This window comes from Myzus persicae, unplaced genomic scaffold (genome assembly GCF_001856785.1).
Source record: "Myzus persicae strain clone G006 unplaced genomic scaffold, MPER_G0061.0, whole genome shotgun sequence".
Taxonomy (NCBI): Eukaryota; Metazoa; Arthropoda; class Insecta; order Hemiptera; family Aphididae; genus Myzus; species Myzus persicae.
The window spans coordinates 46,523-118,611 of record NW_019104049.1 but is presented as its reverse complement, the minus strand read 5'-3'; the positions used below and the strand labels follow the sequence as shown (position 1 = coordinate 118,611).

Here is a 72,089-nt window from a genome sequence, read left to right as displayed (position 1 = left end):
CGCAAACAATAGCAAACAATTATTGTACCCACATCAATGTGTGTATAAACTAATAATAATATGCAATGAGTATTGTATCATAATTTAGAGTCATTAATACTATAATTATTATATAATATAAATATATATATATAAATATTACACAGAAGTAGTTATTAGTACGTAGATGCGCGTTTATAATAAACTATAAATGAGTAAGATTTTGTATACAATAATATTGTGTATTTGTATTTGTATGTGTATTTATGTGCGTGTGTGTGTGTGTGTGTGTAGGTATATACACATATATATCTATAATCGTGTTCAGTGCCGATACTTTTGAAATTTACGTAGACTGACAATGTGAATATAAATTAATAGCTTCCTCAAAACTGACGCGTTGATTACCTCAAGATGTACACTCAAGGTGAATTTTTATTTGAAATTTATCGATATTGATGTAATTTGTATTTTGCATGTAAATTACAAACAATATTACGTTATCAGAAATATCGTACGAGTGCACGACAGTAATAAAACACCTCACTCGATTCAAAGTTTAAATTACTGTATAAGTACTCCTACATTTACATTTATGTAATATTAATTATTGCACCTCATTTTCAAACTTAATAATCCTAAATCTATACGATCATACTAATTTTGTTCAACATTTTTTACTCTTTACTTGGTTACAGTGTAGTGGCTGAACGGGGCTTCCAGGCCTATACCCCCACCCCCGAAGTATCAGTCTCTCTATGCTCGGTAGTACCCCGAGCAATAAAATATTGTAGCCCCCTCGCTGTCTACCCTCGAGCATTTACTCGTTGTCTGCATAGATTTCACTGTACATTTTGTTTATAGACTTGCAACATAAAGAAGATTGCTCGAAAGTAAACGGCACTAGAAATATATACAGAATAAAACCCTGCGGGGTCTTTTGATAATAATAAATAATAACATCTGAATACTTTGACCAAAACGTAGTAAGAACTCTAAGAACAACTACTAAAGCCTATTCAAAACTTGCAGCCTTCTCGCAGGGTCCAGTCTCAGACTGAGAAAACTATTCGCTGAAGGACAATAAATATTAATTAATTTAAAAGCTACACAGGGGCATTAGCATCCTTAAAAATATTAAAGTTTCCTTCTCAGGCTTCAATTTTCACATGTGAATAAGCCCCGCTGATCGGCAGTTATCCGTTGTCCACAAAGATTTCACTGAACCGTCTGTACCCACTATTTTTGTAGACTTTCGGTGCAAAGAATCGCGTTTAAAAGTGAATGATACTAAAACACAATAAAACCCCACTGGGCATTGCGATAATAATAATTGTACCCGAGCACTCTGAACATAATAGACAAAGAACAACAGACTTTAGTAAAGCCCTACCAAAAATTAAAACCTGCGTTCTCGCTGGTTGCAGTCTCCGTTGCAGTGCTGCAGCATGCGTGTCATATATGTATACATACCCTTTCGTGGTTGCTGCGTTTCGTTCATAATATTATTATTATTGTAGAACAGAGTTAATTATTTTCGTGAATTTTTTTTTCACGAAATCCTCGCACGCGTGTAATATATTATACGTGCTTACATCGTACAATATATATATATATACATATTATATAGGTATATATAATAATATTAATCCTGTAGGCGACTCTGGAGAGTTGCAGGACTGATTCACGCGTTCATAATATAATAACACACACACATATATATAGGTAGGAATACGGTGTTCGGTGTTAGAAAAGAGTTACATGCACACACGATGGCATGATAATAACTATCTATATAATATTATTACACGAACGACCTTGCCGAATTCCGTGCGTATACCTCTAATCTGCCATCGTCCCCGACGTATATACACCGAATTCATTTTACAGACACACAGACACAAACCACGTTCATAATATTATATACACGGCACACGTCGTTAGTCTCGCGGTAAACGTGTTTTGCCGTACGTAAAATATTTATATTATTGTAATATTAGATTTTTTTTTTTTATCTCGCGGCGGGCGCGAAACGGCCGCACACGTAATATAATAATATTATATTATTACGGGAAGCGAACGAGCAGCGATCTTCGATCTCGGGAGTCATCACAAACCGCGCGGGGCACGATGAAAAAAAAAAATAATAATAATAATAAAAACGAAATAATTGTACGTATATATAGCTACACGTACCGGTACACAGATGAGTTTCACACAATATCGCACACGGTACACGTATAGGTCTGTAATGGGCATAATATAGCGCATACGCGGACAATGGGTCGCTGATCATCGGCCGCGTATTGTGCGTGTGCAATGTGCATCGTTGCACACAGCTGCAGCTGTAGCTAGGTATAATGTGCGTGAGTGCATCGTTCGGATATTAGGTATTATGATTGATAACGCGTAGGTGCCACGCATTTATTTCGTATTATGTAATACTTCTGTCTTACTATACAGACATAGGACTTTACAATGATAAATGATAATGTTAGTATTGCTGTTATTATTATTATTATTATTATTATTATAGAATGTTCGATACCGTTTGCAAATAGATGTGATATCTACGATTTACTAAATTATATATTTTAGTGAACCACTGTTTAAACTTGAAACGTTCAACGTTGTTGGTTATAGGTATGGTATTGTATGTTGGTTATATGATTAGACCGATAAACTTACAAATAATCGATGGGGCTGATCTGTTTTTAAAAATTATATCCAAAGATGATGCCAGTGGAATATTTGTTCTCTCTCTCTCTCTCTCTCTCTCTCTCTCTGACCCATACGCAGCATACCAAATTTGTCAGATCCAATTTTGTATTGTTAGATATATTTAATACTAGAGTGCATCGACATACGATTAAACTTAAAAGTAAAAATATTATTCAAGGCACCTCATAATATTTTGTTGTTATTTAAATTGTAACGATAGTAAAAAAATGTGTAAATCATCTCATACTGCATTTTTGCAATGGTTGCTGATAGTGATTTTTACTTGATAAAACTTGTTAAGTTTTAATCAGATTGCGTTTTAGAAAAAAAAATATTCTTATTGACCGAGGGACACTACGTTACTGCACCGTACAGGAGCTATACGTACCATACTTTTTTTGCCCTGTATCTATCGTTCATAATTATCACATTCTGATTTACCCTGAATGGCCTGAATTATATCTTTAAAATCTTTGATAACCTGACAAGTTGCAATATACATTTTATTTTAATGCCTGTAAAAAGTATTTAATGTGTGGGTAGATATATCATATACATTTTTAATATTTCATTATTTACACAAATTTGAATATGTTCCTATACTAAATTGTCGGTTCAACAAAAAAAATATTGAAACCAAACCTAACCTTTAATTTTGTTTTGTACCACGGTTGTTGAATACTATGTGTCTATACTGTTTATAATAATCAGTATATATTTGCAAAAATTACAACAAACGTATGGATCATTTTTCAAAATCATGTTTCTAAATTATTATTTGAATTAAAATGTTACATTGATTGCCGACTATATAAACTCATTCAGAAAACAAATCAAAAAATAAATTCGACGATATGACCTGAGGCAATCCAAATTATTAGGCACGCGTTCGCATTACATATTATTATAAATATTAAAATATATACCAGCCACCAGGTATAACAAATAATTACATAAACCATTGATTATAAAAAATACTAGACCTACACTAGTATTTATAATCAGCGATGAAGTTTTGTCTGTGGAAATACGGCATCAGAGCATAATATTATTATATGATGATTCTATTTTCATCCACATTGATCGCGGTGCATGGAACTAAAAATAACAATATTTAAATCATTGTTACTTGAATCTATAATAGGCAGCTGCAGCATGTGAGCTGTAATATATATATATATATATAGGTAAACACTACCACGTAACCTATTATTTGAGAATTTTTTATTTATTTTTTAAGACGCTGCATGTCAATCAAGGAAAACAACAACGACGGTCGGTGCACCGTTTTGTATGTCCGTGTTCACTCGTGTAATGATATTACATTAAATTATTTCTATGTTTATACATTATAATAATAATATTATTGGAAAACATTAATTTGTTTTCGTTTTTAAATCCATCAAGTGTGCATACGAAATTGTGCGGAATTCACGATCAATGCAATTTATTGATTTAAACCGCAAGGTAATGTACTAATGTGTATGTAAACAAAATTATAGTGCATCTATTTTTGTATTATCAACGACGTAACTAGATAGGCTGGGGAATTAGTGGGAATAGTGTAAGGACAAAGGAATGAGAAGACTCTGTCCAAAACGTATTTTAACCACATCTCAGGACTGGAGTGGACGGACGGTACAACTAAATAACTTCCATGTCTTACCCGCACGGTCGCAAATTTGTCAGAGTGGTAGAGAGAATATTATGAATGTTACCGTGCCTATGCAGTATGAGTTATTTATATACTTACGGGTTACATATTATAACTTGCCAGAGATTTAATTAAAAGCTACCAGGTACAGTTGCTATAATGTATCACATATTATTATAAAACTGAGTTCAATTAATAAATAATTTTAAAAAAAAATTGAAGATAAAGTATGTAGGTAACTTATGTAATTATTAACTACCTAGTTATAAAGCCTTGTCCATAATATTATATTAATATTTAACACGCCTCATTTATAAATATTTATGTATTATCGGTTTGAAATAAGTAGTATGCAGATTGCAGTTGTAAATATAGTATTTAGGTTCATTAATATAATAGACTTATATGTATATATGATGTATAATGTGCAGTATAATTAACAAATATTATCGTTGTTTTTTCTAAATTTTCATTTCAATCACATCTCCTTGACGAGAAAACAGATCGTATTTTTAAACCAACTCAGTAGCACTGGGCGTGTGCTGGACGATTACGATTTTTCTACATATAGGTACATATATAATATTATACAGAACGATTCACATTATATTTTAATACGCATTATTTATTTGTGTATATTCGTGGGCATATTCGAGGAAACGTTCGACTGTGATTTCCGAGCGCAAATGCAATATTTTGAATAACAAATTCATTAAAAAATTCCAACACGTCTGTGCTTCAAAATTTATACACATAACCTGTATGTCCTATAGTTTTTCTCGGGAAATTTGTCAGAAGAAAATGATTCACCGTGCTAATTTTTTTGTTTGCCTCGCCTGAAAAAGGTTAACGAACCAGCGGTGTATTAAAATATATGAAGTATTACTGCATTGATCTACAAGCGTTACGGCTATACTATGATAGAATAATTATGTCGTGCGAAATTCGTATACCTAGGTACATACATCAATTAATTATTAATATAAATGATGATTTTGAGTCCTGATGAGTCATATTATGCCAGATATTGAATGAATTACTTCACCTCTGCGGCTCTGCAGACGCTAAGCTCGTGTTATTTTTTTCCTGCAGTAAAATATTGTTGTTTAATATTAATGGTACACTTGTCTTCTAGATTACTAAAGTGTATAAAGTGTATAAAATCAGGTTGTGGTTATATAGGTTGATATATATAGGATGAGTTAGTAAAATGTTTATTTATAATATTATTGTGTACCAATTTTACATGATTAGTAATTATTACTTAAGTCAATAGCTTTTTAATAAAAATTGGCAACTATAACCTTCTAAGTTTTGACGTACAAATAATATAATATCTATTTTATAATAATAGTAATAATTGATGGTAATGGAAATTCGATACCATTATGGGCTTTGAACTAATCGATATATTTTGTCATATTACACATCACTCCCTTTGCATGTTATATCATATAGGTATTATAATATTAATGGGTTTACTATACAAGTCTAAAGACGAACATAGTGTAATTAACGTGGATAAAAAGAGTATAAAATCACCCGTCGAAACGGAATAGTAATAAAATGATTATATACTAAGCATCAAAATCCTAAAACGTATAATTAAAACAAAACAAAAATTAGTAGGTAATAAACGTTGAGCGTTAACACGAAAATATAATATTTTATGATACGGATTTATAATAATATATTTCGGTACAAAGATTTCCACCACCCCACCCCCACTCTATCTTCTTTAGTTGAAATTTTATTGGACACGCCGCGTGAGTATTATTTATTTTTTACACACTCTATACACTTTGCACATGGTTATAATTTTTATATCGTTTGAGTGGATCGCTATGTGAACAATTATTGCGAACTCCCTTCGACTAATTAGGCGGCTATACGGTCATAATACACGCTCACAATACCGTGGTTAGATACCTACGTGGTTACCGCTGGTTAGGTAATCCGGCGTGAGTTTAAACCGCCGAAATTAATGACTCGTTATAGTAAAAACTTGTCGTCATGCGTTTTTTTTTCGTGACGGGTTCATCGTATTGTTATATTGTAAAAATATTATGTTTTTTGTATATAATTAAGACTAATTAGAGTTAATTTCATACACAACGTTGCGTTATCGTCAGTGACCGACAGTGTCGCGCGTTTATGTATGACAAATGACAATATAGTTTTTTTTATTAAAATCGAGACTTATCAGTATGGCTGTATGAGATTCTGTAGTTACTATCTAGAGGTGCGTCTTAGCCTCTAATGTTTTAAAGCAGTACTTCGGTTTCGATTTTCGAAATTTAAACATCAATAATTAATGTATACATTTTTAATGAGCTGTTCCTTAGGGCTTTAGCAGTAAAGTTGTTTGAAGCGTTTTTTCAATATTTTATCGTATTATACGACGACAGTATATTAATATAATATATCGCAGGTTATATCATATTTTATATAATATTAAGTGCTTAAATTATAATTTAAATATGTTGGTTATTTATAGGGGGCGCATAGGGTATTTACCGTCGTATACAATAGCCATTTTGAAAATATTTTATGAAACTTAGGTAGTATTAATTTATTCTGTGAAATCAAGTAATAAAAACAATAAATTACGTTTTAACAAAATAAGCCAGTTATATTTAAGATGACCCAAAATAAAGCGAATGTGCTGAGACCACTGCAGACTCCCCTGATCCTTGATCAACTATTTCAATCGACGCTTTCCGTAAAAATATAAGTGACATGAACGTCCATAAGCGAAACTAGAAAATTTTATTAGGACAGGTCAAATGATAAATATGAAAAATAATTTTAATTACAAAATAAGTTTTTTATTTTAATTTTAAATTCTATTAAGTCAGTATATTATCCAGTCAGTCAGTATTTGGTAAGTACGTGGCATGTTAGGCCTGTCCAGCGTAGATTCGCTTACGTGGACATGTATATTAATGTGTTTCAACAGCAAATGTTACCATTATCCTAATAAATTCATTGGTGACATTCGTTGTAGAAACGTCTCGCTTGGCTCGTATACCAACACTGTGGTTGTGATATCTGCCTACATTATTGCAATCTGGGCGATCTGTAATTCTGGTGAATCGAACGTGAGTCTGCAGCGGAAAAACGAGACACCAGGAATTTCTAATGACGTTTTCTAATATCGGTTAACAGGTGTCTATTATAAAAGACACGGGTGCGGACTACTGCTGTGATTGTTCAGCGAAATCTAATCGATTTGGGAATCAATAATATTACTATAATAACGAGAAAAAAAATCACAAATGTATATTACCATTGCGTCATTTCGGACGAATCGGCGGCCGAGATCGCACAAATGATTATCATATAATATTAATTACACTATGCATACACACATTTCGTGTAATAACATTATACCTGAAAAGTAATATATTAATATTATCCTTCGCGTATTCCGAGTAGAAAAAACCGTCATTACGGGCGGCGGTGGGTTTTACGCACGCGTACAATAATTATTACATAGGTACTATCAATAACGCGTGTCTGCACGCGCCCGCTCGAGGAATAAGGTTAATCCCGAAGAGCACATCGCGCAGATATTCAGCCACAGAGTTCAAGGTTTGCCCACCACATAAACATCATCATCTATACGACGTCTTCGTACCACTATTTCGTACAATATCTGCACTGCGGGACGACCGACGGTGACTCACGGTGTTTTAATCGACGTGTATAAATTATTATTATTCTCATAATACCGTACTATAATAATAATAATAATAATAATAATAATAATGATATAATATAATAAAAATATATTATTTCGATATTGAATGAAACGGCGCGTAGCCGACGGAATTTTTCCGTTGATGAATCCGTCGCACACGCTTTATTAGTCAGCGCCAAACTATTTGTTTTCACCGAGATCATCAGCTACGGTGTATAGGTATGCGTATGCGTATAAAGTGACCAATGGTTTCGGATTTTCAGTTGGGGGGGGGGGGGTCTGGAAAAATAATATTAGCCTTGTATTTCAAAAGAAAAAAATATATTGACTGTATTTTTATTACAATTATGTAATTATCCTATATTTATGTAATTTATATTACTTAAAATGTAAAAGTCAACCGGGAAAGCCAGTTATTTCCCTCAATCGTCTACGATGTAGATATGCGTATTAGTGAATATCGATGGTGGGCTTTCAACATTTTTCTCCGAGAGAGTGGGGAAATTGGCCTGAAATAATATGTATTTCAGCCATTTTTTTTAATTAAAAAAAATGTATTGACTGGTTATTTATTTTTGTAAGTATTAATGTATTTTATATATACTTACTAAAAATACTAATAAAGTATCTGAAAGGAAAATTCTATATAAAAGAAACGAGGAGGAAAATACGTAAAAACGAAGAACAATTTCAAAGCTGAGAACACTATATTCAATGAGCCAGACATAGTTAGAATTCACAAAAGCAGATGGATAAGTGTCACGTATGGAGAGTGGAGAGCCACGGTATATATATATTATATAATATTACAATATGGAAACTAGAAAAAAAATACCAAGACAGCGGTGGATTGACCGAGTTAGGGGAGACTTTGCAGTTTACACTCTTAGAAATAAGAGATGGATAACAACTGGCTAAGGGCAGGTAGAGTCATGATGAGGTGCAGTGGAAGTGGCGATGGACCTACAAAACCCAAAATAATCCAATATAAATATATATTATATAAATATTTAAAATTTATTATATAAAAAAAAACTTAAGATTTTAACTCTGTCAAATGTATTTATGGCTTAAATTTTATTTTACAAAATAAAATAACTAAAAATGGTTGTTCAACATATTATTTTGACCCAGAACCCCCCCCCCCCACCCTTAAATTCATCACTGGTGAATAAACTGTTTTTGTATATAAATATGAGTAAGCCGTGTAGTGTGTAGAAGTTATGAGGCGGGACTTAATTGCAGATAAATCACTGATTTATATGATTGACTATCGATTTTTATACAACAATAATGAGTCAATATTACTATAATTTGATCAAATATTATATTATATTATTATGCACTATTTTGCTATACGTCATACACGCCATCAATCGATATCAATGACGACAACGAGAAAAACATATGGATGGGCGTGATTTTAGAAAGACATGACTTGACATTGTTTATACTAATAAATGATAATATAATATTATAATATATTAATATATGCGAGGTGTCTGGTATACTTGGTACCACACTAAAAACTGTAACCTAATTATAATGTGATATACCTATGATATGAGTTGCTTTAAATAATAGTGTGTATTTTTGCCATGAAAAAATATACTCATGACTATAAAGTTATAAGTTATAACCATACAAGATACAACGTCATCGGGTCCCACTTTTTTATCGAACAATATCAATCAATTAAAATTAAAATTCTATTATCATATCGATTATCAGCGTATATAGCTATAATATAGTCATATAGGCCCTTTATTAGAGGCTATAATAATATAGATCCGGATAGGGTAAACAAGACGATTGCTAAAATTATACGCCTATCTAATCATGAAGGTTGATATAATAATATAGAAATACACTTAGAAGGCTCAAAATATTATTTCCGTAACACTATCACTCAAATATCATACAATACGATATTATAATATTATTATACAGTAGGAGCTTCTGCAGACTGCAATAATCTTGCAATAATTAGTTACGGCCCATTGCCCAAAGCCATATATTAATTATTCTTTTTGAACAAATATACATTCGGTACGCCGAGTAAGTTTATAATATTATTATGTTTATCCCTCGCTGGCATGAGTTCATCAAAATAAAGATAAACAAAATAATATGTGCTTAACTATTAAAAAAATCGGACACAATGTTAATGAATTATTGTTTACAGAATATATATTATTAAATATACCAACACAGCACAGTCCGTCCAAGGTTGACCAATTATTAATTTTTATTTTTCCAGTCAGTTAATGGATTTAAATTATATATATAATATTAATATAATATATTATTTTATGTTGAAGACGTTTTGAACGCCACGTGTAGTGTTTGTCTATATATTATATACAATGAAATAAACGTCTTAAATCTCAGTTTTGTTACACTCACAATAGCGCTCCGGAAGAGACTTGACTCAACTAAAATATATTGTATACAGCTAAGCCCCAGTCTTAAATGTTTAGCCATTAATTAGTTTCATAATTTATTACAATACAATATAATATATTATTATGTACATATTTTGTGCTCACTGACCTGAACGCTTGCAGATTATCCTGTTTGTCGAATGTTTTTTTGAATGTTTGGCGGGTCAACGAAACACAAATTCTGACACGGTCTGTTATATCTTATCATTATGGTTAGTTTACGTAAATCGATAAAAAGACTGCTATGATATTTTTTTTTTTTGTGTTCATCCGATCTGAAAAATACGCGAACAAGAGTCAATAATAAGATGATAGTGGATAACCACAACATTTTTTTTATAATTTATACGGTTCTGTGGATATAACGATCGTGTAGCAGGTAAATAAAAACGATAATCGTTCGATAAGTACTCTGAGTTTTAAAGTGAGTTTATTGTATTTGATAATATGTTCACCTGTTAGAATAAATTATGTCGACGCACTATATTAAATTATAATATTTTGTAGGATGGTCTGCGAGTGACACCACAACGTCCACAACTCACAATAATATACTAATATGATAATAATAATAATGTGTAATAATATGAGCAATAAGTATATACTTAACTTACTATGATAAAATAATATATAATATTATTAATAAATAGTTTCGTAACGATTCACCAGGCGACGGCTCTATGCAACACGAACAACGCTGTTATTATAAGCAGTAAGTACGTATAGTAATGATTATTGTGTTAATAATTAGCTTAATAACTCAAACGTTAATCGGTGGTATACATAATATTATTGCATATGATAATATGCTGATTCTGCGTATAATTATACGGGTGCGACATTGCAAATTTGCAGCCAAATGCTATATTATTATATTACATTTTGGAGAAATCGTGCGCCTACCGAAACACTGGCGAAACGTGTTATAACTTATAATTCAATGTCAGCCGATGATCTGTAAAGACAATACGCGATACTGCGATGTAATGATTATTATAATTTTCTGTTTGTTTATGCAAAACCGATCGCGTGTGTATCATTAACACCATACTATGGTTGACGAGTCGGACGCGCGAAGCTATGGTACTATGTACCACACTAATGATGTATTATGATAATATTAAACCATATTATATTATTATCATAAAAATAGTATACCATGTACTACCGGTTACCATTAACTAATAAAAATCGCTATATTTTATAATACTGTTATAATTAGTTTATACACGCATAAATTATTATAAATTCACCATAAAAAAAAATACTACATGCAGCGTTATTCCTAATATTTGGATTCATAAACCGTGGTAGACATTACCAGTTACTCAGCCTCGATTTTAGTTTACCCCAGTAAAAGTGTGTAGTCCAAAATTTAAAGTGTGCAGTATGGATTTAAAAAGTGAGAGAGTGTGTGCTGGTAAATAAATATAAGTACAAATTAGGTATAATAAATTATTATCCGCTTGCCTTAAGATAACAATATTGTATTGAAGGTGATTTCCTTAAAAACAAGTCAATACATGCATCAAATCATTATTAAATCAAAATAATATTATACATATAATTAAGTAGGTATCTGTTTATTGTTTTGTATTCCATGAATGACGAGTAGATATATTTTTCTAAGTATATTATAACATAAAAATAAAATAACTACAAATTAACTGCAATTGGATAAAAATCCAAAAATCAATATTACTTAAAAATGTGAGGACATCTTTTTCTTATAATAATGATTTGGAAGTGGCGTAAAAAGGGAGTGTTGATATTCTGCATCATCTCAGTTTAAATTTTTAACTACAAACTAAGGGCTTCTATTACCTTCTAAAATCTATAGCATTCTGTAACTTTAAATATTATAACGAATGGAGTTGTACAAGTTTGTGGCATGTTATAATAATTGATGCTGTCAGAAGAATCAGAAAATGTTGATAAAAATAATTTTCAATTTTTATATAATTAGTCCATCTGACTTCCTCGTAGTATACAATACTGATCATGTCGAAGGTTACAATTTTTCCCCTACAATTTATTGTGGATTTTTTGCAAAACAATGATAATCACACCGACACTGCAGGTATATTATATACGATTCATACGGTATCTACACGCAATTGCAGCAATTCACAATGATGATTGTTTGTTATTGTAGCACAGCCATCAAGCATACATCATATTATGTAATATCATATAATATGCCGATGTACTTATGCGTGCATATTTTATTTATTACGTATTTCTACTAATAATTACCATGCCTATGCTTTGTAGTATGTTGTATGTATAGTAATAATTGTTAGTTAATATGCTAGTCAATACACTAATAGTTTCCAACAATTTATATCAACTAAAAATTAAACAAAATAAAATATTTTAATAATTTGCAATAGTACATTATATTTCTGACTTTTAGTTTTCTACTCTTTTCTTGTTGACCACGCTTTTGTATAATCACGTTACGTAATATACTTAATAATTAGTATATAATAATTAATAATGAGTTATTTTTAATTTAATATCATATCTTGATTATGTTGTCCATATATCAAATATCTTATAAAAAAAAAAAAAAACATTTTCAGCGAGGTTAATTTTAATAATTTCAATAATATGTTTTTCAAACACAATTAGTATTAATTTATAGTACTAAACTTCGGTTTATTATTATTTGACATATTTAGTAGGCAGGTATACTTGAACTAACAGACGAGTTCAACTGTTATTTTATTTGTCATGATACTTTTGTTCGTATATACACAGTATAATAAAACTATATTTACTATTGTCCGTTGACGTGCTTTAATGGCACAAAAGTATATAAAAAATTGCAAATGATTATTAATACCATAGGAATATTACATAATTATTATTAATTTTAAAAAATCATCACATACGTAAAGCGTATTGTCATTTTAATATATTATGTAATACTTATTTATAATGTATATAATAATATAAACAATATACATATATTAATTTATATTATATTTATATGACGATTAGAAAACTTGAATAAAATTTAAGAAATTGTATAGAATATAATAACTAAATAATAACTAATAAGCCATTATCATTACATGTTAAAGCTATAATATAACTAATAACTCTTATAAGTCCACCTATTTGGGTGATTAAATAATATGATAGGTATTGTCTTGAAAAATAATTGCGTAAAATATAAATATATTTATATTCGGAGAGAATTGACGTTTAATAATGTTAACACTAGTTAGCAGTACCCTTTTTGTGTGAAATTTAACAAAGTATCGAGCAGATAGCTATAATTGATGTTTAATGACTTGATAAAAATATTCATATATATATTGTCATGGTATTTGATTAACGGCCGATTACGCATACGGAATTTGTGTGTACTTAAAATGGTATAATGTAAAACATTAGTGTCTTCTAAAAATAGTTATTTACTAAAAGATTTACATTTTGCTGTTTGGTGAAGGTATATTTTTATTATGTGTTTTAAAAAGACAATCAATTTTCCTCGTTTAGATCAAATATATAGATATCAACTATTATGGCCATAAGTATGAACAGCCGTATAGTAATAAAGCATCATATCGTGTCCAATTAACTTACTCTTTTATGTGTTTGCAATTCCAAAGCTATGAATGCATGATAATTCAATCGGAGAGTTAAATAAATTAATAATTGCATATACAACGATTTCAGTCAAAACCTTCGGAAGACATTGTGGCGTGTGTAAATACAAATGTTCAAAACCTTGTGCAATATTTCACCTATATATATAATATATGTGTGTGTATGCAGTGTATATTTCATAACAAAAAATGATGACGTTATTATTTACATTAGCTATAATTTAGCCTATACATTGTTGGCTATAACTTGCTATAGGTACCTATAGGGTTCTTGTAATATTTATTATTCTATACACGAATATATGATACGATATTCTGATACGAGTGATGCTAATAGGTCTGTAATGAAATCACTGATTATTATAAACCAACTGTTTTTATTATTATTGAATGCATCCAGGGGGTGTCACATAATAGCCATTATACGGCCACTGCTCAGATAACCAAATAAAATCTTAAGCTTAAAATATTAAAATTCCTTTAAACTTGTAAGTCTTGAGGTATTAATTAGAGAGTTTGAGTTATTTGAATAACTTTTGGTTGCAGACTTGGTTGAGATTACTTAGAGTTGGGTCTTGGCTGGTAGAGGGATACGAGTTTCTTCCTGCATCCTGCTTTTGCAAGAAATTACCGAGTTGTACGCCACAGACGTTGCAGGATGGCTAATTTCTCCCTCGGCATAAGGAATCGGTAAGACATGGGTAAGTGTTGTACTATTGTGTGACCATTCCTATGTAGGTTGATTAAATTGATTCTGGATTCCTGAAAAAGTCTTTTATAAAGTTGGGGAATAGAAAAAATATCAAAAAATAGTTACATTTTAGATTTTTTTGTTCTTCAAAAATGTTGTTTTGTAATGATTACAAATTATGGAAAAACGTTTTTTCAAAAAACTTTGAATAATATAAAATATTGACAAACAATTTTATGAATCTCCATGTACCTATATATGATATGTGCCTATATGATGTCTGCATACGTATACTATTATATCAAACGTACTATGATAAAAGTAGCAACTCTAATAAATCATAAATAAAATGTCAGGATAATTTAATAGTGTGCAATTATTACACCTCAAAATAGCAATCAATTATGATATGTACATAGAAAATATACTATTTTATGGGTGTTAGAGCTGGGTGCAGTACTCTAACTAACATAGGTAGTTTATGGGGCGTATACTCTATTTTACTAGCCATAGCAGGTATATATAAAATATCTTGTTTTCTGTACAAAACGATCAGGAATATTGGACAAACATAACGACGTTATATATTTATTATATACGTTATTATCGGAACACAAATATATACGTCTCATATATCATAGGTACAATCACGTCTTTATTGGTTTCTGTGTATTTTATTATATTATATGATTATGAGATGTATTATGTACTTATATATAATATATTATGTATCCACCTATATTATAGGTGTATTCAATATTGTGTTGAAGAATTTCCCACGACAAACGAAATAAAATTGTCTTTGGTAATATAATGTACGTAGGTAATATAAACATTGTGATTCACCTATAGGATGCTTACCCCCTTTATTCATGAGTAATCAATATAAATGGTTTGTAAAGGATGGGGGCATCATGGTGCTTTGAACATTTTAGTGATTATATTAAAATATATTAAGAATTTCCCAAGTATAATAAATACTTGTTCAAATATTACATATATTTTAAATTTTTGGAAAATCATTTTTAACATTTATTCTCCTTGGCACAAACATTTTAGTAATTCAGAAACTACTCGTTGGAATTAAAGTATGACAATATCAATAACGTTGTAATAATTACGGAGGTATTAAAATGATATTTTTTAAGAATTCGCAAACGAATATCGAAGAGTATGACAGATAAATGGTTGTATTTGTACACACATATAAGTTATACGATATATTACAATATTTATGTACCATTGAGAAACAAGAAAATTAATTTTTGGCGGGGTAACATATTTCTGGAACTGGCCAAACGAAATTCGGCGCTTACGATCGATTTGTCGATTCTTGCCGAAAAGTTATTGAGTGACGCCAAGGCGAACCGGTGTTGTACTCATCATCGTCGTGTACACTGATCACATATTTTTAACAGACACGTCATAGTTGCTTAGCGCAGTGCACGACACCGTCAACGAAGAGTTATTGCTTATAAGATTTTTAATTTTTTTTTAAACAGAATTGAATCCACGTGTGCTAAACATAACTATTTGTTTACTGCGAGCTGCGTTAAACCTGTACTGGCAATGTTTTATTTTCGATACATACGATAAAGTGAAAAGTAGAACTCAGAATTTGATTTCCAGAAGAGCGTCATTGACTTTTGAATATTGCATCACAATTCCAGGCGGCGCGGTGCCGGGCTTACTTGTTTAGTTTTAGCTTTTGAATATTGTTCCTTTTTTAATTAAAAATAAGCTGCCGATTTGTTTTTTACTTAACCCTCCACGGAAAAGGCCATTATAATTTACAAACACTATATTTTATAATATATAATATACAATAAAAGATAAGTAAATAAATAAAGATAAATAAATATAAAGATAAATCTTGTACAATAATTAGTTTTTATTTATTAATTAGCTGATGAAGTCGACTTTTGATTAAGTTGAGTTCTGATAACTTCTAAGTGATGTGGAAATGTACTTTGGTAGGTCGGTATTTTCCCTGGACTTTTTGTATGGGAGGCATTCCGTTAGAATAATGTGTTTGATAGTCAGATAAACTTTGCAACAGATTTTATAGATCGTGCTTAATCGTGTTTTACCGAAAATCAACATACTATATGATAACTGGTTTTTTTACGTTAGCCTTACCCTTAGGTCGTTATAACGTCATACTCCGATGGTTGTTTTAACGAGCTACATCTTTAATTGGCCAGATATTTTCTACGAGACGTGTATATCTATTGTGTATATCCGTAAAAAAATGTTCAATATTTCTGTGGAGGTTTCCTGCAGTCATCCTAAAGGTATGTTATAATATTCGAACACAGCCGATCCTCTCACTCCTACCGTTATAGGTATACTGCAAATGCACTATATTATAACAATTATAATATAATACCGTCATTATTAAATAGGTACTGCGAGATGGAATCCGCTGCGCGCCGAGAAACACGATTATACTGTTCGCATCGACCAGAATATAATATTTTATTATTATCATATTGTTGTTATATTGCACGAGAGTCCGTGCCGATATGGATGCTGGTGAATACTGGATAGTATGGGATACGATATTATAGGTATCATGTGTAATGGTCGGAAAATAAAACTTAGCATCGTCGGGTCATTGCAGAGGTCGGTCGTGATAGATAATGACATGGCGGCGGTCGGTCATTCTCGCTGGCGCATTTATAAATACCACTCGATTCGGCGGCGGCAAAAAGGACGCGCGTGCACCAGTCCAGCGTCACGCATTGACGAAAATTCGAGAAAATTGTGTTTTTCACTCAAACATAACATACAATAGTATTGTAGGCACCTGTATATATGTACGCAACAGGTATGTCGCGACTTCGTCGTTGTGCAGCATAATAGCAATTAGCAGTCGTCCACGCTCCGATGTCGAATTCTGCAGAGTCACTTTGGGATTGATAAGCCATCGCTATTGATTGTATCCATATTATTAAACTATTATTTTGAAATTAAAAACACCGGGTCAGTTCAGTCTGGCTGGAAAATCAAATGAATCGATGCCGTCACTACCATAGTGCAAATCTCGAATTCACCACCAGCCGTATCTGTTGCTGCATGTGCAGATAACCCCAGTGTTCATTATTATTATTAATTAATACTATATTGATCATTCTCGCTCGCACATAAATACATAATATAATTATTATAATACGAAATTTGGCAGGAAAAACGCGCATGCTTCAGTCTAGCGTCATTCTTTTCGAAGATTCTAATAAATTGTGTTTTTTACTCAAACATAACATAATATATTAAATGTATAAATACACGCAACAGCTGGTATGTCACGACATCGTCAATGTACAGTATAATTATAGTCGTCGGGTTCTCTCTCAGATCGCGAATTCAGAAGAGTAACTTTGGAATTTACAATTCGGTAAGCTTCCTTTGCCCATTGATTTTATGCTCAGTGTACACTACTATTTTGAAATGAAATACACCAGTGCAGTTCAGTGTAATAGGAAAATCAAACGAATTCGTGTCGTCACTCCCCTAGTGCAAACCTCGAATTCACCACCAGCCGTATCTGTTGCTGCACGTGCAGATATCCCGGTGTTCATTATTATTAATAATCAATACAGTTTTTATGGTATACAGCGAGAATAAAGAAATACGGGTGAGTTGGCAACGTATAGGTCCCGGTTTCTTTATTTTCTCCCAACAGCAGGACGATAGTTGATGCAGTATACGAGTATACCTATAGCCGTGTGCACATTAAAATATCAAATATTAACTTTTCGTTTCGATCAATAACACTTTTGTAAAGTATATAGCTAGTAGCTACTATATATTATTATTATTGCCATTATTGTATTAGGTATATTATATAAACACACATATTATTTCCGATTTCCCAGGACGAAGTAATTTCATACAATACTGTTTACCTTAGTCAGACGTGTAATAAAGTCAGCACCCATATATTTTATATACGTAGGTACTTTATTTATTATTATATGTGTATTGTATATTATAGGGAATAGGTATATTATAATTTATAAATCACAAGGCGACTATACATTGCAATAAAATGAATAATTACTAGTTGCGCATCATTAAGTTTTTTTAACATGAATCACGTTTTATATTTAACGTAAAAAACGTGTAATTCTTGATTTAACGTCGTTATGATACTGTGCATATAGTGACTGGTGATGCTATTTTATCAAGGATGATACCTGCTGCATCGACGTTAGATTTAATTGATTTCGTTGTGAATGTAATTATATGTGCATCATACGCGTAATCATCTATCAATAGAAGAATAATGCAATAGCATAGTGCTAATATGCACAACTACTCACAATAAACTTGAATTGGTCTGCATATTCCGTGGACCAACTTATTGTTCAGAACTTATAAGAAGTGACATCATCAGAACTAAAAAAATTTCAATAATGATTTTAATCCATGTTATACATCGACACATTATACAAAGAATTATGATATTTGTAATGATTCGAAATGTCTTTGTCATCAAAAATTGTTTGTTAAAATAATATTATATTGCATATACCTATATACTTATTCGATTGACGAGGAAGGCTCGAGTGCAAGTCTTCCGATAGTTCGAAAATATTTCAATAAAACATATTTACTGACAAGTTTTCATCTCCGTTTGACATCCCAAACGATGAGTATTACACTTAAAATAATAACATGGAAACTTGTTCGAATAGCTCCATAAAACTGCTTTTCGCCAATTCCCCGTAAAAGGATTAATGGTAAAAAAATGTAGTTCTAAACGTATTCGTCGATCACGACTATTCCACCGGTACGTGCATTACATTACTGCGAATCGCTTGATATCAATAATTATATGCAACAATTGGTATAATAAGAACGACATGTGTGAAATTGATGAGCATAACGTCGTATATAAATAACGTTAGGTTAACTCAAAATATTAGGAACACTTATAATCTCCAACTTATCGTCAAAATTATAGTCTATTTGCCATCGATCAATAGAATGTTAATTTCATATAATTCAAAAAATAATTTTGATTTTTTCCACGATAACTTAATAATGTTAAAATCTTAAATTTAATAATTGTAACGATACGCTTTTAAATGTTTAATATTTAGATAAGCACATGTTATAATGTATTTCATTTGTTGCTTTTACTAATTGAAAAATAACTGTTCTGAGCCCAAATTGATGGGCGTACACTTATGAATAAATACATAGATAAAAATAAACAAATTTACGTTTTGTTTTTTAATGTTTGCTTTGAGGTGTATACATATTTAAAAATATTTTTAAAAAAGCGTTTAAATTGTTTTATGGTTTGAAATATCGAATATCTAAAATTATCACAAACTGAAATTAAATCTTGAATATTTTGAAGGATCATTTTTCCTCTCTGGTGTATGATATAACTATAATATTCATGCTTTGGTATTAACTGTTTGCGGGAGATATGTTGGTTATTAAAAATAAGTGTGTTTAACTTAAAAGGGGGGTGAAAAAGTTTAAGATATCACCCTCACCGAATTCGCCTGCGTATGTATTAAACATGATGGTTGTATATTCTAAGATATAATACCTGTATAATGTATCTATATAAGAATATATTATATAAGTAGTTACTTACCTATTTTTATTAATTTTTACTTTCTCTAATGGACGTGTATGGTGTCCGACCCCTATTTAGGGTTAGAAATCGGTAAATCTGTTTTCTCGAAAAGAAACGGAGGGTACGGGGTATACACACGTAGCATATATATATATAATATAGATACAGAATCACCCTCTCGGACCTTGGCACGTAAGACCAACAGAATGTATAGTGTTTACTTGAACGTATATAATTTATATATTTATATATATATATGTGTATATATCTTATCTATAGTATATAGTTGCTGGTTTGGAAGTCGTAAAAGACGTGTGGGCTATATCTGTACTCTGAAGTGTACATGGTATATCGTTGTAGCGATACGCCTGTAGCAGGTCCAGTAAACGATTTATTAAGAAAAAACAAGCCTCTATCGACTTTAATATGGGAAACGTAATGAACACGATGCCCGTTTATTAGCATTTGAACAAAATAATAATAATAGTAATAATAGACTGTGGAATGTCGATCTCAAAAAACGATAAATGCGGCGTTAAAACAAATTTCTATTTTTTTAAAATTATGTATCGACTGCCGTGGGCCATTAGCGTAATCATTGGTATATATTACATGTTATTAAAATTATTTTTTTTGGTCTACATTCTATGTTTTACTCAATAAAAGTATAAATTATCAGTTTTTCGGCAAATTGTGTTATATTTATTTCTGATTTTTTTCTAAAATTTGTGGACCACTTGGAAGTGTGCAAAATATGTTTAGGTCATTGATTGTACTCCAGGTAAGTTGTGGCAATTGGTTAAATGCATATTTCACTGTTATTATTTAGTCATGCATATAGGGAAGATATGGAAACACCGACATTTTTTTGTATACAAAATATGCATGAAGATTGAATGGATGCAGCTTATGTAAAGTTGTAAAGGTTTGTTATAAGAGAAAAAAATATATTTCATAATCAAAAATAAAAAATATTCAGATATTTTAATAAAACTATTTTAAAGGAAATTATTTTATGAAGGCGGCAAGGCACACTCGATTTTTGCTCATGTGGCTATACTCGCGTTGTGCTCTTTTTGTGATTTCTGCTCATCTAACCTGCAAACAACTTAACATCAACAAATTATTGAATTATTTGGTACCATATTGAAACTAAACACCATATTTTCTTCTTTTATTAAAAACACTTTTATTTAGGGTTTAGGTTAGCCTGCTATATATAAGTATGACAACCACTGAATTGGAACTTAGATACATCTAAGCTATTAAGTCTCAATTTATTGAGCCTATCATTAAGCCTTAATTAGCTTTTTTACTTTAATTTTGTTTTCAATTTGTTTTTCAGCAGTATCTTTCTCATAGTAATGTTTTATCAGTAAGGTAGAAATAATCAACAGAACATCTTAAGGTTGCTAAAATACTATTTTCCTGGTTAATTTGCTATTTATTGTAATAAACGTAATCATAATTATATCATATAAAATGATTCAAATATTACTCCGTTCAACTCGTACTTCATCGCTGCACGTTTGTGATCTTCAAATACAATCTTCAAAATCAGAGATAATCAGGTGATAGTATAGTAAATGGTATTAAATAATAACAATTTCAGAATAAATCTATAGATTGTTATATCATTTTTAAATGTGTTAGCTTTGAACGCATGCGAACATTTTTTAGCTTAGGTGAGGTAAAGTAAAACTTAGACAACTTTAATTATATTAGTTTGATAATACGATCTTCGAGAGCAGTTAATACTGGAATCAGCAAACCAATATATCTACTTCTTAACGGATCACTGGATAGAATTAAGTATAAATATCCATAGCCCTTTTATTCAAATGGTAGATGGACACGGGTTGCTTCATCATAACTAGTAGGTAAGTATATCATATTAGTTTCCTACAAATTCCAGTGATTAAATGCTGATCACACGGCGTCGTGGATAGGCAATTCGGGTACATGGCTTTCGAAGGTCCTTTTCCGCGGTATCTCATAAGTCATAACACTATATTAGTATATTATGATATATTACAATTATTCTAAACCAAACGAAGTAAAAATAAACCTTCAGTGTTTCATACCTATTAATATTTATATGCTTCATCATCTACATCACAGAATACAATATAGGTATACAATAAATTATTAATATTAAATTAAAACTGACGCTTAGAATATTTAGTAGACCGAATTCTGTAGGTAGTTGTACATTTTTCAGACTATACTGTATTCATCTCATCACCATTCATTGCATCTAAAATTTATCTTACAATGACCTAAAATCTAGTGTAGGTCGCGGTTTAGACATTTTGAAATAATTCATGAATAGATTAATTATATTAAAATGTTCTATAATGGTGTTGACTTTCAACTGAGCCTCGTTTAATGTAGCCAACGGCGTATAATATATCAAGAACAAAATTGCTATTTATTAAAATTTGTATAGTGTGGTATCTGTATAGAATGTATTGTTTATATATTTTTTCAGCAATCGGTATTGTGTTTAATAACCAAAATTAAATAATTCGTCATATTATTGGATATTGCAGCGAATAGAAAGTAAAACGTACCAATAAATAATTTTAAAAATAATTATTGACACTTTTTATTACAATGTCTATCATCTTGAATGAGACTGACAAAAAGGTCACTGGGCTCATCCAATATAACAGTGACACATATTGATATTATACGTGTATATTATTTATATTATTTTTTTAATATAAACAGCAACATCGCCTATACTCCTATATAAGTTCACCGACAATACCGATGCAAATGATGGCACAACAACCTCCTAAATAGTATTTATCATAATATTATCATAATATATAAACATAGCCTCTAGGAAACTCGCTTCGGAACGTCACTTAAGGTACTTATAAGTACATCCGTTCTGCTGTGTCCACAATGCAGATAATATAGATACTCAGTCTGCAATGTTACATTATTATAAGCTCATGTGATTTTTATACTTAAACAGTCGGTCGTTCGGCTTCCGATTTGAAGAATTTTTTTACACACGACACGGTCGGACTGGTCGAAGCACCGCTGCGCTAAAAGGGTAGGCGGCGGTCACGGCAAGGTAGTTAAACTGCACCGCGGGCTCGAATTTATATTGCACTCCCGCTGCAGTTGCACGTTCGGATCGTTCGATACGTGCATAAAGCAATGGTGTTTATGATCTTTTTCTTTTATTTTACAACACTAACAAGCGCTCGAGATTTAATGGGCTCGTGCAGCAGTTTGTTTTTTCTCATTTTTCTTGTATTTCTTTTTTTTTTTTACTCCGTCCCGTCCGCGCCCGGTCGTTTACGCTTGCGATATAATGCCTATGGTTTAATCTTCCCTTTCCACGACATAAAAACAGTCGTTTTAATTTCTTACTAAACCTTTTATGTGTACACACTATACATGTTGAATATGTAGGTGTTTAATGCCTATAAATGTAATATTTCAGAGCGGTTCTTGAACTGTTTCCACGGGAACCTGAAAATAACGAAAAATTTTTATTTCTTAAAAAACACCAACACATTTTTTACCCCAGTTCTTTTGAGACAGTCCTAATTCTGTATGCCTGTATGGAGTGGAAAAGAATTTGTGTTGCGAAAAATCCGAGTTTTTGGGATAGACCTTTTTTAAGGTGGAGGCCGAATGATGGGCTATTTCCACCAAAACATGTGCTGCAACTCTTGTGCATAGGGCTAGGCACCTTTGCACAGTTAGCCCGTGTTGTGTGGTTTTAAAAATGTAATCTCTTCGCTGATCGTTTAGGCAATTCTTGTTTGATGATCAAGACTACACACCAGTAATACAATACGTTATAACTCGGCTACCAGAGCGGCCAAGTCGTTGCGCACCGAATACAAACCGTCGAAGAGTTAATGAAAAAAACGTATGATTAATTTTGAGTAGAGTTGGTTAAATTGAAAAAAAAAATTGAATCTAGAGTTAAAAACCTATAGTGAATTCGTACTGGACTAAATTAAAAAAAGAAATTATTACTATAGACTGCCACACTATTATCATTGTTCATAGTTCTTTTCTTTTGTGTTATTTACTTTGGTCCAAAAAAATATATAAAAAATATTGATTTTGTGTTTTTTTAAGACCGCGGATTATAGATAATATAGAGCTCATTTATATAAACTTTTTAAAAATTTACCTAATTATCAATATGTGGATCAAGTATGTACCTAATCAAATAATAGTTAAGTACGAGGTTGGTTGTGGGTAAAGATGAGTATAATATTATACTTTATTGTGTAGTAGACAAACGTGACTGAATGATGACATTAGTGGGGAGACATCTTGTTTGTATATACATATATAGAAAATAGTCATATTATTATTATGTATATTTGTTATCATAAAAAATTGATTTATTCATTGCTCGACACATACTTATTGAAACGCACTTACATAAGCTGTATCGTAATATTCTCGTAGGTATGTACCTAAACAACAAATATGTGTTTAATAAAACTTCCACATTGCGTGTGCATAATCGCTTCAACGCCTAATTTGTAATCGTCAAGTATACTATACGTTTTACGAAAATTATTACCGTGGGGTTGTGTTTGCCCGGTAGGGGGGGATACGACACCCATATCCTCTCCTCTTCTGTAGTAATTGCGCCACCGTGTACGACGGAGGTCGGCAATTAGCAATGCGGTTTAATCATTTTTTTTTTGTTATAATAATACATACCTATGTATTATGTATATCGAATGTAATTTTTTTCATCTGAAAAAGGTTTTTCACTCGCGTTTCTTTATTACGCGACGGTAATCTCAAAAGTTCGTTGACTCACATACAGCCTATTCCTGTACAGTGTATAATATAACATGACGTAATCTATATACCGTGAAGTTACTCGGCAGCACTGCTACAGTAAATACATAATATATGCCCGGTCGCCCCCCCTCCCCCATTCGGGTGCGTTTACGATGGTCTCCCGTCAGAAGTAGCGCTTCGTTTTTAATTTTCCTTCTATCACGTACACGGGATTTTGACGATCGTCTGATGACAGCATCTACGAATTTTTACTTTTTTCTATCTCGAATTTTTCTTCTTCTATTTACACGCTTGTTACACATGCGTATAATTAGAAATAATAATAATAATAATATGTGACACGACGGCCGGACGAAGGCGACGGCTCATCATCATCGTCATCGTAATTATAATAATAATAATAATAATAATAACAACGATATTATGATATGATATAAATCATACCATTACGTACGTACGAGATAATAATGATGATTCCCGGTGACGACTGCAGCGAACTCCGAAGGAAGGGCCCCGTCTCAGTTTATTACAACGTAATACGTTTATAACAATCAAGAAGGACTTTAATCTCGATGCATCTGTGTGTATTTGTTTTATACATTTTTATTTATAGAAACAGTTTCGTTCCGCTCTGCCTGCAACTATCCTGCTGCAAGAAGAAAAATGATAGATCGACGACAGCTGGAGACGCTGCCGCTGGAGTCGCAAGTCACCACTATTTGGGTACCCCCGCGATGTACACGTGCTCCCGTGATTTCAACAATTCATCTCGTTTTGTGTGATTTAGAAAATAACGTATTTTTTCTAACGTTGGACTTGCGTATAGCATTTTATAAACAATTCATAATACAGATTATATGAATATTACCCATGTGGCCATGTCAACTGCAGAAGAAGAGTTTTATAATTTAGATCATCTAGTGTGTCGATTGATACATTTATTTTTTAAGCTCTGGTAACTAATTAATGTCTCTGCGAGTAATTATAGATACTATATGTATAATATCAAATAGGTGGGTAAAAGGTAAGATTTTAACAATACTGATGGATATGCTTGGTCGTCGCGGTGTACATATTGCACATTTTTTTTATAAATAAGGTAAGTAATCTGTATTATATAGGTATGGGTGCGAAACTAATTTTTAATAAACCCAAACATTAGTAGTTATGTATAGTTTATAATTTGCATATTGTTGTTGTCATCGTTGTAATAATAATATGATACATCGAATCAATAGTGCCTGTGAAAATGACCTGCAGCCCGAGGCCACTCTTCGTATACATAACCATCATGCCATTGATCTTCAACCTCGCGGAGTTGTCTATTAATAAGTGACGGGAGGGAAACTGTTTTTTTTTTTCATCTCATATAGCTGACGTACGAGCAAAATGTAAATGAATGCAAATTGAGGTTACCGCGGTAATGGAACTCGCTTACTCGGCCATATAATATATCGAATGTGCATTCGTTATATATATATATATAATGTGGATATTGTGCATACGTATACGATTATTCGTCCAATATAATATAGGTGCATATATATATATGTGTGCGTGTGTGTACACCGTAATATATAGGTACTCGTGTATATTATTGAGCTGTTATTATAAATCCGTTTATTATACGGCGTCCATTAATGCGTGTTTCTGTATACGGAATACACCATTCTGTTGCAGCAGGTATCGTGATGCGAAACAAAAAAAAGCCGCCGTTTTACTGAGAAAATGGACAAAGGCACTTAAAACAATCAATTGCACGACATAGTGTAATAGCTGTAATATAATAATAATAATAATAACATATAATAATAGATACACGCAGGCCTCAGCCTCAGCGTGTATGTAAGTGCGTGTACCTATCTCTCTATATAGCATCCCCAGACGAATGTGAAAATACAATAATATGACTTGTTATAAGTTATAACTTATAGTACAATGACATTTATATTATTCGATTTCAAAGACGGCTAATATAATGTGCTGATCGTAAAATCGTTAAGTGAATCAAAATCACCCATCTCGCAAGACAATTAAATACTTATTTATATACGTCGTGGTACCTATATATATATAGCTATGTAATAATATGAATGGAAATTATATATATGTGTGTCTATATAAAATATGTCATGTGAGTATATTATATAAGATGAATCACTGTAACAGAAAGACCTGACAAATTAAATGACTTTTATTCTAATCAATATTTAATATTTTTGTACATAGTTTAAGGACGATTGGGCTACAGGTACGGTGTTTTTTATTTTTTTAAACTGAAAATAAAAACAATACATTTTATTACCAAAATATTTTCTGGAACAATAGGAACCAGTAAATATGTAAAACTAATTTAAAAAAAAATTAAACACGTTTAAGTAAGTTAAATAGTTTATTTTTTATAATTTTTAAAAATTATACAAACAATTTTTTCGGGAAATTAATTTGAATCATTTATTAGGTATCCGTATAGTTTTAGTACATTTTTTCACAATTTGCTCATTTGTCAGGTTTTCTAGTTACATCTTGTATAATATCAGTATGAGGTATATACTTCAACGAAATCATACAGATTCTTAACCGTTTTATCATTATATCAATCGAGTAGGTATATTAAATGAGTCATAGGTAATGAATATGTTGGGCCCGAAAATACGAGGAACTTCCTCCTCCGCCTAGGATAATCTATAAAAAAAACTCCATTTAGAAGACGAGCATTGACTTGCAGTGACTGACACGCGTATTATAATATTATATCATCCTATGAACTATGCACAACTTGCGGAAAACAATCTCGATCCCGACTCGAACCCTCCGACGCTATTATTCTGATTAAAAGTACTCGACGGGAAACGCGTTTTATAATAATAATCATTTCACTTCCATAATATTATAATATTATTATTATCGTCGTCGTCATCTCTATTGTATTATACGTTTGTACACGCGCAGGTGGTACCGACGATAGTCGTACGCGACTATACGGTTATAAAAATATATAAAATATGTGTATAACACGATGATTTGAATAAATGTTCTCGGTAAAATGCATGTAGGTATCTATAGTCTATACTTGTAATAGACTTGAGTTTTTCGCAGTATTGTGCCTGTAGGCATAATAATAATAATAATATTATCTCTCCGACTATACGTCGCAAACCTCCCACCGTGATAATGCAGAATACTGCAGTGTCTTGACCGACAAAATAATAAATTTGTAAAAGCGACACGTTGAACTTTAAAAAACTAAGCGTGGCCCGCTGCAGCGTTTAAACGTATAGGTATATACCTCAACTATATTACGATGTACTATGTATATATTATGTTATATTATAAACGTTTTATACGATGCATAATTTGTGATTGTCGGAAAATGTACATTTTCTTACGTCTACAACTGTACGTCGTATATTACACTCGATGTGTGTAGTTATAGGTATATTATTATGTTTCAATGTTCCCTAGTATCACATGATATACATTTGAATAATATAAGTAGAATGTTATAACAATATTTATAAACAACCAATATTGATGTCTGTTATTATTATATTTTACAACATTTATGCCGGGTTGCAATGAAAAATGTATTGATAAAATGGTTCAATAAAATGTAGTGAACCAATCACGGATCACTAAATCCTGCTTAACTGTTTAAAGTAACTATTGGCTCACTATTGATTTGTCCAACTTTTAATAATTGTTCATACGCAACCTGACCATGGTATACACGTTTTAATAATATTATCTAAATGTAGAATATGCGACAAGGAGAGAAGAAAATTCCAAATATCCGACTACCTAGCCAAAATACTCAAACCTGAACCCAAAATTACGTTCCTATTTAGCATTTGAACTTCTATTATTCAGTGTTATCATTATATATATAATGAAATATAATATTTTAGTATATAGTGTTTTTCATTATTTGTTATCAATTCCTAAAAAATGTAATTTCGTTATTATCATTAATTAAGTACTCATGTAATTTATAAATTATATCTGAAGATGCCGTTTGCTTATAAAAATATCATCACAACAATATTGTAATAACATTACTAAAGTATTTCATCCTCTGCGCTATATTATAAAAACAATAATAATATCAAGCCACTCTACCAATTTATTTTCGTATTTGACTTTGTAATAAATAATATAGAGGTGGGTATACTCGTAGATATCAATTATAATATTAATTATATTGTTATTATTTATTTGTTTAAGAACTTCGACTTTCACTCTGTGTAAGAATGTGTATTATAGTCGTTTCGTTAAAATACTTGCAGTTTCCGCTTTTTGTCCATACTCACGAGTGTGAAAGTCCCGAAGAATTTCAGCTTTAATTAGTATTTATAGTGCGCAATTAAATTTTCGATTGCAGCTATAATTCAATGAAAGAACCGTCAATGAACCGGAACATACGTGCACCATTGTCATCTTTGTGATACTCATAATATTTTAATTATATTATGTATATTGTATTATAATGTATGATAGTCGCGTCTCGTTTTACCAAAACACAAAAGTACACAACAAATACTAATTGATATTAATATGAACTTAGAATCTATTATCAGTACAATACCTAAATACTTGTACATTTACATGGATATACCAATATAATATATATATTGTATATTATTATGCCCTCCACCATTGATTATAAATACTATAGTATTTTTAATCAATGATTCTTATAGTACAAACTAAACCCATCAAAAAAAAATATGTATTAAACGATTTTTAAAATAATTATATTGATGCGAATCTATTTGAAATTGGAAATATTAATGATGATGATAAATTAGACCCTCATAAATTTAGCAGCACTGTTATCAGTCAACAGAGTAATAAAGAAATAGTATAATAAAGTACTAAGAAATAAACTTGTCCAACAGATTTCCCAAAAATGTGTTGGACATTGTGGGCGAATTTGTTGCAATTTATGTATGCCATGAGATCTTTAGACACTTTTGTGCTGCCAGCTCTACTCCAACAGCACAACTTTTAATCAGAAAAATGTTACCCGAATAAAAAATGTTGAGCTTAATTTGTTAAACCACTACATGATTTTGTTGGACATAATTGTCGACGGTTTGTGGTGTAACTTTATGAGAATGATAATTTGGAATAGTCGCATAGGACTATAACCCTATCAACAGTCTGATCAGTTGTGGGACTAAACAATTTTTAGTTAGCTTATTTCCCTAACCCTCTATTTGCGACTTGATTTTATAAAATCATCTAACAATTGCAGTGGTAATTTAATAATACAAGTTTAGTATATACAAAACTATCTGCTAATTTTTGTTTAATTAACGAGTTTGAAATAAGAAATGCACATTTTCAAAAATACGGTAAAGGATTTGCCGGTTCACCACATATCTAATGTATTTATTTTAAATAATTTACATGAAGAGGCATACTGTGGATTTATAGGACATTATAATATATAGGATGGTGGTTGAATATCGCGTTCAAACGGTATATTTATTATCACCCCCTGTGATAAGTCTAAGTCTGTTTCACTTATAAACCGAAAGGTATACTCAAAAAAGAAACAATCTATATAGTATGTATGAATTATTTGAATTCCAGCACGCCTTATAAAATGTTATCAAACAATACATTAATCCGAGAGCGCATTGTTTTTTTCAATTTCACGCAAAAACGGTTAAAGCCGTTTCCAGTAAATCCTTCCAGCCAATAGCAATTTGTTTGGATAAACTGCACACAACTATCGTATTTATTTATATAAAGCAGAAAAATACGCGAATATACGTATAATATGTACCTACACCACTCCGGTATTAGGGACAGACAGAGAGTGCTAGTGAGAGAAGCAATCGATTTTTCTTGCAACTCTTCTGAGAGATTTAACACACCGTCGTATATATATTTACTGGTTTCACCCTCGGAAGACTTAATAACCTTATCCGGGCCCACCGACCCTACCCTACCCTGCCACCGAACCGCCACCACCGCCACCGCCACCGTCATTTCACCCGACTCTCGGCCATCAGGACGTCCATCCCGCAGTAATCCGATTAACAGGCCGTCCGCGATAATAGATTATTTTTATACGTCTGTATGCCGAGAAAGGGGAAATATCCAACATAATGTATATATATATATATATATTATATACATATACACGCGCGGCTACTTACAACACACATATACACACCACCACCCCCAACGCCACTAAATACAATAATATTTTTTCATCCCCTCCGTCTCAAAAAATTTTGTTCGTATTGTTGTTGTTTGGTAGGGCGAAAAGTGCGCAACGCGATTACGCATATACTTCGGTTCCACGTCTTCCCTATTTTTCGCACGCCAAAATTCACGCACGGATGGTTCGCGGATCGCATTCGATATCTTTTAATGACTTAATTTATAATATAATAATATTATAATGTGTACACGTGTAGTCTACGCGTACGTGCGCTGTTGGTGTATTTTATACTGTGTAGCTGGTAAGGAAGGCATATTGCTTATTCAACGGAGGACCAACGACATGAATCGATTCGTCATTACTTAGCTTCAGTGACTGTCCGTAAACCGCGATAAAGAAAGTCCATTATATCAGTATATTGTTTTGATTGTAATTGTTTCCAGTGAAAAATGTCGTTACTACACACTCATTATCATTATTTCGAATGGGGCACTTCATTGTGCATCTGAACATAATTTTCATTTTCTTTGTTAAAAATAAGTCGATTATATTATTGTGAAGTAACAACGCGTCGACCACGTAAATCGCTCCAGTAGTAAGCACCAAATAGTATTTTTAACTTTCAGCCTCCGCAGTAGTAGCGAGCATCATAATATTTCATAGAGTTTGAAAAACCGTGTCATTTATCATAAATAACTTATAAATGATATTTTCGTGATGTGTTACAACGTACTATATTGTGTTATACTGTGTTGTACAATTACACATAGTCGAAAATGAAAAAACTTAATGATATAGTAAGGTGAGTGATAAGGCACAATATAATTTTAAACATCGACTTTATAATTATTAAGCTAAAAATGATTAAAATAAATAAATACGAATTCAATTACACCTAAGTAATGTATTGTTATAAACAATAAATTAGCCATTGAGAACATCGATGTAGAAAATATTGAAAAATGTCTCAACTTTTGTAAAATAAACTATTATTCAATAGTACATTGTGATATAATATTGTATCGAATAATATCTAGTCAATAGTGAATATTTGTAATCTTCCTCGTTTCGATGTCATTCGTAATATCAATATTGCCCCCTTCAGTCTTAACACAAAAAACGTCCGATGAAACAGTTTATATATATTTAACTGCATAATATAATATCTATATTTTATAAATCAAAATTGTTCATGTGGTTTTTCTTGTGTTGCATTTTAATAAACCAAAATTATTATTAAAAGTTACCAGATTTACTGTGATGGCAGTATCCCCCGATTTCAGTGTTAATTGAGACGTTGACGTTGAATCGCATACTCGTTTATGTATTTATGTGTAATATGTAAGCGCTTTTTTAATTGGTATAACTACATATAGTTAATGTATTTTGTCGTAAAGTAATAAGAATAAACAAGGAGGAAGGTAAAAAGTAGGTTATCAGTTATCAGTTATCACTCTGCTGTCTGCTTAGGTGTCGAGTGGACCTCATCATCGAGTAAGTGGCTGTAAAGTATGTGTCAATTTTGAATTCAATGAATCATTGAATATATCTATATTAAAAACGACTCTGAGTCAAGTCTGAAGTCTGCTATCCTATATTGCCAAGTTATGATTTAAAGTGTCAACGGTTATACATTTTTGAGTCATGCCTATAAAACAACATTGATTACTGCTTTTTACTCTTTTCCTTATATTATTTTTTGTTTTTCACGATTATTTGGAAAAAAAACTTATAATTATTTACTTTAACGCCCTACCATATTGGAACTGTTCTCAAATTCGAGATGTATACAGCAGAATACGCAGAATCGGCCTGTTCTATTTCCGTAGATATGGATCCAATTTTCTACCAGAAACCACTCTCAAAGTTGATAATCTCTGCATTAGAAATAGTGTCCTCCGACACGTAAAAACACATATCAAGGTAAAATCAATATATTCATCAATTCGCTAAGAATCTTAAACATATTTTGAAAACCTTTACTGCTGTTACAAGTTTATAATTAAGAAGGTATAATGAATACTGATTAGTGAATATACTCTGGAAGTTGTCTTAAAATTGTTTTAAATTAAAATCAAATACCTTTAAGTATGTTTACAATATGTGTTATATATAATTGAATTTTTGGTCAAAACGGGGTCCGTTAGTAATTTTTTTCTAATTTATATTTTTTAAACATGAATTTAGATTTATAATTCTTACTTAAATCAAAGAGAATCAACAAATATTCATGATTAATAATAATATAGATTTTGGTTTACCTAAACTTAAAATTATAGAAAGAATTATTGTTTTCGTGTATCCAAACACCAAGAGATCTAATTATATAACTACTTGAATTCATTATATAGGACACGTATTCAACATTTTTGTAAATATTATAATTCTTCTACAGTCAAAATATATAATACGTGTCCTCCTTCAAAAGTCTGCATAACTAGATGGATCAGTCGGATACGATTATGATGATGATTAATACTGTGAGTCACTTTGCTTATATAATAATAATAATAATAATAATATTAATATATTAAATACCTACAATATTGAATGTACATTAGCTTAACTACCAACTAGGGGAACTTACCGACTTACCATCACTTCATAGATACTTTAGGGCTTGGCATTTAAAGAAAGTCCTTTGAAAAAAATCGTTGTCTTGATTTCAGCTAGTGTATATAATAATTATATACATTTTATATTATATAAATTATATTAGTACTTTATGTTATATATGTATTACTTATATGGTACATGGTTATTGGCTATCCAGTATTCGCAAATAAAAAATAGTAGCGACTGCCGACTAGTGACGCACAAAAGCTTAAAATATTATTGTTTTTTTTCTTTCGACACAAAATCATTTCAGAGATCTAGCTATACATATTATATTGAAAGATAATTATCAAATAGATGTTATTTGATATTTTACATGTTAATGATATTTTAAAAGTATTCCCTTCTAGAATTTATAGAATATTTGTATTTATAGACTATAAATACAAACGTAATATAAAAATGTCCTAAGGTACTCGCTGTATTAAATAATAATCTATTGGTATACCTTCTCAATAATTTGTCGTTTACATTTGATTTTTGAGGATTATTTTTTAATGTCGAGGTTAACCCGACCATTTGACTCTATATTAATGAGTCATTTTAAATGTTTACTTCAAAGGACTCTCTGTTACCACTAAATTCTAGTTACACATTTACACTCAAGAAGAAGGGAGTGGAGTGGATAAACCCCAGGTGTCTTAATTTGATCTTCAATTTTCCATAGTACCTGCAATAATTACTAAAACCGTTCATGCAGATACCATAATATAGATGCCCACTGGCCAGAGGTATAGCTACACAATATACATAATAATTATTTCATAGCTTTACATAATAAAACCGTATAGTAGTTTAGACAGTAGTACCTACTAACTAGTAATAAACAGCAAAAGTATTACTTTATGATTTTAGTACAATAATCAATAATACCTACACATAATTCTTATATCTACATCAGTGACGTGCGCTTTATGTAGCAATGATAATATCATTGACGCATTTCACTACACACTGTGCTTGTCAAGTCGACGACGCGGAAACTAGATCGTTAAGTTTACATAGTTCATAAAAAATTATCGAAACACGTGGAGTATCCGAAGAGGAGAGATAAATACAGTGAAAAATAGGTAGGTACGATCATTATCATAATTATCACATACCTAGTATCGCATTCATAAATCGGTCTAGACATAGCAGTATACTACCTACCATGTAGTTTATTGATTTTAAACACACGTGTAAACTGTACAAAATATATTTTATGTATTACATATAGATACCTACACTATAATATAGTCTACTATATGATGCATACTGCAGAGTTTACCTTAACGTGCTCACGATTTTGGCAGAGTAGTTTTTTATTCTTCTCCTCTCTCTCTCTCTCTCTCCCATCAAATTTAGCAATGTATACTGCGGAAGTGGCGAATGAACAGGGTGTTCAAAGATGTTTTCCGTGGGTGTATTGCACATTCAAATCCTTTGTATATTATATTATTTAAATGTGCGGATATCGTATTATAAAAGTATTAATTTATCACTTATTATACTTATGAGATATGATTTATGATCACCATGTACAGTACTTTCAGGGTCTGCATTTAATAAACTGTTTATGGTTACTTTGTAAAAGAGATTAAACGTTTGGTCGACATTTGTTTCGCCTCATTTTCAGTGCATAATATTTGAAAATGATTTTAAGCACACTAAATAATTAATACAATTTTTTTTTTAATATTCGTACTTAAGCATAGTTTTAATTTACTTAAATTATATTTTAGATTGTTTTAAATGAATAAAGTGTTGTATATAAGTTAAACTAAGTAAAAAAAAATTTTTAAATTACATACCCTCTATAATGAATATTGACTAGATATAATATTAAAAGAAAATATTTTAATGTAGGTATAATGTAATTTTAATCACATAAACTCAAAACTTTAAATAAAAAATCAATTCTCGTTTCTTTAAAATTTTAAATGCTCAATCTATAGAAACTTAAACGATATGGTAGATATTTTAAAACTCAGGCCATATAGGTTCTAAATAAAAAATAAACATAGAATATTGACCGTATACTTTACTAGTTTATTATTTATAAGCAGCCAAAATATAACTAAGCCAATAAAGTAGGGAAACTCTGACACCATTGCTCTACGAACTATTCTATAAACTTTAAAAGTAAAGTGCGTATAAAGTACAGACCTAAATAATATATTATAATATATCGATTCAATATAGAAGGTTAGGTACAGCATAATATAGTACATGTTAAAAACTTCAGTGTTCAAAGTGAATAAAAACTAAAAAGTTCATTACGATTGAATGTAGTTGATTTTTTTCAGCATTCTCTTTTCAATGAGTTTGAGATGTCTACGTATAATTTAGTCTGAAATTTTATTTTTTGTCGCTCTTGATATCTTCACACGTCGTGCGTCTGTCGGTAGTGATGAGTCTTAATTTTTGAAAGTGTTGCTTTTCAACTAATCACAACTATAATAAACCTATGTTATCGTGTGTGTATCTGGCAACGTATATACAGCTAGTATATACACTACGAAGAGTAAATTAAATCAAAAGACAAATTCAAAAGTTTAAACCAAAACTTTTGAACTCGTCAGTGACGGTCATCACAGCCTCTGGTAATTATTGTTATAATTAAGACTTCGTTGCGAGTCACAATTATTGTTACTTATTACCACTTCAAATGGTTCGGTAACATAACTGCAGGTATGAGACATTAAAAATGATTTAGTTTTATTTTACCATAGATCATTTGTATTATTATACTAATATTTTATACCGTAAGATAAGCACTGTGTATTATAATGCACGCACATCGCACACACTAACTCGACCGTTTTATAGTACGAAAAAATTGCGTATGGCGTCGTTAATTGCGGCGGTACACCTACCCATAACCATAATATAAACACCCGAGCTCGTATACTTATATCTACATAATATATACATATTATATATTGTGTGTATATATATATATATATACAGAAATGTATATAGACGCGCGTTCTCCGCCGTATATAAATCAACGGGCGATCTCGGCAACAGGTGCGCGCGGGCGGGAAATAAAAACTCGTCCGTCGCCGCCGCCGCCAACTGCAACAGTCTCGAGTATACCTACGTAGGTACAAACGTATAATAATAATAATAATAAAAATATAATAATGATGTATACACAATCTAATAATAAAAAGTAATGCAATTCGATATTGTTGTATATGACTTTTTTTCGTTTCCTTTTCTCCCCGCCCCCTTGTCCCGCCGACACGTCTCTCCATGCGCGCCTGATGTGATAACTTCCCCCACGCGTGTCGTCGTCGTTAGCTCCCCGCGGTCAAAGTCGCACATATAAAAATGAACATAAAAAATTAATTTTTAGACCTCCGAACGTGAATTAAATACGTTTCGTCGGTTTTCCCACCGATGATGTGTTTTGTGTACACATAATATATATTTTATTATTCATATTATATCGTTATAATAATATTATAAAAACGAGTAAATATAATATTATACGCGTTTGACATTATTTATTACACAATACTAATATTATATATTCGCACGTAGGCGGTACAGGTGTAAAGTTACACATCTCGTAAAAAACTTCAAAAACGTTTGAAACGATTTATGCGTATAAAATCGGCACGCGATCAAAGAGTGTGCTGCAGGTATTTGTTTTCCACTCTGACGCCGCCGCGGCGATGCGAAATTCTAAACGGACTACTATTTAATATTATAATACACAGAATTATTCACCATTCACCAAGAGCATGGTCACCCCCACTTTGCCTTTTATAATGTATTTGTTCGAATTCAGATTTTCGGGATTTTTACACAATATACTCAAAGACTATTTTTTACAAATTCTTGAATTCATTTGTTCTAATTGAGTGTCCTATGGAGATACAAACTTCTGTTTTGCGAAATGGGAATCCCCCATTTAACCGTAAATTATTTAGTTAACCGTAAATTATTTAGTGGATAATTTGTTTTAAAAATGTACAAGTACCTCGTTCAATATTCGAATGAGTTGTTTCTCAATTAATAAAATGTTTATAATAACGATAGTGGTCTTTAAAAATTGTTTCACAAATAGATGTAATATCAGAGAACAAAACAAAACTATCAACAAATTATTGTACACAATATTATTGTTTGATCGCTACATATTGTACAGAATGATAATTTGTCGTTTCATGGTAGTATATATATACCAAGTACCTACATACGACATACCTACTGTTCGTTATTGAAAATCTTAAATATTTATTAAAAATACGAGTATAATGTGCTCACGAAATGTATTAGCTAATATGGAACTCAGTGTACCTCTATTTGATAACGAATAGGTATAACTCCTATAAAATGTTTTTTTTACATATTATTTTTCAATTAAACAATTTATAACATAGATTGTACTCTGCTTGCGGTGCGTTAACGATTCAATATATTATAATATGAACACATATAGTTTTCAAATACAATAAATCGTTCTCGTTACTTATTTTACCCAAGATAATTATACAATATATAATAGGTATTAGGTTTGTGTACCTTCAGGTTATGTTTGGATAAGTCTTTGGCATGGTTTTTGATAATAATTTATTCTTAATTATTTTTGTTGTACACCCCCTTCCCACGCCCTCACACACAAGTGCACAACCCGCAACAAACATATTTTCCGTGTCTTTTGCCGATATATATGTATATACCTAGTATATAGCTATGGAAATAAAAAATAAATGTCGTATTTTCGTTCAGACACAACTTAAATCGTGGACATACATTATTTTAAAACAACACCGGCAACTGTTTATTGTATATATTATTATGTATAGTGTGAAAGAAAACATAAATTACAAGACTCGATGACCGCAGTAGGTGACCTTCGTACAAAAGTGAACATAAATTTTCCAATTTTTCTGAACTTACGGCATCGCAACCATTAGAGATACCATCTCGGTTGGAAGTCTCCGCAAACACGTCGTATATCAAAACTAGAGAATTGTTGTTGTCGATGTCGTTGTTTATTTTTTTACTCTTTAATCCCCACGTTCGTTACTGTCGGGATTCGTTACCCGTATTAATAGCGCCGCAACGTTATTTCAAGACCACATAGCGACGAGGAGGTATAAAAATAAAAATCGAAAACGCGTGGCTACTGCAGACAAACGAACCTTATTATTTGTATTATAAAACATTTGACGGCATTGAAATTGTCCTATAAATTATAAAACAAACATTTTTTTTTATTCCATAGATCGTGTGTTGATACATCCGAATTTGAGTTTAAAAATAATAATTTCTGAATCATCTGTGTATAGACATTATTAAACTTATGAGTATATTACCTAAATTTGTAATTTTGAAAAATTGAATGTATTTTAATAATATGTGCTTGGAAATAAACTATACCTTCCTATGCGTTCTATTTGAGTGATTTTCAAAAACTACACAACTTTATTGTTTAAAATATACAAAAATCTAAAACCAGCAATATCTGTTGAGAAATCAGTATTCAGTCACAATGCAGTATATCTGTTGTAGTAGTGTAACTGCAAGTATACTTTAAATTATTTAAAAAAAAATAGGTATTTAAGAAAACGTGAGTGTAATCAAACATACAACTAAATTATTAATTACAATTTTAAATTATTTACATCATAATATATAATACACAGATTATAATATAGACATTCTAGTCAAAATTTAAATGTACGACAATCCACTTAACATGGGCATGTAAAAGGAGGGATATTTGAAATGGATTCTAATCAATGAAAATTCCAGTCTTCGCCACTGCCATTTAATATTCTATTGCGTTAACGAAAAAAGGCAGGCACCAGCTATTTGTAATGTATTATATTATGTTAAGACTTAAAACTGAACTCAAACCGTTAGAAATAAAAAATATTTTATAATTTATAACGTTATTATTTATTATGTTATAACTTACAAGTATAAAATATATCGTTTGTTAATTACTAAAAATGCGATTATACCTATACCAGCTGTGTTTTAATGGCAACTGAATCAAATTATGGGTTTGTTATACCATAACACTTAGAAACTAGAGAAATAATAATTATTAATTAGTGGAAGAGGGGAGTGAGAATCCCTGTAGGTCGTAATACATTGCTGCCACAGTCATCCCCTGGAAGGCGACTCGGGCATACATCATCTTTTGCCCCAGCATAGGTTGGCTGGTAACCATAGAGCTAAGTCCAACCGCGTAACAGCCCATAGTCATCACGATACCTACAAAATCAGTAGCTATGTGTAAATTGAATCACAAAGCAGGCTCCCCTTTTTCTCTTCAATAATAAAATTATTCAAATTTAAATTTTTGGAATTTATTCAAATTATTGATTTGTCTTGTACTACTTAAATAGTGTCCTGCAGCAATGGTTAGGTTAGGTAAAACTTCTGTTTTTAAAATTATAACCCCACCCTACCTATATAACTGTAAATTATTTAGTGAATAAGTGTTTTTAAAATTTTATTGTACCTAATTTGATATTCAAAAGAGTAGTTTTTCAGTTATTAAAATGTTTATAATAACGATGGTAGTCTTTATCAGTGGTCATTAAGTAAACCTATTTAAAAATTCCAAATATCAGATTTTGAATAATTGAATGATTAAAGAAAAAAATAGAATGAGCATATAATATGCTTGATGAATCCTGTGTATATATAATATTATATATGGGGCTGACAATGCATGTTGAAATACTTTAAGCAGCGAAAATTTATAGTTTCAAAATATAAATCACGTACCGGAAAAAAGGAAATAACAACGGTACTAATATTATTTTTACAGTCGTGGTTTATATATTATGGTGTTTTGTCCTAAAATCTGTTCGTTACATGATGTAATGTGCCACCGAATGATGTCGTTTCGCACACATCGAGTTTACAGTTTTACACTAAAATTATACACGCTGATGGCGTTCTCTCCATAATAATATATGATATATATCATGACTTAGGACTGACCTATTGGTACTAATAGGTTTCCGGCCAATTGTTGCAAAAGACTAGGTCGTGGAGCGTCCCGGAAATCCGGCACTAACTTCGCTTTAGCCGAATCATTTTCCATCGTCAAAATACCAATAATGATCGGACGTCGTTGTATAATAATTTAATACGTTATGTACTTTTATACTTTCTGGACAATATTATTATATATTTATGTACACGCGTATATAATAGCCAATAGGTATATTGACGAGTTGCTATAACGACAAACTATTATACCGATATATACATACTATGTATATACATTATTACATGGATGTGAGTTATTTTAGCATAGAAATGTTTTTAGACTGGATATAAGATTCTGTTTTGCATAACCAATTTTGTGTAACAATATTTTTTTTATTCCTAAAACATATTTATGATTCCTGAATTTTCTTCTCGGAAAGCAAGCATTGATTAGTGTGCTCATTTTGTTTATATAGAGTGGTCGCCATTTTATATTTTTGAAATGCCATTCAGAATATGGAAATTGATTGAAATTTTTCGTTGCCATCAAAATTGGTCCACCCGATTTCATCAGACATATCTGCTCGGCGTTGTCAACGGTTGTTAATTAAATCATGTTTGTTCTCTATACCAAAGCGATCATAATATTATAAAATCAGCATATCGTTCTACGGAAATAGGTACGCACCAGCTTCACAACATTTAGATTTTATTGATTTCACTATACTTTATATTATTAACTCTTGTGTCACTCGTATTGTCTGTTTGCAGCATATAACGTTTATATAATAATATATGAACAAGAACCGACTAGGATTTTATTATTTTATTAGGTATTCTGGTATTCCTATATTTTTATTCTGGAAGTGCGTATATCTATAATTTATAATATATCTATGTAATATTAAACGTTTGACATTCTACGTAATGTAGAATACAAATATATATTCAGGCGTAGGCGGTATATGCAGGTGTAAAGTTACAAATCTCGTAAAAAACTTCAAAAGCGTCTGAAACAATAATTTATGCATATTATATCGGCACGCGATCAAAGGACTTGTATTTATTTTCCATACTGCTGGCGTCGTGCAAAAAAAAATTAACATACCTTTTTTATATTCCCCATCCCCTGCATGAGTCCCTTCAGTAAAATGTGTTCACTTTTGACGATCAGTAGCTGGGTCTACCTAAATAATATATAATATCAGTTGGTAACAGGTATGGTAACAGCTTAAAAATATCACTTTATGAATGCGATGCGTAGGTGCAATATGAAATGGTTTGTAAATATTATTGTACACAACATGTATTATAGTTTGATCGAATGTAAAAAATAATAATTGTCACCATTCTCATAGCTGCAGTATATTGTTCTGTTAAGAATATGTTTTTTTCTTAAATATATATTTGAGAATCCCAGATATTTACTAGGAATTGAGCATTTTAGGTTTGAATATGAAATATTACTCAGCAGCCATGCAAATACGGCTCAATATTAAACGCATATTACGATTTTCCGATATAATTTTAAAGTTATTTTTTTCAGAGATAATAGAATGGAATATGAACAAAAAGGTATTAGCAGGTTAATGTATCACGGTTTGGCATTATTAGATTATTAATTATTATTGTTGTACACTTCCTCCCACGCCACCTCTCACCACCGCCGCTCAGTATCCGGACCAGATAAATATACATATGTTGAAAAGAATTGCTGTCCTACGAAGAATTTCACGCAGCCGCGTCTTACGTGCGTATTCTCTATTCGTATATATTACGCGTCACGTGTAGGATGTAAGAAGATTGTGAAGGTTCATAATGAAATCTAAAGTAACAAATTAAAAAGTGTGTACAACTTTTAATTTACATATACGCACACCACTATGGGTATGTTATATTTTAAAATATTTTGGCGAGTGGATTTTGGGAATTTTAAGCACGGCGGGTTACGTAATTCAGTTATCCGTGGCTGTACTTGTTTGTAAATAAATTTCGCTTACACTGCGTGCACTTGTTGCAGTATATTTAAGTACCTAACTCCTTATTGTATTATTATCATTACATTTTAGCCAACGACAACCACGATTTTAAATGGCGCTTTTACCATTGCTGCAATGCTATTATAAGTATACTATATAAACTATATGCCCAACACCACCGCCGCCACAGCAGTGAGTATACAATAAACATATAAATATATTAGTGCGCTTTTGTGTCTATAGATAGGTATATATTATATATACGTATAGATACGTAGGAGGTATCCGCCGTACGAGTGTTTATCTGGGCGGCGGATCTGTGCGAAGTTATTTGCAGCGCACGTCGGTTATTAACACAATGGGTATAACGTAGGTATAAGAATAGCTATATAATAATATCATGTGAAAAACAATCACGGAATTTAACTATCCGCGTCGGTGCGGCGCTGGAAAAATTAAACAATTGGCTGCGCGCGAGGAAAAAAAATCCCGCGAGAATCTTAAACCGGTAGGACTTTTTCCTTTTTTTTTTTTTATGGTCATTTAATCGTTCGGTTCGCTGCCAAAGTGTAATATTTTTTATTTTTTATTTTTTTTTTTGTCGTCGCGGTCGTCGCTGGTCGACCGTCAGCGATGTCGTTCGTTGTGCGGGTGTGTGGTGCGGGGTGGAGGTCGGAAAACTAAATAAAAAAATACTATTCAGCAGGGGCAACTGCTGCAGCAGAGGTGCTCGCTTTTGACGATACGTATACAGGTACATAAAAGACGGTTGTTCGAGGTGGTCACATATATACCTGTACCTATACTCATCGCTCGATAGTACCTATATATATGTATATAATATGATTATATAGGTACAGTCGTCGCGCAGCACTCGCCAGCCACGGCCTTGGGATCGGGCTCGAGGAATGAGGAAAGGATATACACGCTGCAGATGAATGCAGAGCCAATAACCTTGGCAGGTCACACATTTGGTTCAACGACTGTTACGTTTTGTGGATTTCGTCCGGGCGAACGTTATTATTTATTTTTTTTTTTTATAATACGTAATTCGTGTGTACTGTACTGCTGCAGTTATTTAGGTACACCTATATATACGTATGTACATGGTGTACGCAGAACATTATATACACATCATCATCGCGTGCATGTTAAGGTGCGGAAACCGTAGGTACGTATGAACTGTACGTGTATATAAATATGACATTATAATATGTATATTGTATATATCTAGCCGGTACTCGCGTTTAATATCGCCCGGAAGTTGGTTGACGCTCCATCGCCGTCATTCCTCGGACAAACGGTAGCGCGTATCCTTGAAACTACCAAAGTCATTATTATATACCTACGCACTGGCTGTATATGCAGATACCGAAACCGTAAACCTGCGGAACGCCCGAATCGAGATCGAAGATTGATACATTACAATAAAATGTATAATGTTTTCGACCGGGTGGTGGTGTGAGTTTGGATTTAACGGTAAGAAAAGATTGTACATAGACGACGACAAACCTGCAGGTTATACTACAGCCCACCACAGCTTTCGAAGAGTTCAGTGAACCCAAATAAATTTCTTTGAATGTAAACCTTTAATGAAATATTACAAACTATACTAATTGTATGTATTGTTGTATAAATATATTGAATGACCGACTAGTTAAACTAGAAATACGCTAAAATATAAAATAATATCAGATATTACTATAATATAGACTTATACCAACCTGTTTGAGCAATCCACTCGTCTCTGTTTAAAATGGGATAAAATTCAGGCTACGTATATTATGTTATTCTTGCAGCCCATACCCAGGACCATTGTGTAAGTCCTAGAAGCTCATTATTGAGTGTAGAGGGTAGTTAGACATGGGTTTCAAGACTATCTATACCTACATGCATGTGCTGCAGGACCGCACATGTCGTCAACGGCACCACCAGACAGGACAATGAAAAGTTTGAATTTTTGGTCGAAACAACTGCCCTTGAAACTTTACCAGAAGTCTAAATAATATACTTTATCGTCTCAATTTTTCTTTTGTTTCCATTTATTTCTCATCTATCGTCCGTACGGCTATACAATATAATGAATTTATTATATCGTGCAGACCTAGCATCCGCATCATGTGTGTAGAACTGTAGAACCACTCAACTTAAATGTAATATCAAAATAAAATATAGGCTGATTTTTTTGTCAATATTACGGTACCTAATTTATGTGTTATAAAATACTTTCTTTTATAGTTTTTACATAATTTGAAGTTATGGTGTAAATCATAATGTGACGTCGTATGCACCTCGACCTGCACCATACTAGAGTAGTAGCCCAACAATAGCTTTATTTATTATTATTCGTGCTACTCTTATACATACCATATTACCATCACACCATCGCGAGGAAGATACAGCGGACTATATTTTTTTGCTGACTATCAGACTATGTGGCTCACTTGTTACACATTGCATACACATACAATATTGTAACTAGTACTAATATTTGCAAATTTTCCGTTTTCGAATAACGTTACTATTTATAATTATTCCCATCGTTTGATTGTGAATGCGAGTCTGATCGTAGTTCTTTTTTAATTCTTGCAATAAATAAATGCATAAATACAATCGCTACCTGTGCATAGAGAATCCCTGTTATTTTTATTTGAGTTAAATATAGTAACTCGAAACACTCCTCTACTCTTGATGTCTCCCACAGTCCGATGAAGACTCAAATAGTTAAGGTGAGACGGAAGGTCAGGAATAGGTATTAATAGGTACATAAATACGTTGTACATTGACCCATACACTAAATAGTAAATACCGTTGTTTCCGTTTTTTACAGATTACACGAGAACACATAACGTAAAGCTATGTCCTACATATACACACGCACACACAATTCACCCACGTCGTAAGTACGTAACCCATCAGTGATGACTAGACCGCTGCTGCTACTGATTGAACTACGCTTACACCCACTGAACTAAATACTTTTTAATTGGTGTGAATAATGTATGTAGTTCCGTGTAGACACCGTGCGATAATATACGGTCAGCCGTCGGGTTAGGTTAGGTTATGGATAATTATTGGCACACGAGCGAAGTATTTGGCTCGGCGTACGAGAGTATAAATATCACATACATTCCAGGGCCATAGATTTTGATTTAAGCTGCAAAATTTAATGATATAACAGACAATAACATTAATAATAATCATTCTTTTTTAGTATAAGACTCTGATGGTGATTCAATAATCAGTAAAAATAATAATAATATTGATATTTTATCGTAATGTCCGTGGGTTGGAGGTAGAACAAATTTTTACATAATAAGAACCTAAGTATTTACTGTTTACTACAATGGCCAATGGTCGAAATTATCCGCCAATCGTCAAATACTGATGAGCTATACGTAAGTGAACCATCTATGTATTATGTAGGACTGTAGGACATGAGTATTTGTGTGTTCTCTATTGTGATAATCTATTAAAAATGGGAACAATGGGATTTTGGGTATGCATTGATGTATTACAACAGAGTAGTAAATAGGTAATTTACAAATTAATATAGTACGATTAATAGGATCTGTAAAGCCTTTGTGGCTCAACAATAACAATAAAATGGTTCTTTTTAGTTTTGACCCAACAGTATAATCTGTATTCAATATTACAATATAATACTATAGAGTATAGAGTATATATTATAATAGGTAATAAAATATATCACATTAATAAATTCGGCACCCAATAAGCTTCCGGTTAGATTTGTTGCCTAAAATCTGAATAAATTATTTACAACAATTATGATTTATTTACTTGTGAACTAAAAAATAACAATGATAACCTATTAGATGGACGATTATTTGAGTCAGATTAATGATATAGTTATTAAACTTTGACTAGGTATTTGAGTCTGCCGGACTGTGAGAAATATCAGGAGTAGATGAACTTTTTCGAGTTACCAAGTTAAATAAAAACACAAATTATTGGTTATTCGAGCCACTACGACTATGCACAAATACAGGTTTAAGCAGGAAAAGGCACTTTCATAATTATTAAAACGTTTATACTAAAGATAATAGTCCTTAAAAATGGTTTTGCAAATATAAAATAGATGAAATATTGGAACTAGTATTTATTATATACTTGGTCCATTTTAACAAATTAAGAATGTTGGTGGATTAATATCAATGACTACAATTTTCAAATCATGTCTTATACAACCATTACTGAACCGTTTATCCTTAAAACATTAAGTCGAATAACTCAAAAACTACTAGTACGAATTTTGATTTTGATAGGTCAATTTTTTCAGAACAATTATCGACTGAATAGTATACAGTTAAAAAGGGGTGTTCTCATTTTGAAAAAGAAGTTTGTATGTACACTAGATAGGTACTCCTGAACAAAAATCACAAGAATTTGAAAAATATATTAGTGGTCTATAAGAATGCTTAAAAATTCAAATCACCCTTTTCGAATCACCCTACATAGTCACGTTTTGATACGTCACGTCGTATGCACTCGTTTTTATCAGCTCAAGCCTATCGCGCATCACGATACTCGTCGTCCGCGTGAAGCGTGTCCGTCTTTAAATAATATTATAAAATTCGAGTCGCAGTGGTCAAGTGCAGTAACGCTTAATCGAAATGGATTAATCGAGAGCGCATATTATCGCAGTATATATATAAATATACACATGCATGTATCGCAACGTCGCGCGTCGGTGAGAATTTTATACACTCAGATTAACATAAAAATATAGCTCACATATATAATACGCGTACGTCTGATCGCATTATCATAATAGCATAATGTTTATTTATCAACAAAAGATCAATTCATGCAGACACACACACACACACACACACACACACACACTTACACACATAACATAACGTTATAGTCGAACCGCGTGTTCTACTCGCACGTTTACCGCAGCGGCCGGATAGTAGGTTGTATATATATATATATCCATATGGGTACCTATATTATGTATATAAACGACATGTTATATGTACCGATCTTTACACTTTATACGTGGGTAATACCTATGCCGGCTATACTTACCTATTATGCCGATACTTACAAGTTACGAACATCTATGCGGTACACTAGACACATTATATTAGCATACAAAAACTTGTTTGTATTATAATGTTATGCGCACGCGGTGCTTTATTGGCTGGCTTTGTTCTCTGCGAACAATTGGCGAATATAATATTATACGTTCTACCTACCCCCGATGCGAATTAATTGTTCTTTTTTTTTTTTATATAGGTACCTATAGCTTAAAAAAACAACAGTGCGCTCATAATATAACGATATAAAACGTGTACAGGTGTGGAGTATGTATAATATTCTATTATTATAATATCTATATGGGTATAATATTGTAGCAGTGTATGATGGCTGCTTTAACCGGCCAAATGTTATTCCGCGTTGGGTTCAACCGAATAGTTAAGAACGACATCGAATCGATGTATCCGTATGATTGAATTAATTGTCTTGCACGTATATTAAACGTCGTCGTCGTCGTACTATATTTACTAACTCTACATTACGTTATAGGTGCATTATATACGCCTACAATATGACATATATTATTGTGGCAAAACATTATGTGAGCTCTGTGAAGTGCGATAAATGTTGAAGTATACATTCCCCAACACAGTTTAGCTGGAAAAGTAAGGAATATATATTTTCCTAATATTTAATACGTTTAAATATAATATAACCGCCGGATAGGAAATATCAGTTGTCAGTATATTAATACTATGTATTTGCATAAACGTGGTCATGCATAAATGTAATGTAGGTATACCTATAGGCGCCATTATTACAGGACTAAACTGCAGTTTATTATACAGAACTCTCTTGGAAAAATCATTTTTCGTTTACGAATTCAAAATAGTCCTCATTGCCATAAAAATTCGTATGCACTGAGTACCAACTTGAAGCGCGTACTGAATGTTTGTGAAAAAATTGCGCAAAAGCCGTTTGGGTGGGAAACCTTACTCGGCAATATTCCAAGTAGGTACGTGCCGAGACGAATTTTCAACAGAGGTATACCATTTTAAATTTCATCAGTAAAATATTATTATATTATACGCATACAGCAACCCTACAGATAAAAATATGTCAGCCACCTCCACTCCACCACTTTTATTACCAGTGATGGTTCAGTAATATCTGCGGTGGGCTATGTGCCCAGAATTGTTAATTGTGTGAGTGTATGTGTGTGTGTGACATATACGACTGAAGAAATTTCAATCGATTTTGAGCTTTTTTTTTCGCTGTTATATTATTATATAAGGTTTCGAATACTAGCATGTGATATATTATACGTGCATGGACCTGCAGCAACGTTAACGCTCCATTATACACATAATAATTTATTATACGTCGTGTTTATTTGTCGTCCTGAAACCGTAAGTAATAATGTAGGTGCTTTTCATCCTGCTGCAGACGTTGTACAATTTAAGATTTTATACTGACCACTCGTATTTTTCAACTTTTTAGGACGTAAATTATAATGAAGATAACGCATGGTTGATAGCGATAATTAAAATTATCCTGTGTTGCATTGCTTTATATTGTCAGTAAATTTGTAACGTTAAAAAAATTCCAACATTATCAGAAACTTATCGATATTTTAATGTGTGATACTCAACGTGTTTCTTTTTTTTAGTACTCATTATAAAAAAGCGTGAATTGAGAATTCAAGGAAATTATATTTTTTTACAGCGTGATATATTTGTAGTAGTGTCAATGGACACGGGACACCCCCTACAATTAATATGTCCTTCCCATGTATCTTTTTTAATACCTACGGATTACTTATTGTGTTTACCTATAGCGGATACTGATTTTTAATAATTAATTTTTTTTTATTTTTCTTAATTAATAAAAAAACCAACGTGTTATGTTTCTGTAAATAGTAAATAGTTTATCATTTTTACATAAAAACATAAGATTTATTTTTTTATTATACTTTGTTGGATAAGAAATCGTAGGCAGATTTGGGTTTTCTGAACATATACTAGGTATAGTAGGTACGTATATAATCCGATAAAAAAAACCGAATATTGGGAATGTCCGTAACATTTTAATGTTTTACATGGGTATTTACAAAACATTATTATTTTTGTTACTCGTCTCTAACTTTGGAAGTTTTTATCATATTTCCTTTTTTACTTGGTGACAAAACGCTGAGACCCGTTTACGCATATCTTCCGTGTTAAAACCTGCCGAAGGAGATACCTGATATTAAACAATTCGATCGCCGAAATAAAAGGTTATCCTCACACCTAAACCTTTATCATCTCATTGGCTCACAGTTTTACCAGCTGTGAAACTTACCTCTAATTTCTTAGACTTTAATGTAAGTTCTTTAAATCATGAAAAAAAACTAGCTTTTAATGTTTTGTGATATGGTTGATGACTGCGACGACCACACAGTGTTTAGTGTTTAAGTAGGTATACAACATACTGTAAAATGGATTCATGAGGTGTACAGACCGTGTAAAAAAAATACTTAAATTAACTTCGAGTACTTTAAAAATATCATAATACGACGTAGTAGCCAGTAATGGAACTATAGGTAGGTAAACGAGCGCGGGCGTTGAAGTCGTTCTACCTTCTACCACAGTGGATTTCCGCGTAACGCGTCTCGTCGGTCCGATCGAGTTAAGATATTTTTACGACTACCGTGCCGTGATGCTGTACACACACACACACCTTATTATTATTGTTATTACTGTTTTCGGCCTTCCGTCGCCATGAGGTGTATAATTACGTCGTATATATCGGTTAAATCCACAGATATGTAATATAGGTACAGACGACCACGTCCTATATAATAATATAATATGATATGTACGCGTAATATTATAACTGTACATGCGCGCGTGGTTTTTTTTTTTCATTTCGACTTTGCTTCTCCTCGCCATATTTTCTCCTCTCGTCGTCGCTGCCCCGCGAGATAGTATACTTATTTCTGCGTTCTCGTATAATAATGTTATGTATTGCCCGACGAGCAAATTATATTTTATACCCGCTCGCGCGCGCGCCCGAAGGAGCCAACAACCTCGCGAGTTGGCGCCACCGAGCGTCGTGCGCGTCTCCGCAAGAGAGAAAGACTGTGGAGAGACAGTCGCCGGGCGCCGCCGCAGACCCGTTGTCCGATTATTAGTACTACTATTATAATACGAGTGTATTTATATTTTATAATTACTGTTTATATATACATATCAGTGGCGATCGTAATATAGAGACGTTCTCTAAGCGGATTTGTTTTTTCGCGAAACCTTCACGTAGGTACCTAATTATACTATGGTCCGCTGAGGCTCATCGAAAAAAATCTAAAAATTTAATAAAAACAACAATAACGCCAAGTGTGTGATAAACATATTATGTAACGACCAGCGGGACTTGTCTCCGTCTGTCTCCTCATAACTTCGTCGAAACCTCTGCGTCAAATTAGGCGGTGGCGGATCGGAATGACATCGTGATCGTCGGCAGATGTAATTACATGATAATATTGTGTTAATCCCGCGGTTTTCTCGCTCGTCCCGGATTCGAATCGACGACGATTTAATATTATTATTTCGTAACCATACCCGTAAAAATATATATGTACCTAGGTACATAATATCATACCTATATTATTATTATGCGTACCCATAATACGACTCTCGGACGAAACGTGCACGCGCGCTCGCTCGGTATTACCTCCATCGGACGACGGAGATTCGCGGCGAAGAATGCGAGTTTTAATACAGAAAATATCTACTGTGCTCGACAGAACAAATAGTCGGGAAAAACGAGTTCTCTCTGCAGCAGCTATGTGCGCAAAAAGAATGCAGTACTTATAATATTATTCTATTCGAAAAATACTCGAGGAACGAACGTTTGCAGCGAACGTTCGAGCTCGCGCGTGTACCTATTATAGTATATATATATATAGTTATATAGAATAATATTAATAATAATAATAATAATAATAATAATAATAATAATAATAATAATAATATTATATAATACGATATAAAGGTAGGTACATACACGCCGCCGACGCAGTATAACTATCATAATAATATATATAATATTCCTATAGGTATATACGTAAAGCCCCGCCACGACACAATAATATATTATTATTTCAACGATGGTTCTACGCACGCGTACCTACCTATGTGGTGTATAAAATATTTTCCAACTATATATACCTACCTAGGTACGAATTATTAGGAAAATAAAATCTCAGCAGTCGTACCTATATACGCGTTATTATAACTGCAGTTGCGTACGGACGATGCACACGCATATTATTTATGTAGGTATAGGTATATATCGGTCGACAATATCGGTTTTCTTATTTTAGACATCATTAAACTCGATCTTGTACTTGTTGCATACATTGTGCCACGGCCCGGCGATCGGTATCCGACTCGTCGTCGCGGACACTAACCCGACCCTTAATGTTTTTTTTCTTCTCTACAAGACGTATAAAACCTATAAATAACTACCTATATATATATATACCTACGCCGCTCTACGCACGTTAAATATGTATTGCTTTTCCTTTAAGGAAAACGTTTTCATTTATAACGAACGCGATATTGTTATATTACGACGATATAATGTAATATAGTCGCAGCAGCGCAGGACTTGGCTACATGAAATATAATACACAACAATAACAATATTATATATAAATATTATTATACGTGTAAAACACTGATTACCTACTCACTGTACCTTACTCGCAGAACTCGTGTAGGTATTACATATAAAATATAATACACACATATATATATATATATATGGGTACTGCAGCGCGTACGACGATAATATAATATATAAAGAGACAACGATGTATAATATGTACCTAACTGCATCCGACCGCACCGACAGAAACATTTAAATTATAACATAAATAATTTATTTCGCGTTTATATTATGTGCAGTAGGAATAATATGTACTGGTTTTATATTTATAATAATAATTGGCGTTTTTCCTATCGATCATGCGCCAACAATGGCCTGCCGCAGTTTTGTATTACGGAAAAAATATAAAATTTTAGATTATAATATAAAATGCGATGTATGAGTTGTACGACAATTATTGACCGCGACATATTACTGTTATTTACATAACATTATTATGATTATGATGTAATAATATTGCCAGTCTGATTGCATACGTGAGTATAATATATAACTCATGTAGGTACCTATATAATAAATGTCTTCAGAGGACGAAATCGGGCCAAACCATATAAACCATCATGAAGTATAATCTATAATATTAAATAGAAATGTGGGTGTGCAAGCGATCTACAGCCGAGTGTATCACTTCAATGGTCTGGAAATGTGGTACATACGTAATCATTTTATACCCGATGATGTGTACTTAGAAGTCAGTTTTTTAAAATCTTGCATTTTAAAAACGTTACTTCTCAAGAAATATGAACATTTTTTGTTTTTCTATAATGTCACCATTAGTTACAGAAATAAAAATAGTAATTGTAATAATATTGTATATAATTTTAGACCGGTGTTATATATTTGGTCAAAACCACCTAAATTATACTGTGTTAAGAATATATATATTTTAAGTATGATGCAGTTTAAGATAAGGTAAATACAATGGCGTTTTTAATTTGTTTTGGGCAACGGCAACGCCGTGTAGGATCACCTGGTAGAATGTTCAGCATTAGAATATTTATTTTTATTTTGTATGAATTCATAAATTTATAGTATATTATTATTAATAATAATATAGTAATTTATTATATTTGTCGACTTTACAAAAATGTAATGCCAGTTTAAAATTATATTTTGGAGATAAATGTTTATTAAAATTAACAAGTTTATAAACATACCAGTTAAACTTAAATCCATCCAACACTCTAATATTTTTACTGTGGTTAATGTTCATAATTTCCATATTTATTAAATACAATTTAAAATTTAATAACAAAACTCAAGACTATTTGTATTACTCTCAATAATGCCAACACAGTTATTTACCCGGTTCCCAGTTGTTATTTCTAGTAGAATAATACTAGTAAAACGGTCGATATAAGTATTAAAATATTGCAATTACCTCGCCATTGCAAAAAAAGAATAAATTAGCTTAGTGAAATTTGCATTTTAAAATAGTTCACTCATGTTACACAGTCCAAAATAGTTAATGTATAGTTGACTATATGACTGTTTTTTGAATATTTTAGTCATTACTAGAAAACTATTTTTATCTTTAATCATTTAAAGGCCTTATACTTTAAAGTTTGAATAACTGTTATGTATTATTATGATGCATACGACTTAAAAAAAATACTATTATCTATTATGTCCAATCAGAAATATTAATTTATTTTATCGCATACACAACAACTTAATATCAAAAAGTAAATTAAAAAAAATATTCATAATATACATTATAATATATGCATTACAGACTATAATATATTAATATAGTATTACAGTTTATGTTCATATATAGTAAGAAAAAGATTTACACGAGCTATATACTTGTATAGGTATAAAAATTATGCAAAATGCAAATTAATACATTATGAACATTATAAAGTTCTCACAATTAGAACTAAGTGGTTGTATAATTACTATATATTAGTACAACATAATGTGTTTACACAGTGAGAAAAATATGAATTATGATAAATTTAAAATGTCGGACAACGGATGCAGGATTATTATACCTTGTGCAAAAAATAATAAACGTTTCATCTGAACCGACGCGGTGTGGTGGCACGTTATACTACTATTTAGTATTTACTATATTATTATGTAAAACTATCGATTATTTATTACCTATAGGTTATAACGCAGTGGTGTTCTGAAGGAAAGTAGGAAGGAAAAACGCTTACCGATGGACATCATCACGCCAATAATATATGCTTGACAGTTTGTTAGTTTGATTGACGTGTACGATAAATTATTTTATTTTTTTCAAATGAAACATCAATCATTTTCTAGAGTTTCTATAGCAAATATTTTAAGGACGTACTCTTAAGACTTGTTTCCTGTATCTGTTTCCTTTGTATGCTTATTATGTGCATATTTGATAATTATATCACAGATTTGGTGATTGAATATCGCATATTAAAAATTAAATCTGAGCAAACTGAAAAATTGATTTGATATTTAATTTTTGTATTCGTATCATAAATTATATGAAGTGAGGTTTCATATTTTGAAGTCTGCTTTTATTTTATTTTATATAGTATGTCTCTTCCAACTGTAACTCGTACTAATTGTATTTGTCGTGCAGAGAAGTTACAAAATTAAACGTCAATTTACTACAAATTTCTATAAAACATAAATGTTTGTATCTAATAATAGAAAAAATTATAGTGTGTGCACATTTTTATTGTTTTTACTGCGTGTGTATTTTTTAATGTATTAAATGAGTTCGAGCCCTACTAATAATAATAATGACAATAATGACTGAAAATATAATTACGATCGTACGCCGTACGTAAATGTGTAAATATAATAATATGTATGCGCGTACAGTGACGGACGAGGTGACCGCGTTCAGGCAGTCCGCTAAAAAAAAATCGTACATGCAGTACATATATATATACCTAAATTAGTATTATATAGGTAGGTAGGTACCCGGAAGCGCACAGATATGTGATATTATTATTATTATTATATATTTATAGACGGGCGCCCCGCGGCGGCAGACAATCGGCCGGCACCGGTGACTGGGTCGACACGACGGCGTTGTCGGATCAACGGTTTGGCGCCATCGAGAGTGAGAGAGTGAGAGAGAGAGAGAGAGAGAGAAATAGAGAGTGAGATGGAGTGGGAGGAAGAGAGGAAGCGAAAAAATTGAAAAATTGAAAAAACTCAATATAAATAAAGAAAACGATCGATGGATAGCACCTCGCGGGCGCAAAATGCATCGAATACGTGACGTGCGCATCGGGTATTCCTGTACGTACATATTATTAATATTATTATACACACTGCGCATAATGATGATAGTAATAATGATCGTATAATATAATACGCGTTAGAGATATTAATAACAATAATAGATATAATAACGTTACACCGACGCCGTTGTCGCGTCGACCGTGCGAATAATAGTACTTAGCGTACAACTAACGCGTGTAATATAATATTATATTATTATTATCATGTGCGCGGGTACTCGCATGTATACGATATATACATAGTCGTACATAATATTACTTAGCCATCTAGACCCGTGTGGCGTGTATAGGACGATATTATTTGCATTCCGTTGGGCGGGGGCAACACGCATTCGGAATATAGTATTGTATTAAAAGTTGTTATACCCATGATAGGCATATTATGCACTATGAGGAAAAGAAAAAAGTATATTCTCTCGAAAGTCCGATGGATCATCTCGTGTCCCGGAGAAATTCTGCCTCGCGACCAGGTAAGAGCATTAACTGATAAGTAGTAAGTATACTATAATCTGTATATTATCTTAGGTAGCTGACACCTCTCGGGTTAAAATGATTAATCTATAAATATATCTGACTTTTCCGTTTTGCTTCTGTTGAAATTTAATTATTGATTTATACATACTCGGTGGATTGAACCGAATGCAAAATATTTAGAAGTTCAACAGGCAAACACAACATTAAGTTATACCCAACTTTAAAATGTGTAAAAAGTAACAAAAAAAATAATAATAATTTGAGCTTTAACTAATCCTTTAACCGGTAAAAAAACTGAAGAAATACTTTTTTTTGGTCAATCCGAATAGATTGAAAATCTATACACGAATTAGGTAGGTACCAACGACCTATGTGGCTATGTGTTTACAAAAATCTTTATAACTTAGATCACGTTTTGCTATCCATTCGTTGACTGGCCATCAAGTAATGTTATATACTTATACTTGCAACTTTCCAATTTAATTACAAACAAGTTATTGAACAATTTCTATCAATTTTTCATTTTTAAATTAAAACATTTTTTTCTCTGATAAAATAATGACAACTAAATATGATTTTCTTATGTGCAATAATACAACATCATTCTTAAATAATAAATATGAAATATTTAGGCTAAATATTCTATTATCACCAAAATATACTTTAATATGCTTATTAAATGTATTTATAGGATTTCTAAAATGGATAAGTCATCCACATATTATTTTGTCAACCCCGATGAGCTGCATAAAAACGATAAATATATTACATCAAAAACAAAAATCTGCATTTCTTCCCATCGCAATTAACGTGCTTCAAGTTGCCCTCCTTCCCTACCCATATGGTAATTTTAATTTGAAACCTTCACTAATATTTTTTAACTTATTTGAAACTAATTGGAACGTAATTTTCAAAATTTTAAATCTCATACTTTTTCCGGTAAAATTTTTTTAGTATTTAATAATTACTACCTATACATAATATATAGGTACGCGTGTTGTTTATTTTATGAAATAATTTTGACAATTTATTGAAATCTTAGGTCAAGGAGTAAAAATTATGTATAAAAGAATCAATAAGTGTTCATCAGATATATGTACTTACTTAAAGTAAGTAAATAAGTACCTATTTATTTGCATATATAAGGTATATTTACCTTAATATTTAAAAATATAGTTACTAACAAAAATGTGATAATATTATAAATTAGTATTTACAAATTCGTGTTTAAGTGCTTTAGGTAGTATATAATTAAACGAATAATGATGTCATATATTACAAGAAGACAGTAATTTATTCTATTATAGGTTCGTTAAAAAAAAATTTATAAATTTCAACCATGACAGTAATGTTCACATAAGATAATCATAATATTATACAACAACTAGGTACATCGTACATATCATATACATATAGTATACCGTAATAACTTAAGAATTTATGTTCGTTCAATAGTTATGTATTTATACTTTTATAAAATCATCCACACTAACTAATCATATAAAAATATATTATAAGATATCAAATCGACTAGCCATAAAAGTATAAAATTACGTCTCATGATTGATTATAAATTATAATGTATGCATTATGCATAAAAATAATATGATATATAGGACCTGGTTTGTTATACATTGGTAAGGGAACTTTACTAGTAAAATATCAGCGAGTCCTCACTTGCCCAATTGATATCCTAAACCTATAAATAGGCTAAAGTTTCGATCTAAAAACTGTTTACTTATTATGTATATTATGTTATATTATATTTTATGACAATAATATTTTATTGTTATATAGGTAACGAATAGTGCACAATATGATTTTCACTTTTCAGAGTTATTACTTATTATACTATAATATTATATAATGATATATTTAATATATTATAATTTAGCGAAAATCGTGTATTGTAACTATAAAATATAAGTGTATCATCACTAAAACGCCTTAGAGTATATGCTATGCATAAATGTATAACATTCTATAGTTAATTACCTTCGAAAAAATGTGTTTTTTGTATTACCTATTTAAAATGTTTAATGTGTGTATGCCGTATGGAGTAACTAGCAAATACTCGCGCATTTATTAATGCAGGCGACTCTCTCTATATATTTACGTGCATAAACGTACAAATACTAAACAACTGAGCTCTAAACATACGCATACTATACGATGTGTGTGAAGTTCTCAAGCGCAAAAATAATCGAAAACCAATTGACCCGGTTTGCAGTGGGGGGACGACGACGACGACTACCTGTATAACTTGGCACTGGCCTTACGCGTGACGATTCAGCTGCGTTCTATAGTGTGTGAGGTGGTGCAACGGTGCAACAGGCCAAAGGCTTTGGGACGTGATATGGAAATCGAAAATAATTGTTTAACCGGTGGCACTCGGCGTGGAGCAAAAGCGTCAGCTACGACATCGTAGTCCTATTATAATGTTATATAGTGTGCATGTGCATTAAACGTGTAAACATCGCGTTTACCTATATCCTTATTCCTATTAAAATACTGAGAAATATTTGTACATCGAATATCCACATCATGAATGGGAATTCAATGGAACATGGGGACTTCGACTGGTACCGAATTAGTTCACGTGAGCGCCTACCCCACATGCCGAATTGGTTCCTGTCTGAAAGATGTATTTTATTAAGTTGAGCTGAATTGGTTCCCGTCAGTGTTCAGGTAAAAATGTTACGATTGTCATTATCATTCAGCTATAACGATTCGCTATATTATTGAAATATTATTTTTTCGCTTCTCATCCTCCAGCTGGACCGAAAAGTGCATCATAGATGATTATTCTAAAAGTTTTATTACACACACTTGTGAGCATATAGTGATATAATCGTGTATATTTTGATATTTACATAAACCTACTATAAAAATATGTTTAATGTGTGTATAGGAATTATACAAGTACTCGCGCGTTTATTAATGCAGGCGACGCTCTCCATATATTTACGTGCGTACGTAAAACTACTAAACAACTCAGCTCTAAACACACGCGTACAACAGTGTGTGTGTGTGTGTGTGTGTGAAGTTCTCAAGCGCAAAAATAATCGAAAACCAATTGACCCGGTTTACGGGTGGGAAACAAACGACGACGAGTACCTATACTATTTGGCACCGGTTCCTACTCGCGATTTTATTATTATCATTATACGATTGCGCCTCGTCCGATATATTGTGTGCGGTGGTGCACCGGTGCAACAGGCCAAATGCCCCGGGAACGTGATGGAAATCGAAAATAACCGTTTAAACGATCGCCACTCGTCGAGAAGCAAACGACGAGAATCCTATTATAATATTACATACATATAGATATAGTGTGCATTAAACGTTAAAACATCGCGTGTACCTATATAAGTGCAACGCTTCGACTGCATTCACATAATATTGTCCATATTGTATTTTATATATATATATACATAACATAATAACAATATAATGTTATATTGGAGTTCGAGTTTCGACGTAACTAAGCGGACGGTAGTCGTGATATATTGTGTATTTGTGCGTATACACTCGTATATACGGCACCGGGATACATATATGCATTTTACTCTTACATTAACATTTTAGGCAATCAATCAGTTTTCACAATTGGTTCCACGCGATTTGGTAATAACCCGATGCGGCTGTCGGTATAATATATGTATATTATGTAATAATAACATATTTATAGTTAAACGTAATATTACATTATTATAATCATATGCAGCCGTTTTAGACATTCAAATGATTAATACTTATTTCTTTCCGAAAATAGCACCGCGACGACGACGGATATGAACCTAGAGATAATTGAACGACAAACGAATATTATAATATCGTACACGTGTTTCGTCTTCAAGGACCTCACTATATTGGACAATGCAAGCACTCGTGTTAAACGGTTTTCGTTACATCGGTGCAGTGCGGGTTATAATAATTTATAATATTACTATTCGTTTTTTGGTCACCGAACCAATATACATGGGCCGAAAAGACTGGTGCATAGGTGAAATATTTCATGATTATTTATTATATTATGATACTCGTATACCTACAAATTACATCTACGTCTTAACAGAATACAGAGTATACGACAAGAAGAGAAAAAAATTCAGAACCTCCTACAAGTGGTAACAACCTAGCTGAAACATTAAACCACGCAGCGCCAAACAATATTTTCAAACTCATACAGCTTTTATCCAAAACACGTTTTATCAAAAATCCCTCCTCGTATGACATGGCCACTCGTAACATTTTTTTAATGAATTGAATTGAATACGACAAAATAAGACTGAGTGTCCAGTCAAAATGTATATATATCAGAGTTGATAACCTGTATGTTGTAGGTAGGTATTACATTGTTATTGGTCATACGAATTTGTGAACCAGCCAGGCGGCTGCACGATTGCACGAGAGACTGTTCTGTTTGACGGAAGTAGATACTTATATTGTACCCAATATATTACATCATATTAATATTATGAACAAAATCGTCATCCCAATAATGTACAGGAAAAGTAAGAAAATCACTTTAGTTACAAATTTGTAGGAGCTGGAGAATGCCCAAAAACTGTAAACTGATTTAGAGGGCTGGTGGGTGACGTGAGAATTTCAGGTTTGGTCTTGCAAAGCCATGCTACCTAATTACGTGCTACCTATATTTTTTTTTGCCATAGGAAAATATTCTGAATTCTGATATATTATTGGTATATAATTATGCATAGTGTTAAACATTTCTCCCCCCCCCCCCCCCCAGGTGGCACTTTCTACACATAACCTAAAGCGTACAAATCTTTAAAATAGTTGTACAAATAATTGATGATTAAGAACATACAAAAACTGTAATATTTCGAATGTGGGGGTGGATAGAGATATATGCACATCCACGACATGTTGTTACGTCTCGGTCCACTCTCAATTTTTGTGACTCTCAACAAATGTATATAATATTAACTTAAAATCGTAAGACATATATTACGAGAACTTCCAAAATTCGAGTATTTAACTGAGTGGCTGCATCGCCTGTATCACATGACGGAATACGTTCCTCTAGCCGGCCAGACATGACATGACGTGGTATTATGTACCGCGCGTTCAGCCGTCGCGAGATGTCGTGGCCGTTTATAGGTTACCACCACAGTAGGTACCGTTAGATACCGCGGTCGTGACGAACAACTATTAATTAATATTTATTAATCTTATGCATTACAAATAATTATCGACGGTCTTAAACGGTGGCGAATGAACCTCACCAGTCACCGTGGTCCGTCGTAGTCTTCTACTGCTGCGGGATTTTATTCTTCCGTAGTGTACGCCATACGCGCTGAATCGAACATCAATCAGGTATTTTTAAACATTTCAGTTTGAGCAATAATCAACAATTTATACAATATTACACCCCCATGATGCTCGCTCGATATTTTTAACTTCTGACTGCAGGTGCATCTTAACAGTGCAATCGGTCTGGCAGAGCCCTCGCATCTGAGGAGTGATGAATTCGAGAGGAAATTGTGACTTGAACATATTATGGAAACCGTCATTTTTGTCAGTCGATACGACGTTTCCGTTACACATATTTATTATTATTATTATAATCATTTTCGTATTCCAATCACAGCTAGTATACAATAATATTATTTACTCCGTCGACCTGCAACCTTCACATCAGCTGTCGCTTGTCTACATCTGTATAATATTACATCATATTGTTTTACAAGTTACAATACTACAATATTATTTACGATATCTCACGATTTGGTTTATTTCTACCCGACGGCTGCAGAATCTCATTATTGTACCCATGGTTAATATACAATATACATTCATGCATAGTAGGTTTATAATATACAGGTACATTTATTTCCTGAAATTTTTAACAGTTCCTTGCACGTGGACTTCCCCGCTCCCGGTGATGCCTCCCTACCGTATATAGGTACATAAATATTATATGTACATACGTGCAATAGACATGTAGAAATGTAGAATAGCCGTGTATACCTAGACGTAATCATCATTGTCATCGACATAGCCGTCTCCATCGTCATCGTTATCGTAATCATTGTCTTCATCATCATTATCATCATCACCATCATCATCATCATCGCTGTAATCATTTTCTTCATCTCACACTCGTTCAAGACGTCAGAGACACGCGCCCGGATGGGTCACCTGAGAGTGCAGTAGTTCAGAAAATGTCAATCTTCAATCTCCACACGACCAGACACTGATATCAATAAATTTAATTCTCATATAAAACAAAATTTGATTTTTTGCAGGTTAAGTTTTGTTCCATGTGTCTCAATTTTGTGGAATGGTATAGAATTGAAGATTTAAATCTTGTATGTTATAATGTAGGTACCTATATTCAGCATTGTAGCTATCGGTTTCTTATGTTGATGATGACGAGTGGCGACGGATAAAGAAATTAGAAATAAAGATTTTTGCTACGGCAGACGGAGACTTCAATATTTGTTGAAATGCATTTGCGAGATGTTTAACAGACGGCAATCGGAAATTTTGCCTTGTCACCTAAAAGCTTCATGCGATTACGCGTCTCTTCTGCTGCAGAGCATATGTATGCAATTAAATGGTATTTTTTTTACCTCTTTACTACGTATAGCAGTCAATTTAAGAGAAAATAATTGCCTCTTAGTTGCAAATATTGTGCGCTGCGAAAAATATGCTTCCCGATCCTACTATACTCATATAATTATAACAGACGTCAATTATTTCGAAATACTTTTTATTACTTCATTACATTTACTTACTCGAATTTTTGAAATGTTCATTTTACTAGTAGGTACCTAAGATATAATATAATATATTTTCACAATAATTCGATCAATAATTCCCCCCCCCCCCAAAAAAAAATCGTGTATCGATTCCGCTTGACCGAGACGCTCTACCAACAGACCAGAGACAGCATATATAACTATACATGCGGATATATTCCAGGCTCGCTGGCACCCCCTTCCCCTCCCCCCACCAATAATTTCAAATTTCGGGACCAAAACCGAATCGTTTGTACTTCGTTAGTGCTTGTTAGTATTTTTTCTCATCTTTAGTGTTTTATATCCCTTCCAATGTTATTGGCATTTCGTACAAGGAGTGCTTGGGCATATCTCACATACTTACGCCATATATTGTAGATTATATAAGTAATTTAGAACAGTGATGAATTTATTATAATATATTATTCGGAAATAATACCAGAATTAAAGAATTTATAAGAGGTATCATAAACTATAATTTATATAGGGTACTGGGTAATGTAGTTCTTATAAAGGATTTAATTTACAAACTATCCTGCGAGTAATCACAAGTACATTTTCAATTTATTCAATTTTACAGTTATAATTTTATAACCATATGTTTACATAAAGACATAAGCTGTACTATAGTATTATTATAATAGAATGTTCCAATTTGATTACTAATAAATTTATTTTAGATTTAAACTGTTATATACATATAATTTTGTTTTGTTAAATGGACAATGTGAGTATAATTATTATTGTCCAACGAAACACTAAAGAATTTTTCTAATCTAATACAATATCTACAATAAGCAATAAAGTTCACATATTTACGAAAATATTTCAATATCTGAATAACGAATTTAATATTATGTCCAACATCACATATACGATATACTGCAAGATACAATTATACGAATTATTTTCATTCGTCAAACGGGCAATGTAATCACTATATATAAACAATCGTGCACGTCGTGCGCATTATTGATATTTTTTGTTATATCTATGACGAGCTGGGGTTCACAAGCAATTATTATAATAGTCAACACTCACTATCCAGCTCAATTTTTGTGTTATTCCAAAAAATATAAGACTACAGTTTGAACTAAACATTAACCAAACTAAAACTGTTTGGTAATTATAATGTTTGTATTTTATAGATTTAATTTTAAAATATATAGTACTCTGAGTTATAATATACTTGCTCAATGTAAGATGATATATTTATCACATAATACTCAACCCCCCCCCCCTTTAGTATTTTTTCAGTTAACGTAATTACGTAAAAATGTATAATAAAAATGATGACAATTTAAAAAAAAAATTTATAGTACTAATAAAAATAAATACAAAATTAAATTAAGGTAATTTCAGTGTTACCGTCACAATCTAGTTTCGATTAAAAATGTACGGCGAGAAGACCGTCGTCACCGAAGTTATTATTTAATAATAATTATTATTAGATATGGGATATTCCAATTTATACTCCATTATATTATAACATTATATTTTAAACTGAAAAATAATTATTTACACAGGACAGATTAAATGGATTGACCATGTTGTCGGTATACAGTGATATACATTTAACTCTTGAATAAGTCATTGATGAGTTGGGACAAAAACTCAGGAAAATAGACATTGTTCTATAATGAAAAATGAAAATAAATATTAGTTAAACAACATATTATTTTGATTTATCAATGTATAGTATATATATATGTATTTAATTGTTTATATGTAAGCCCCCCCCCCCATTGAAAATAGCTGTGTACGCCACTGCATATATCACACATCAATGCATTATTGTCTTTAAATAGCATCTGGGGGCAGGGCACCCACAAGGGGGGAGTAGTTGGACCTGAAATTCAAGGGCCCGCTGGAAATGTATAGGTATTATAATCGTACTATGTATAATTATTAAGTCATTTTGTTATTTTAAGCTGTAGGTTAACCATTAATCACAAATCACATGGAAATCGTGTATGGGATATCCGTACCGCTTATATGCATTGGAAGTTGTGCATAGGCCCTACAAAAAACATTTAGTACAAAGGCCCAACATTGTATGTGGGAGACTTTTCATTAGGTATAAATGAATTATTTATTTATTTTGGTTTGCAATAATGACTGTTATACTCGTATGTTTTGATTTTGAATTAGACGGATAATCCCGTGTTTTCGTTCTCAAAAATATGGTCTTAAGTTTGTATACTGCAATAGCTATTATTATGTAAAGAAATATTTCTCGTGAAAAATGGAAAATTTGTTTAACACTATATAATGCTCGAATACCGTTTCTAAACGGTATCGTATTATAATAATGACGATGATGCTCGTCGCTATACAATAGTCAATAATATTAACATCCTAATCTTATTTATCGCGAATTTTTTTTGTGCCCAAAGGACAAAAAAAAACTGTTCCCTATTGTGTACAATAGCCGTCAACAATAAGAATAATTTGACTATCTGTTTATATTATATACGTACGTACTGTGATATAAAACCGACGGCGGGACACAATGATAATGCGCATAACCACCGACACTCTGCGGAATATCACGAAAATATTCTCCCGGATGTTCGATTGTTGGATGTCGACCTGGCACCCGAAGGCGGTCATCTCGTCGGTAACCGTTCCGACTTGCAAAAGTATTGTTCGCTTAAATACGATGTACGTATACGCGCGTATAATAATATTATAATATCATGTACCTACTGCACGTTACACACGCCACGACTTTTCGCGCGTCAAATAGAGACGCATTAAATGTTTACAGGTTTATATCCTAAATGAGATGAGATCGCAAAAATCGTGCGTGTATAGCTATACATAGCCAAGTTGTAGAAGCATAGTTTATTATATTATATATTATAGGTAGGTACGCTTTTTACTGAATTGTGTGCGTGGATCGAACAAAAATTAACGTCAATTGACTAAAATTACAACGGTGCATTGCGAGTCTGAGTCGTGAAAAATAAGTAATTTATTATTATTATTGTTATTTATTATTGTAATAATAATGCACCCACAAACGCGATGGTCGCGGGTTAACGGGGTTCCTCGTTCAAATCTATGCCAAGTACTAACACTATTACACGTCACACGGCTGACACACACCGGTCGCCGACTGACAAGTTAAATTTGCATTTCACGTGCCAATTATATAATATTATATTCGTCATTTATAGATATATATATAGCAATATAAACTTGTTGCTATGACATAGATATATATATACATATTATATATGCGATATACAAGTATGTGGACGTCAACATCGTATCAATTATTGCCACTAATACGCTGCTGAGTTCTAATTGCAACTCAACTGTAAGTTAATCCACAAGCGATGAAAAAAAATAAGTAATCGTGAAATTCGAAAGATAATTAATAAATACTTATAATAATCAATACAGGTAGTTAATAAAATAATTACTTCTAAACCACCTTATGAATATATTATGATAATCTGCAATGTTATTAAATCCAATTTAGGTACATACAGCTGAACATTGACGAGTTAAATATCAGTTAAGGTCGTTAGATGGGCACAATCAGGTTTAAGACATTCATCGGAGACACGCTCCACACACCCCAACTGCTAAATAGGTACCATTCATTTCTGACATTTCAGATTTTGTAGAACGATGTATTGGTTTTACAATGATGAGGTTTTTTTATACATATGACACTATCGTGAGCCAAGTAACCCACCCATAGAAATGGTCAATCCAAAATTCTTTACACCAATCACTATTATTTTACTTGTTTTAGATTCTGAGGGGATGAGATGAATATGTTGATCGTACAATAATGTACCTATATTATGTTTATTGCATGTATGATAAATATAGTAGATACAATTCCTACGATTTTCAACATTGAGAGTAGTTTTTGATGTAAAGTTGAATATAGTTGGAACTTCAAAATTGGAATTTTCACAAGATTCCTCATTAGTTGTCATAACTGGATTTAAAAAATAATTTTGTGTAATTCCACAAATATTTTTATGAACTTCTGAAATTTAAATGTTCACGAAGTAATATATACCTAACCACGTAAAATATTGGTCATATATTATGAATATATAATAAAGTTCCAAAACTATATATTATATTATAAACTTTATTTTATTATAAAATTGAAGTTATGCAACACAACATTTGGATAACCACCTAGTTTGTGCGAAGTGATGTATAAAATATATGTAATAATACTTATTGATTTCCAACAACAATATAGTATTACATAGAGTGAATAACACAGTAAATTAAACTAGTGTTGGTCACCTCCAAGCCGTGACTGTGCGTAATATAAAGCGATTTTAAAAGCGACTTTAAAAGCGACTTATGATTATGCCGGGAAAACACTTACATGAATTAACTTTTGTAAGAATGTGTGCTTATAATTATTTTCTGACCGTATATACAACAGTTATATACATGACTGATGAGTTATATAATAAAAATAAACGCTTCACAAATCGAATAACAGTACCTACCTACAACGTATATACACAAACAAACATTACGAGATAAAATAACACGTTTGCTATTAATGGCATACCTACCTAGATAGGTACCTAGGTATACAACTCGACGGTATATAGAACAAAACGTTCCTATATGTATCATACATATATGCGCGTATATAGATAATGTAGTAATAATTATTACCGAAAACACAAATTGCAATTATTATAATAATAACGCTTGTCAGTCGTACTCCCCGGATAAAAGTCATACATGCCGAGAGACGTATAATTCGGTGGTTTTTTTTTTCTACTCGTATACATACTTTAATAACAACCTCTTGTCGGGCTTAAATAAAAATGGATATATAGTGAGCCTATATAATATTATTATAACCTTATAACGACAGGACGCGGCACGGCTAAGATACATCTCGCGTACGTATTATACACATATTATTATATTATTTTATGTGTATACTGTATATATATATTATATATATATATATATATGCTTCAGGATGAGCAGGATGCGGGATAACGCCGCGGAGGATAAGTCAATGATGATATGCCGGCTATATATAGAAACGGGTCGTAAAAAAGGGTTAGGCCGAGTGTATGTAATGCATTACACACGTGTATACTGCGTATCGTGATAACGACGATCGTAATATTATGATATATTGTGTATAAATGTATAATAATATAATCGTAATATAATAATATAATGTGGTACAGCATCGGACGGCGGCGGCGGCGGCGGTGGATGCTGCGGCAGTGCAGGTGGCGGCGACTCGGCCCCGTACGGTAAGTACCCGCGGTGAATGACCTTGACGGTGAAGGTCACGGACGTGCGTGTACGGATATCGCGGCCAATTGCCATCATCATCGTCATGATCATCGTCATCACCGTCTTCTTCGTCTTCCAATCCGTCGTCACACACACACACACACACACACACACGCACACGCACACGCACACAACAACAATAATAATACAACCTATAGGTATATATGTCTGCAGTGTGTGTGAGTGTGTATAAAAAATACAAACACAACCCGTAAGCGCGTATATATTATGTATACGTGACGGGGCGGATATTGATGTCGGACGGACACGCGGTTTGCGCGTGCGTCTGCCGAGAATGAAAAAAAAAAAAAAAAAATGACCGCATAATATATAATATATATATAGGTATGATATTATGTATATAAAGGTATGATATACCTATATATAGGTATAACGGGAGATGACTATACAAACTGCGACGACGGCCCCGGCGGCGGCGGCCCCGGCTGCGGACGATTATATTATTATCATTTTCGTCAACGTTATTATTATTATCATCATCGCCGCCGCCGCCGCCGCCGCCGCCGCCGCCGTCATTATGTGCGTATCGTTGTTTCGTGTTTTCGGCCGACGGTTTTGCGCCGAAGCAACGACGCACAAGTGGCTTACCGACTCTTTCGTCGGCGGGGATTCCTTCGCAATTACCAAATCCTATTATTCGTAGGTTTATTATATATAATGCGTACCTGCGACCTCCTAAATAAGAAATACATAATAAATATTATTATTTTTGTGTAGTTTATCCCGGACCGATCAAAACCAGTCAAAAATATCTTATTTTCAGTATTGTATAGGTAATACCATCAAAGTACAAAGTACGGTGAATAGATAAAAGCGTGTTTGCAGCGCATAGGCGTAGAGGAATAATCGCACCTTTTTATATTACAGTAATAGACACAGTGGTTACAGTAGCTTACAGGTCCTTAGTTATATGATTATAAAAAATCATGAAGAAAGACTAGACGATCAAGTGTAGGACACTAGAAAGAAATTAAAATAGTTAAGTAAGTCTGAATATTATATTATTGTTGAATTTGTGTAGCATCAAGTAAATTTAAGTCAAGATTGCAGTCGGTGTCGATTTTTCCAATTATCCGCAATTTTATATAATTTGAAAATTATATCTTATATTTTAGTCACTATTTTAATTTTATTAAAATACTATTCCACAAATCTACTGTTTCCAAATTAAGGGAGTTGGTACTGTGTATTATATCAACAAAAATGACTTCACAGGAAAACTCTCAAGCCTCATTAATATGTCGAGTTTTGATCATATTTTTTCGTCCTTAAAATGGATAATGCAAATACGCTGATAAGTAAACTACAGAAGTGAAACAAAGAGTACAGACTGCGTGTATTTAGATTGCAATTATTATAAGTTTGAAGAGTTAAATCACGTACATTATAATATATTTCAAACATATAAACATTGCACTAAGCATTTATTGCAATTTTAAATGTTTTCTTACATTTTTATTTCGTTTTAGACGATAAAATATTAATATATAATCCTATAAATTAAAGAATATACATCGCATCACATACCTATCGTTAAAATCCATATAAATTTTAAAAGGAATTTTTCTTCATTATCTAAAAAATTTAAATTTTAACTATATTAATAAATCATACACTATCTACCTAAACCACTACCGACCAATATTTTTATCGCCCCTTCATGCACATAAGTCAAGGAGTAATGGAATATACACGCTGTAGCAGTAGTATTGGTACTTACTTGATAATAAACTTTTTTTTTTTATTATGCAAGAACACTAGAAAACGATGCACGAACAAGATATTATGATAATATCATATATTCATATAGGTACTGAGTTGTATTGGATGGATATCGGAGTTCCTAATGTACCATTTGACGATTAAAACGAATAGTCAGGTAGGTACCAAATATGTTTATGATTTTCACGTGTACATGGTTTCTGTTAAAACTCATTAGTCTATGGCTCTAAAAATATACTTACCTACTAAATAGTAAATATCTGTACTTGAAACTCTTTGTTCCATTCGTCAAGTCATGGAATTAATAATATAAGCTTACTTAGGGCAATACAGTTGGTAATGAAATAAAAAACAAACCCATACAAATAGAAAAAAGTGAAATATTTTAGAAGAGAGATGAGAGACTATTAATAATTACAATGTAATATAATGCAAATTGTTAATCATCCCTCCCCCAATATTCGTTCTATAACTTCTGCTGATACGCCACTGTATTAAATACGAGTATACACATGGATGTTAAACGTATACGACAGCAGAAATCACAGAAAAATAGAGAACATTCCAGGCTTTCGCGATATCCGTGCACCGCAGGTGTATCAAATTATATTACAAGTACTCGTTTGATATTATTATTATAGCCAGGAGCAAATTATATTGCGCCGCTACTGCGCAATTCGTTTTTTTTTATTTTCAATTTTTTATAACAGATTATTATACTACTCGTTTAAATGCGTACCTATATATATATACACACATTAATGACACGTAGGCGCCGTCTCAGTCCTATGCAGCTTGGAAGGACTGTATTCGAAACGGTTTTAAAATGCAGAATACACTAGAAATTTTATATTTTTTAATCGCTGATCCGCGGGTAGGTATACATCGTAAACGCAAAGCGCTTAGCATCTTATATATACACTACATGAGTATAATGAATGTGTATACAATATATAATAAACTTATATATTTGTATATATATAACCTCGGAAATATATAATTTCTTTCTACGAATGCATAAACATAATTACAGTTATTATAATATATGTATTATATTATACATGGACTCATATACCCAAACACCGACGTACATAATATTATGTATAACACACTGTATATAGCTGCAACGCATTAGATTATTATTATTATTATTATTATTACGTGTTACTCTACTTAAAATCGATCGACACGACCGAGAATTCGTTACATTTTCTTTTTTATTTATAGAACTCTGCACATCGGTGCATATTTTTTATTAGCTAAAGATACGCACCTACAAACTCGTTTTGTGCTAAAACCGTATTAGTCGTATATTATACTATAACTATTACGTGTTAAATTCGAGTTTCGATGTACCTATACCTGCAATAATTAATATTCTTGTTTTTTTTTTAAACATATCTGTGATGTACAACTACCAATAGGTATACCACCTATAATATTTAGGATAAAAAATTGAGATTTACTCTTTTGGATCGGAATACTTGTCACTCTGTCATCAAATACATTTATAATAGGTTATTATCATCCATATTGTACCTATTGGCTATTAGTAATTCCTAGATGTTACAGATATTTATACAATATTATTTCTTGCTGGGTAATTGACGTCTACGCATTCATAAGATTTGCTAATCGCATGGTATTATAATATATTGATATTTTTTTTTTAATTCCTTATAATACCCAATAAACATAATATTACTGTCCATATTATATATCGCGGTTATAGGAGGAACTAGACATTTTCATTTGATCGAAATTCATTTCCAGAAGTCAAATTATGGGGTGTAAAATGATCGAATATAGGTGCACTACAATATAATATGTATTTTATTCATAAATTACATTCTAGTATCTTTCTTAAGATTGTTTTTATACCGTTGTTTTAT

The 72,089-nt window shown here is 32.0% G+C and overlaps 1 protein-coding gene across 1 annotated transcript; it reads right to left on the bottom strand.

Annotated features, from left to right (window-relative positions):
- Window positions 1–40,057: 40,057 nt before the first annotated feature.
- Window positions 40,058–41,068, bottom strand: LOC111038065. Its single transcript, XM_022320990.1, has 2 exons — window positions 40,966–41,068; window positions 40,058–40,227 (listed from the first exon to the last, which is right to left on the bottom strand). Exons 1-2 carry the CDS (start codon window positions 41,066–41,068, stop codon window positions 40,058–40,060), a joined length of 273 nt encoding a protein of 90 aa, XP_022176682.1.
- Between the last annotated feature and the right edge of the window lie 31,021 nt (window positions 41,069–72,089).

Coding starts and splice junctions, on each gene's coding strand:
- LOC111038065 (XM_022320990.1), bottom strand. CDS start 41,068: ATGGAAAATGATTCGGCTAAAGCGAAGTTAGTGCCGGATTTCCGGGAC. Junction 40,228..40,965: donor AAACCTATTAGTACCAATAG/GTCAGTCCTAAG, acceptor CTGATTTTGTAG/GTATCGTGATGACTATGGGC.